We start from the raw sequence: 61,954 nt of genomic DNA on the forward strand, positions 1-61,954 counted from the left end.
CTAGCTATATCGTCTCATTATCCTCATCACCACCGCATGTCAAAGATAACCACCTATAATCTAAACACTCGTCATGTATATATCCAAGGCTCTCTTACTTAAACATTTCCCATACCTGAACTCATTCGGCACACCACCTAACCTATACCATAAAACTCGTAGCAAAATCACCATACTAACTCTCCATTATTACTGCAAAACAACATACCTCTCTACGTAAAGCACCTGTCTCCCAAAAGCATAACTCACGATCCACACTCGTTACGTACACTCACACTAGATCCTCAAATTCTTTCCTTCATTACCGCAAAACTCATACATAACTTAACATGACACTAATTCCCCAACACCCTACACTCACTGTCTCAACAAAGGATTATGAACCACCTGCATCTTTCAGGTCATTACCACGCATGTTTTACGAGTCACTTGCCATTACCATGTCTACTAAAGCCTTATCTAGAACAAGATCAAAATTACTGTAACAACCTCTCACAACCGTGTTCCATCAACAGAATATCACTATACCATGACAACAACGAAAACATATACAACTCTATTTCATATCATACTCTACCCTCAATCCCAAACTTAACCTGGTAAAGAAAACATCAATAAACAAGACAACTGTCTATCTCGCACAAATCGAAACTCGCAGGAGCAACATCAAACAAAACAACAATCTATGTATAACTGGTATGTACTGTCGAAACTCGAATCATAATCATCCCGCCTACTCCACCACAACCTGTGACGGCATCGCAACACCGCCACCAACAACCGCACCGCAGTGCGAAAATGCCCGCATCACAACATGAAGTACCATGCCCGGATCACCACTTGAGGCACAACAACCACATCGATAAACATCACAATCACATATAATTCCCATAAACACTGACTCAGTATGACATTTCGAACAAGAAAACTCATTCAAAACCGTTTTACTAGATTATAACACAACATATTATACGGGTTAAACTGACAAGAATCTCATGAACATCATCCTTACCATTTCACGGAATAAACATGTATCATCAATACACATACAATTTTAACTATCCATGCCAGATCAATCAAATTATTACCTTTTGAACCTCATTCCATTAGTATACCGTACCAAACATAAATTACAAAACATTCATATAACAACTTTATAATTATCATACCATACCACTTCTTGTGAGGTCAGAACCTCACACAAACATTTACACATATCATAGACCCGTAACCACATCCAACTAGTCAATCCTGATCACGTAAGTTACCCCCGATAAAGGTTACCTCTCGCTGGAGTTTAACTTGTACGCCCTTTATAACACATTCTCCCATTCGCATATCCATCACCCCATGCCAAATGTAACCATACCATTAATACTCAACTACTAACAACCGCCTCATATAACCACATCTTATGCTCTCTCACAACTATACATATCAACCTGGTCTCTACAAAATCAACCTCTTTAGAATTTCTACCTTTCTAATATACCATCACCCTTAACCACTAGTCACAAACGATAACACTACCATTGTCCGGACATCAACCTCTTACACTCATCTCTAAACATCACGATTTCCTTCCTAACTTTGGTTAACATCCCTAATAACGAACATCAAATCCATCAACAAAATTACCTCAACGTTCTTCCTAATACTATTCTTAATTGTATTATTACCCGACTCACCACCAAGATTTCATATCGTGCAAATTCTCTACCCAACTTTTACTTTACTTAATTCCTCGAAACTCCTGACTAATCATGTTGTTCTGAAACTCCTATATAACCATTAACTCTAATCCTCATGCTAGTATCATACATCTCGACGATTCCTTACTTTATATCACATAACTCCGGTGAACATTTTCTTAGTTTTACTCCCCTCATTCTTTTCTTTTTACACTCGACAAAAGCAATTAACCACTCAACTCCTTATTACTTCTTACCTACTCTTTAATGCTCCGGTTACCTTCTCATTGCTCCAAAACTCACATCTCATTATTTCATATTGATATCATCTAACTCTTTCTTACCATAAATATTCTCTTATTATGCTATCACTCACCCTTGTCACCAATCCATCCATAGAATCAACGTTTATTTGTTCAAACAATTGCATCCCCCTTTTTACATCTCTACAAATCAAAATTCATTTTATACCGTTAATTGCCCAAGGAAATCACACGTTAGTTTCACCTCTTGATAACACCAATTCCCAAATTCGACCACTATCTACCCATCGCGGCATAACTCGATCTCACTATACACCATTTGTTTTCATCCCTCTATAACGGCCTTTTCCCATATATATCCTTAACCAACACAATCCTAACCGTCTCCCTCCATAAATCCTTACACATACCACTATATCACTATTCATATCCATCATCTCAATCTTTTCTTTCTCATGTTTCTTTACACCCACATCACCCTTGCTCATATATACTTACTTTTATATTACTCAACACACGACTATATCACTCACCATATCTCACAAAACACGCTCTTTGCCTCAATTAGCTCACATTCTTCCTTTTTCTTTTTCCACTATCTCTCACATGTCTTCCTTATCCAACACATGCCCCTCATAAGCCGGCATTCTCCCTATCATAGCATTTGGTAACTTACGTATCAAGACCGTCTCACATATAAAAGAATGCGTTAAGACTCAAAACATACATGTGTAGATACCCTACGACTCAAAACAAAAGTAAGAACATAGCCACCGACTCAAAACAAAAGTAAGAACATAGCCACCGACTCAAAGTGGCCGCCCAATGAGGTACTCGGTCGAGTACATAACATACTAGGTCGAGTACAAGGTACTCTGTCGAGTAACTATATTACTCGGTCGAGTTTTCGACTCCAGAAGCAAACTCAATTGTCGCAGAAGGATTACTCGGTCGAGTATTGGGAATACTCGGCCGAGTAGACCTTACTCGGTCGAGTATGAGACTACTCGGCCGAGTTCACGACTCCAGACGCTAAAACGTATTATCACAGAGAGATTACTCGGTCGAATATGGAATACTCGGTCGAGTATAAAGGATTCTCGATCGAGTAGGGACTACTCGGTCGAGTATCGGCGCAGTTCTCAGCACCGTCCATTTTTCGTAAAACAGTAATATCTCACTCGTTACTTGGTCATTTTGAGCGTGTGACCTATCGTTCGAATCGTAAGAGGACAAGTTATCACCTCAACTTAGAATCACAGCAATATCATTTCTAGAACTCGACTTATGACAGTTTTAAGACAACCCTTCCAAAAATCAGTTTGTATATATACAAATCAAAATTTCTTAACAAAACAACTTAAACATGCATAAAACAAACAATAACGATCCAATACTTCTAAAACTCAGTACATGGGTGAACTTTTATCATATCCACATGGAAATTAAATACGACATTCATATGCATAGACGCATGACCTTAATCACATGCTACTACCAACAACCAAACATTAACATCATCATGATTATGTACGCATGTTCCACTACCCTTTTGAAAGCCACACAATAAACACTTAACATGCCAACATATTTCATACCAAATCCGTTTCAACAAGTTTCACCATGTCTTACACATGTTTCCACACGTCTCACTTCCTTTCACATGATTCAACCATTCAAGTTCCACATACCACACACACGCATCAAAAAGACTCACAACAAATTCCCCCTGGTGACCGGCTTGAGATTGTGAGGGCCATAGTGCGACTTCGGGACGTCTCCCAAGTCTTTGCGGTAGCTCCAAACAACTCTCCCCGGGTTCATTTTATTTAGACTCCCTAAGTTCATTGGGTTCATTAGTTTTAGGTGCCAGAATCTTCGGCTCTGATACCATTTTGTAACACCCCCTCATACCAAGGTACCTTACCAGGACTACCCAAGCATGAAAGGCTGTTACTATCTCGGTTGCCCGAGGTTAGTATATATCAAAAGCGTCCGTCCTAAACCCATTTATTAGAAGTACCGTAAAGTATTAATGTTTACAACAATCCAAATCCAAACCAAAACCAATAAAGTGAATACAACTGAGGACAACTACAAAATCATAGCTAAGACTCGTGACTGTGATACTACAACTGGTGATGACGACTTCCCCATGACCGTCCAAGCTCACCAAATGCAATACCTGTCAAGTCTGCTCACCATCCCCGAATGGATCACCGCAGGTTTTACAAAACAACAACAACGGGGTAAGTACCATTCAATCAATGTAAGACAAACAAACAATGTAACCGACTGATTATCCTCCATAGTAACCGACTACACACTGAAGTGTGTAGCCCTGCCAGATTACCCATCGCAACAGGTAATCCACTCCGCCAGTGGGTGACCGCAGCCCATCCCCACCAAGTCCAGCTCATCAACGAGCGACTAACAATCCTTGTCCCTTAATGTGCACATCCCCTCCCGTGACGGGTTCCACGAAGGGCGAACTAGGGTGTGAAGCCACTCCCGCAAGTGACCCCACCACAATCACACAACACCACAGCATCACAGCTGTCACAACACCACAACCGTCACAACACAACCACATCACCACCGTCATCACAACACCCATACTCCGATGATCAACAGATAACAACAATCACAACACAAGCACAGTCTTAAATCAATTAACAGTAACTGAGTAGGGAAACCCTACCTTTTTCGCAATCCGCTTACGCTGCAATCAACCATACAAATGCATAACAATTACCACATCGTCACCTACAACAACAATCATATAAATCTAATCACTAACTGCAAAATCCCATTTCCCCCAATTCAAAGAATAAAGACAAACCCTAGAATTAATCATCAACACCAAAGGGATAAAGACTTACCGGCGAAAGAATGAAAGATTGAACGCAAGGACTACGACGATTGCCCATACAGTGGAGGATTAGGGAGTGATTAGAGAAATCGTAAAATGTTTAGGGTTGTAAATGACGTTTAGAAACTGACTTTCAATATTAAATAACCTTAAACACTCCCGCATCAACCGCTGAAATATTACTCGCCAGACCGGATACTCGGTCGAGTAAAGTGTATACTCGGCCTAGTATCCTCTACTCGATCGAGTATTCACTATACCCGGCCGAGTATTCCTCGGCAGAACCCAAACAGACTACACTCTTGACACTACTCGCCCGAGTAGGCTCTACTCGGTCGAGTACTTAGCTTATAAAAATCCGTAGTATTACAGGCACCACGTCCGCGGGAGAATTGCCCAAGCATTCAAAACTACCCACCCCAGGATGGATTGCTCCCGCGACCATTCTGGCATAGGCCCCACGAAAATCACCTCCAAAATAACCACCTTCATGGGAATTACCCTAAAAATAACTACCCTCAAAATAACTACCCCCACAAAAATCTCCCTCACAAAAATATTCCCCACAAGAACTACCCACCGCGGAATACCCCTCCGAGGTATTCCCGAGACCCTGAAATTAACGACATATGGCGGAATGATGTTGAGGATGTCTATGTCATCCCAGGAAAGGAGAAGCGGACGAAGGAAATCGGACATCTCACCCGGTCCGGACGTCCCTATCAGAATCCGAGCAACCCAGCGGTCGTTCCAACGACGAATGACCAAATCGTCCCAGAGGTGGACACTCAACCAAAGGCTCCCGAGAACTCAATCCTGAAACAGCTCCAGAAAGCAAAGGCCGAGATCTCAATTTGGCAACTGATCGCAACGTCTTTTGAGCATCGACAGGCCTTGCTGTAAGCCTTGGGAAAATTAACCGTGCCCTCCACCTCTTCCCCAGAAGAAATAGTGGCACACATGACAAGAGACGCCCCTGATCTGAGCAACCCGGTCATCTTCTCCGACGAGGATATCCCCCTGTTCGGAGCCAACCATAACCTGGCCCTGTACATCACTGTGCAATGCCTCCAAAAGAACATACCAATGGTCCTCGTGGATGACGGTTCCACCGTGAATGTCATTCCTCTCAAAACTGCCCACAGGCTGGGCATTAAGGAATCTAATTTAATCCCAACGAATCAAGGAGTACGCGCCTACGATGGCACTCGTCGCAAGGTCGCTGGGCTTATCACTCTAGCCGTCGCAACCGGGCCACTAGAAAGACAAACCAGTTTCTAAGTGGTCGACATCGACGCATCCTTCAACATGCTCCTGGGACGTCCCTGGATTCACGCCGTCAAGGCGGTCACATCAACGCTTCACCAAAAGATCAGGGTCCCCTTCAACGGGAAAACGATCACGATCCCCGCTTCCCCAATCAAAGCAGTCATGAGAAGAGGAGTAGCCTCCCAAGCCATTGAGGAGGACGATAATGAAATGTGGGGTTTCCAAGCCGTGAACGCCATAACTGATGAACTAACAACCTCTGAATGTGACCCGTTCGCCAGCCTCACAATCAACCGTATCATGATGCGCCAGGGTTATTTCCCGGGTTTGCCTCTCAATCCACTAAAGGACCCATTGCCTCCCTTGAAACGGGCTAAGGTCCCCAACATTCCCTTTGGACTGGGACACGAACCTACTGACAAAGACATCCAGGAGATGAACCTCCTAATCCGAAAACGCAAGAAGCACGGGGTCATCCTCCGTTCCTACCACCTGACTCTCAACGGATACTTTGTCCCCGAGGGAAAGTCTGAACTCTACCACGGCTTTCCGGAGCCAATCTATAGCTCTGTGGCCAGGGCTAGATACCCGGGAGTGGAAGTCTTCCAGGACGGCTACTTTATTCCCGACAACATCGAAGCTGCATCAACCGGGTCCAAACCGTCACCATGCCTCGACGGACAAGCTGTCACACTACTCTTTGGGGAAGATAACATCAAACGCCTCGACTATGAGGACATCATCAACATCGCCCGAAAGACAATCGCTTTGATCCAATCGCCTTGATCTCCGATCTCGACCGGAGATAGCCACCCGTGGCTGAGGAAGACCATTAAGTGGACCGATCGCCAAGGCCGCATTCTCAAGATCACAACCGGAGAAGGCCCTATGTTCAAGGAGGAAAGTGAAGAAGGATCTCGAGTCCGAGTCCGAGTCGGAGTCGAGTCCGTTATAGCTCCTAACACTCCGGATGTCCCGATCAAGGTCCCTTCCCACTGTTTTATCACAAAGTCGTGGTGATTCGGAGGCCGAGTCAACTAAGGTCACCCCCACTCCAATAAAAGGTGACTACCCGAGCCTGTTCCGGGGGCCACTTCCTCTGTCGTGTCGCCTCCGACGATCGACCACGAGATGTCTGTCCTTTCCGAGCTTTTCGCTCGTGTCAACTTAATGAACGCTAAGTTTGCTTATGACTCCTCTCATTTTAATCGCAATGCAATTACGAATGATTATGAGGAATTTGACTTGAGTGCCTACCCACCTCACTTAGCCAAAGAACTTGAAAACAGAAACCGTAACCCCTATCATTGAGGAAACCGAGCCTATTAACGTAGGAACCGACAATACACCTCAAGAACTTAGGATAGGGACAACCCTGGACCCCTCGGAAAGACAACAGTTCGTTGACCTCCTCCACGAATACAAGGACGTGTTCGCCTGGTCTTACAGAGATATGCCTGGGATTGATAGAGAAATTGCGAACATCGCATACCCATCAAACCCGGGCTAAACTCGTGAAATGAAGCTACGCCGGATGCGTCCGGAGTGGGCCTTAAAAATCAAAGAAGAGGTGGACAAACAGGTTCAATCTCGGGTTCATCAAAGTATCTCGAATACTCGACCGGGTGGCCAACATTGTGCCAGTACCAAAGAAAGACGGACGAATTCGGGTTTGCGTCGACTTCAGGGATCTGAACAAGGCAAGTCCAAAAGACGACTTCCCTTTGCCGCATGTTGACATTCTGGTAGACAACACTGCCGAACATGCCCTCCTATCATTCATGGACGGGTATGCCGGGTACAACCAGCTTAAAATGGCTGAGGAAGACATGCACAAGACTGCGTTCACTACGCAGTGGGGTACATATTGCTACACGGTCATGCCTTTCGGCCTCATCAACGCCGGAGCGACCTATCAAAGAACCGCTACCACTCTCCTACATGATTTGATGCACAAGGAGGTAGAGGTATATGTCGATGACATGATCGTCAAATCAAAAGAACGGGACGGCCACATCAATGCCCTCCGGAAATTCTTCGCTCGTCTGCGGAAATATAACATGAGACTAAATCCTCAGAAGTGTGCATTCGGGGTCACCTCCGGAAAACTCTTGGGACATGTCGTCAGCAAAAGAGGCATTGAGATTGATCCAACCAAAATCAAAGCCCTTCAACAAATGCCTCGGCCTAAGAACGAGAAGGAGATTCGGGGATTTCTCGGTCAAGTCCAGTACATCAGCCGGTTCATCGCCAAGCTCACTATGATTTGTGAATCGATATTCAAGAAGCTTCGCGCCTCCGACCACACCGATTGGGACGACGACTGTCAGAAGGCGTTCGACAGGATAAAGGAAATCCTATCCAAACCTCCCGTCCTCATGCCACCTCAAGCGGGGATTCCTCTATCCCTATACCTGACTGTAACCAACACAGCCATGGGAGCAATGCTAGCGCAAACAGCTTGGTTGGCAACGAGGAGCGAGCCGACTACTACATCAAGAAAAAGTTCATTGAGTACGAGACGAGGTATATCCAACTGGAAAAGACATGCCTTGCCCTAATATGGTCAACAAAGAAGCTGCGGCATTACATGCTCAGCTACTCGGTCCACATCTACTCCAAGATGGACCCGGTTAAATACATATTCGAAAAACCCGTACTAAACGGAAGGCTGTCTAGGTGGACACTGATGCTGTCCGAGTTCGACCTCAAGTTTGTGCCCCTCAAGGTTATCAAGGGAAGAGCAGTTGCCGATTTCCTAGCAGAAAATCCCGTCAGCGAGGATCCAACGACCGACACATGGTCACTTCCTGACGAAGACATCCTTTGTGCCGACTCCGATGCATGGGACCTATATTTTGATGGTGCATCTAATCTGAGAGGCTTCGGGGTAGGAATCCTTCTAATATCACCGGAGGGAGAACACGTTCCGATCTCGGTCAAGCTAGACTTCGCCGTCACCAACAATGCGGCTGAATATGAAGCATGTCTCATCGGCCTACAAGCAGCCATCACACTTGGCATCAAGAGATTGAGGGTCCATGGCGGTTCCTCACTCATCATCAATCAGGTATCCGGATCATGGAAAATCCGATCTGACAGCTTAGCTCCCTACCGAGCAAAGATCAATCAAGAGGTCGAGTTCTTCGACCAAGTCGACTACTTCCACTTTCCGCGAGAGGAAAATCAATTTGCTGATGCCCTGGCAAAACTTGCCGCGCTCGTCAACATACCTGACGACATGACATCGATGCCCCTATGTGTCGAAAGACGGAGCGAGCCAGCTCACATTTGTGCCATTATCGACGACGAGGAAAGCCATGATGAACCTTGGTACCAAGCCATCCTCAATTACAAAACCAAAAACGAATTCCCTCCCAACTCTGATCAAAGAGGACAAAGAGCCATCCGCTTACTTGCATCACAATTCGTGATAAACCAAAATCAACTCTATAAAAGAACACCCCAAGGAATTCTCCTCCTTTGCATTGACCATCACAAAGCCAAGAAAGTCATGGGAGAGGTTTACGACGGAGAATGTGGCCCTCACATGAGTGCAATGATGCTTACACGGAAAATCATGCGGCTGGGTTACTACCGGACAACCATAGAAGCCGATTGCCGTAATTACGTCAAACATTGCCACAATTGCCAAATCTTCGCCAACATACAACACATACCACCATCCCTTTTATACACCTTGACATCACCCTGGCCATTCTCAACCTGGGGCATCGACATCGTCGGGAAAGTCAACCCGGTAGGCACCAAGGGGCATTGCTTCGTCCTCGTCGCCATCGACTACTTCACCAAATGGGTGGAAGCACAGTCATATGCAGTCTTGACCGCCAAACAAGTGGCCAAGTTCATTCAAAACAACATCATCTGCCGATATGGGGTACCCCATGAGATTATCAGCGATCAAGGCTCTCACTTCCGGGCGGAAACTCAACCCTTGCTGGACAAATACAAGATCAAACGACATCGATCATCCCCCTACCGTCCCAAAACCAACGGAGCGGTGGAGGCAGCAAACAAAACTCTTGTTACCATTATCAAGAAAATGCAAGACAACTACCGCGATTGGCCAAGCAAACTCCCATTCGCACTCTGGGGATACCGAACCTCCATTCGAACACCGACATGCGCCACACCCTTCTACCTAGCATACGGTATGGAGGTGGTTCAACCGGTGGAGTTAGAGGTCCCATCTCTACGCATCCTGCTGGAGAGTTAAGTCCCTGAGGCGGAATGGACCCGTCGAAGGTACGAACAGCTCACTCTTCTAGACGAACGGCGTCTCAACGTCTTGCACAACGTCCAGCTATACCAACGACGTATACAACGGGCATTCAACAAGAAGGTCAAACCCCAAAACATCCGGGAGGGCGACTTGGTCCTCAAGTCAGTCCGAGCACCATTACCCGTCGATCCGAGGGGAAAATTCAAACCCAATTGGGCCGGGCCATACCTGGTCAAGAAAATACTTTCGGGGGGCGCGTTGAGACTGAGTGACCTAGACAGGGAGGACTTTACAAACCCGACCAACCTAGACCAACTCAAGAAATACTACCCTTGAACCCTATCAACCAACAACCTAGCCTAGTTTTGCAACTAGCACCAACCTCAACCCTTTTCAAGTCAAGTTCCTCAATATGTTCTGATTTGAAATTACATGTTTTATCGAGTCTAAGCTGCGGCACCTTGCCCATTTCGAATGTCCTTTGACCGTCAAAGGCAACGTCCATTTGCACTACAAAAACCAAACCCCCTGAACTACGAGCATGGTTTGATTTCACCTCTTCAGGTGGATACGTAGGCAGTCCCTCTTATGCCTGAGGGATACAACCACAAAACCCAAATCAAGTTCACAAAACCTCTCGAACTACAATCATGGTTTGATTTCACCTCTTCGGGTGAATACGTAGGCAATCCTTTCTTACACAAGAAGGATACAACCATCCCCACAATCAAAAACAAAACATCCCCATCAAAAAAAAGAAAGGGAAAACCATTCCCTTTCCCACAAAAATACAAAAATGAGCCTTTCTCCCTTTCCACAAAATATCACTTTCCCAAGTGCAATTGTTTAGGACGACTAAAATCGAGTTGCCTTTACCAAATGGATGGAAGAAACAAGCGTTCACAATTTTCAACACGAGCAATCCTCTTATTTAATTAATAATGGGAGGGATTACAATTTCAACAATAAATAAAGCTCGACGAGTCTACAACTTGTCAAAGCTAAGGTGTCCACTAACACACCTCACATAGTAAAACTAGCACAAAACACACAACAACTAGCTAGTACAACATAATAAAAACTCACAACAATAATACAACATAATAATAAAGTGGGTAATGGAGGTCTTCACTCTTCCATTCTACCCTTGCCTTTTCCCTCGGGGTACATCTTCCCTTTGTTCTTCTTGTTGGCCCGCCTAGCATGGATTTCCTCATCGGAACGGATCCTAAATGGATCTAAGACGGCGACGGCCTCCGATCTAGCACAAGACCCCATATTTGACCCAAGACGAGCCAATGCACGACCCACCATACTCTTGGGGCCGGAACTCCTCCTCTTCGGTGGTCTCATCACATCGGGAGTAACTCCATCAACATACTCCTCAAAGAAGGCACGGTTGGCCTTGCCAACCTCTCGATACTTGAAATCGACAACCTCGTCCTTATGAAATTTGGATCTCTCTTCCAAGGACGGAGCACGTGACCATTTGACATAAGCGGGAGTCACCCATGTCGTGGTAACGAGGTTTGGCACCTCCTAAAGCGACCGAGTGGCCCACCATCTTTCAAAGAACTCCACAAGCTCGGAGTTCCGGAAAATATTCTCTTGGACAAGAGTATCTTGAGCGGGCACCTTTTGTTGACGCCCCATTTTCCTCATGAGCCTTTCGGGATAAATGAAGGAAACAACCTCCAAACCCACCACCATCAAAGAACGAGGACTAGCACCCGAAGCGGGCAACCCTGTGAAGGACCTCAAGTGCCACCACGGCACCACCCAACGGATATGAGGACCACCCTCCTCCGCCAATCTCGCGGCCCAATAAGCCTCGGTAGAAGCAAAACTATCCGGGTACAACTTCTTCCTCATAGTAAGGTGACGTAAGTAGTAAGAAGAAGGATTAACCGGAGGCTCTACATACCTTAGCCTCTCCAATAGCCACACTTGGAGGATCCTTGGCGATCCAAAAGAGGGAGCTTCTCCGCAAAAGCCTTCCTTGTCCAAAGCTTGGATAATCTCTCCAAGCACCAACCATGATGGATCTCTACCATGCTCTATTTGCTCAATCACATGGATAAGGGTCATGCTACCATGGCATCTCGGCCCCTCCTTCTTCAAGACATCAACAAAGAGGTACACATGGACAAGGCAAAATGGAAGAGCCCTTCTCCTAGCAACCTCCGAGACATTAGCATCTAACCGATTCGAGAAGATGTTAATAAGAGCCAACATATCCACACCATGTGGAGCAAGAAGAAAGTTGACTTGGCTTGTTGACAAGCCCAACATGGAGCGGAATTTCTCCTTGTAGCACAACCGAGTCGGAGGAAGCACCGGAGCACAACCCGGCCACCCACCAATGACTCCAACTTCTTCGGCAAGAGGACAAATTTCCCCTTTCGGGAACACGAAAACATGATGTTTCGAATCCCAAAACCGAGAGCATGCTTCAAGAAACAAGGGTTGCACCTTGACTTGACGAAGCACCAACAATTGACCAACTCCCATGCAATCGAGTTGATACTTCTCGGGAGGCGACAAATCCCGGCACCATTGTCGCAATGCGTTCTCCAAAGCATCCATGAAATATTTTTGTGGAAGAAGAGGAGGTTTTGTAGAGATGTTTTTGTGTTTCGGATGCTGAAACAATGAAGCACAAACATCCCTATTTATACAAAATGATCAGCGCACTTTTCAGAAAAAAGGGAGAGCCGGCTTCCATCGCCGAGCAGCTCGCGCCTCTTTGAGGCTTCTCCAGGATTCCCGCTGTTGAATTGTCTCTTTCAACATGTATTTTCTCCTGACACCTCAAACCTCCCGCCAGGAACCTCCCGCCTCTTCGGGATGATCCGGGAAATTTTGTGTTTCTTTACACTCACATTTCCTAGTTTTCGCGTTTTACGAAATCCGACACGGTTTCCATGACGCAGCTTTAAACATACGGGTTTTTCTTTCTTTTTTTAAGGGGGGAAGGGCTAGTCGCCCCGATCCGTGACGGATCGTTTCCATGTCAGTCGAAATTCCGAATTTTTTTTCGCTTTTTCGCAAATCAAAAATCAAAATCGAAAATTGATAACACGACATCAATTTTCCTCAAAAATTCAAGCACTCACAAATTCGAGTCTTGACCTCAAAAGCCAAATGTACTCGCAAAAATCCTTTCCTAAAATTCTTTCCTGACGGTTTGAGTTTTTGTATTTTTTCGAGTCAAATTTCAATAATTTCGATGCAATTTAATTCACGACACGAGTTAATTGCTCAAATTTTCAAATCAATTCCTTTTGAATTCCAAACGCGACGATTTGTCACGGAATTTTCAAAATTTCAATTTTAACTTCAAGTCATCTTGGTTAATTTTGATTTTCAATCAAATGCTTTACGTGTTTTCAATCAAATGCTTCTGCGTGTTTACGTTTTTGCGCATGTGCTATCTGTTGCCTGTTTTCTATACTAACGAAGCAGGAACTGGTGCAAAGCAAAAGGAGAATCAACAGCCGACAGCGCTCCTCCGAAACACAACACAAAAAAGCCAAAAATCACAAAATGAACCACAATCCAAAAACACACATATATAAACCGCCTTACGCAAAACGTCTATCATACAGACACTGGCCTAAAACAAACGTCTATCATACAGACACTGGCCTAAAACAAACGTCTATCATACAGACACTGGCCTAAAACAAACGTCTATCATACAGACACTGGCCTAAAACAAACGTCTATCGTACAGACACCGGCCTAAGACAACGAACTGGGGGCTATCCGCCACCTACCGAACTAAGCACCCCTATCCTCTCAAACAGAAAGGAAAGGGAGCAACAGGGGAAACAGAGGAGCAACAGTGAAAGTGTAATACTTCGTATTTTATAATACTACTTAAGTCGGGTTAATTGTTTAGTCGATAATTACGTCAAGTTGTTTTACTTGACTCGCGTGGTATCGTAAGATCGAGTACGTCAAGTTATTTTACTTGACTCGCGTGGTATCGTAAGATCGAGTTGTTTCGTAAGTTAATTGAGACGGGTTTATATGGAATTCGAGATGTGAGCTAACCCATTTACCCTCGACCCATTTGAGTTTACCCAAATGTTTAATCCAATTAACCCAACACCCAACATCATGTCTTTAACCTAATTTTTACCCTAACACTACACAACCCTCATCTCACCTGCCTCCCTCACTTCGACGGCACGCATTTTTAGATTCACACAAAGAGCCTTTCATTTGATTGAAGATTTCTCATCGATTCCAACCTAATTCGATTTCCCTGTTTGTAAGTCGATTTCATTCCATTGTTTATACTGTTTTAAAGTGTTCGTCTTCAAAAAGTTTGAAAAGAGAGTCCTATTTATTTTATGTCTAGTTTATGCATATAAATGCTCGTAGTCAAATTCTTTATGGTTTGTCCTAGGTGATTTATTTATGAACATGTCGCTGAAAAGTCCGCGAATCTGATTTGGTTGTGGAAAATGATTTGAAACCCTAATTTTTATGTCGATTCAGTTATGAGGCTTCTTCATAAATCATCTTTGTATAGTCTAGATGATAATAGGATTTGAAATTTCTGAAAAATAATGATTTAAACTCGTTTTATGAATCAATACTTTTTATGCGACAGTTTCTGTCAGTTTTTGGAAATCAGTCTGAAAACCCTTGATAAGTTTGGAATTGGAGAAAAACACGTTAGATATAATTTGTAGCTAAGACTCATGGGGTTTCAATCCAATTGGCCTTGTATCAATTTGATTTTTCTGGAATTAGTTATGTATTTTATTCCGAGTCTGTCATGTGCTGGAAAATCAGGAAAAGTCGTGTTTGTTCTTTAAGTTGATATTCCTATTAAGTTATGATGAGTCTAGGTGGTGTGCATGATTATTTGATTGAGTAGGTGGTAATTATACATAATTATGATATGTAGGTGATGGATATGTGAAGGATCGTAATTGGTTGCTTGTGTGTGCTTGGATTGCGAAAAGGTAGGGAAATACACTTGACTTCTTATCGTGTTGTTGAATTGTGTTGACTTGTTTGTGTTTCATATGACCAAATTGTGAACGTGACTTGATTCGTGGTTGTGGATTACGCTATGATATGGTTGACTGAACTGTTCGTGTTGAGTGTGTTATCACAACATTTGGTAGCTGGCATGATTTCATTCATTGATATACATATTGTATTGCATTGTTTACTGTTGGGCATTCATATGCATTGGAGATGGAGGATGTTGTGGTGATGTGGTGTGGTGATGATGATGTTGTGATAAGGCCCAGGCGGGTTCTGCAGGACTTGCTCTGGTGTCCTCAGCTGCGAGCTGGCAGATCGGCTACGGTCGATATATATAGTCTACCGGGGATCGGTATGGCTGGGTTGTCCGGGTTATGAGATATGAGTTATGAGATATGAGTTATGAGATATGAGATGAGATGGAGATGGAGGTGACGGAGGAGCATGCATATCATATTTTGTTGTTGCATTGTATTACCCTACTCAACCTCGTGGTTGACCATGTATATTCGTGAACACCTGTGATGAACCTTTTAATGGGGAGCAGGTTGACAGGTACCTCAGAGACTGATAGGAGCTGGATGGGAAGAGAGCTTGGATTGCCTGACTTAGAGCTAGCCCACTTTTATTTCTGTTTAGTTATCAGACTTTATTTTCAGTTTGAGACTTGTTTCATTTCAGATGTATAATTATATAAATTGCCTTGGAGTTTAATTTGTTATTCACTACCTCGGGAAACCGAGATGGTAACAGTCCGGTTTATTAGGGAATGTCTTGCTAAAGGCTCCTTCATAAACCGGGGTGTTACAAAGTGGTATCGAGCATACGATCCTCGTGCCTAAACCAATGAACCCAATGAACGTAGGATGTGTCTAAATAAAATGAACCCCTGGGAATAAACTGTTAGGAGCTCACAGTGCGGTTAAGAAGGCGCCCTTAATGCGTGCTCTTTTGCCCTCTCAGTTTTGAACCAGGTAACCCGAGAGAAATTGGGGTAATGGGGTAGTTAGAAGGAAACCTTGGATATAATCGAGTTGATGTATACCTTGAGACCCATATATTCTAACCATTCTGCAGGACAACATTACGGTAAGTATTTTGTATGAATGATGACGCGATCATATGATGTTGTGGAGATGAGAAATGAAATTTTCGTGTTCAGGTTGATAATCAATGAAGTGTTGGATTGTGGTAATCGCGAGCGTGAAAATGATTGCGAATTGATGATATTTATCTGGATGGATGTTGAATGATGTGTTGATAGTACTATTATGTCTAGTGATATGCGGTTATGTGATCCCGAAGCCATGCTAGTATAGTATCGTGATAGTAATGAGAAACACTATTGAATTGCATGTTTCTAGTCATAGCAATCGTGATTTAGATTTAAGGAGTAGATCGTGATGCGAAGGGATTCTATGGGATAGATGTTTACGTAAGTACAAAGTGTGAGATTTAAGTTGGGATGGGTTAGTATACATAGTATGTTCATAAGAGCTTGTAACATAGTAAAGAATGACCTAGTGCTGAAACTCGTTTTGTCTGATTTTACTCTTTAAATGACCTTACTGCCATTTCTTTTCTGTTTACTGCCTATGGATGAAAATTTTATGAGAGATAGCCTCGTGAGTTAGTGTTCATTTGGTGTTGGTTTCATGCTTATAGGATATACGGATTAGGAGTAATAAATATTTTAGTGGGCTGTGGTTAGGAAGTTCCTGTGCAGTGATGTTTTGACCAACGATTTTGTAAAAATCCTCATTTAAATTGTATTAATAATTTTTGCATAATTCCAACTCCTTCGATCAGAAGATTCGCATATGCTTTCAAATTGATAAGCCACGAAAATTTGTGATGTCTCTATATTAAATGGTAAGTTTTGCAAACTGACCCAAGTTTCGGACCAATTGCTGCCACATACTTGCTTGGACCAACTGAGTTGCAAGATCCTTTAAAAATTGAATTCTTGAGCTTTGGACCTCATTCTTTTTCTCACGAGTTATTAACTCTCTGTATGTTATAAAAAGTAACATAACTCAAGTTTTCGTTGAACGGTTATTTATTCGTGATTTTTGAAAGTTACAATGTGAATCATGACTTGTAAAATGTGCGTTCTATGTTAAGTTTTCATATAATTGTTTGGTTATTTCGTGAGCCTTATTAATGTGACCTTATAATGTTTTATATCATGATAGTAGCACGCATGTACAGTAGTTATGTATCTTAACAAGTGATAAAATTAAAATTTAGTTGATAACATTGTTGGCATGATAGTATGAGTGAAATTGAATAGCTTAATTTGATTCTTAATCGAGGGTGAAATATTTTATACGAGTCCAGTTGTTTGCATATTTTATATATGTTTGGCATGTTGTAATATCTCTGGTGTGTTCATCATATTTGCGTAGTAGTCGGATATATGTAAATATAAAACTATATTGTCATATCTTGGTAAAGTTGATGGCGTTTTAATTTGATTGTTCTAATATACTCGCACGAATAATTATAATAATTATGTTTAAATGTTTACACATGGATGGTAGTAATGAGTATGTCTAAATGTTCACACATGTAGGATGTCATCTGAGTTCTCATGTCTTTTATGTGAGTCTGTGTGCCTATAGTTATACTTATTACTTTCATTGCATTAATTTATTTCAGTTGAACCTAAACTTATGATATGATAATAAAATAGTGTTGTTGTTCCTTATTGGATATGTTCATAGTTGTATTGTCATGAAATGCTAAGGTGATTGTTGCAATTGTCACGATATTTGAAATATAGTTGATATAGTTACGATATTTGAAATATATTCTCGAACCGTCGAATTATAATGGGATAACCCTTTGATGATTCACATGATATGCATTGGTTTAAATGATAGTCGTTATAGTTACGTTTAATTGAGCCTACAAGTTGCCTAATTGTTCAAATCGTGCAAATCGGAAAAGTTGTTCAAGTTGCTAGTAATTTATCATAGATAAGGTTCTACAAAGTATATGATGGCAAATGTGTATGTTTAAGTTGTTTATGCGAGATCTTTTGTTTTACTGAAAATGAGTTATACTAAGTTGCTGGACACAATTGAACGATATGGTTGCTAATGAAGTAATGTTGTGGTTGTCATGGATCATATGTTGCTACTTTTATTGGGAAATATGTTTTCAGAATTGATATCGTGCAAACAATTTTGATAATTTAAAATATGAATTTTGAGTATGTTGTTGATTGTTTAAATTCATCGGCCTAATTCGTGACCTAAACCAGTGAGTGAGTAAATGGTTGTATGGACATGTCAATAAGATCCTGTGATTGTGATGGATAGTAGTGGTAGATCTATTTTCTGTGATATGTTTACAAATGTGAGAAGTTTCTTAAATTGTTTTGTTATTTTTACTCTCGCTCGTTCATGGTCTATAATTGATCATCAAATTTGCTTAATTACATACATGCCCTTTTCCCTCGTGCCTACTCTATCCCAACACCAACTTTGATTATGAAGACCATTAGTTAGTGAGCTATTTTCGTCATATGCGAGGACGTGGTTGAGTTTTATTTTCTTTGTCGAGGTAACACGGTATTACCGTCCCTAATACTTTATTATTGTTCGGGGTTGTATGTGTATGTGTCATTATTTGTCATCGTTTTATGATATCAATTTGTACAAGGTAATTGTGAATTTCTGGTGATTGTCATTATTTCGGTTACTTAATTATGAATTTTGAAAGTTGTTGCATGATGTTTGATTGTTGAGATTGTAAGTTATGTGAGTTTCATATAAAAGTTAATCAAACATGAATTATGTGATGTAACCATGTAATACTCGATATGAATTCGTAACATGAACGGTAGGCTTATGATATGAGTATGAACCTTGTTATATGTTAATATAATCTTAATCGTTTCGGTGGGTTTTGTGTAAAGTAGTCTCAATTATACAAACGCTATTACATTGCTTAAATTTTGCCTAGTGTCTTTCTCTAAACCTGATTTGCAGAAATATGGATTTTACTTCTATGATGTGATTACTGATATGAAATATTTTAATCCGTCAAGTATGAACTATGAGTTAGTGATTGTCTACATTGATGTAAATGTGTTAATTTGGTATCAAAGCATCCAAGTAATTGTTACCTTGATTTTGTGTAATGCGTAGCATGAAATTGACAAGTGTGTTTTGTTGCTTTGGAAAATTCGGATGTTAGTTGTCGATATAGAGTAATTAGCTTATCGATGATTTTGTGTCTATTGTTTCAGTAATCTTCTTGAACTTTGGATGTGGAATTTCATAATGGGGTTACGGGGACGTAACCATGTTTTAAGGAGGATAGGATTGTAAAATCGTGGTGGTTTACGATCCGGCTAAGTGGTATGTTATGATTGGTGACGAGAATTGACCATGCATGGAGTCTCTTTTTTAATTTGTTATTACTCGGTCAATGTTGTGGTTCTTTAAGTGCCACATACTTCTGTCGTATGTCCAACTTTGGGGACAAAGTTTCTTAAGGGGGGTAGAATATAACACTTCGCGTTTGAGAGCTTATGTTTATGTACTACTTGTGTTGTCTTATGCTTGGGGATGTTTGGTTATCGTTATGGGGTGGCGAACTTCGGGACGAAGTTCATTTTAAGGGGGGAAGACTGTAATACTCCGTATTTTATAATACTACTTAAGTCGGGTTAATTGTTTAGTCGATAATTACGTCAAGTTGTTTTACTTGACTCGCGTGGTATCGTAAGATCGAGTACGTCAAGTTATTTTACTTGACTCGCGTGGTATCGTAAGATCGAGTTGTTTCGTAAGTTAATTGAGACGGGTTTATATGGAATTCGAGATGTGAGCTAACCCATTTACCCTCGACCCATTTGAGTTTACCCAAATGTTTAATCCAATTAACCCAACACCCAACATCATGTCTTTAACCTAATTTTTACCCTAACACTACACAACCCTCATCTCACCTACCTCCCTCACTTCGACGGCACGCATTTTTAGATTCACACAAAGAGCCTTTCATTTGATTGAAGATTTCTCATCGATTCCAACCTAATTCGATTTCCCTGTTTGTAAGTCGATTTCATTCCATTGTTTATACTGTTTTAAAGTGTTCGTCTTCAAAAAGTTTGAAAAGAGAGTCCTATTTATTTTATGTCTAGTTTATGCATATAAATGCTCGTAGTCAAATTCTTTATGGTTTGTCCTAGGTGATTTATTTATGAACATGTCGCTGAAAAGTCCGCGAATCTGATTTGGTTGTGGAAAATGATTTGAAACCCTAATTTTTATGTCGATTCAGTTATGAGGCTTCTTCATAAATCATCTTTGTATAGTCTAGATGATAATAGGATTTGAAATTTCTGAAAAATAATGATTTAAACTCGTTTTATGAATCAATACTTTTTATGCGACAGTTTCTGTCAGTTTTTGGAAATCAGTCTGAAAACCCTTGATAAGTTTGGAATTGGAGAAAAACACGTTAGATATAATTTGTAGCTAAGACTCATGGGGTTTCAATCCAATTGGCCTTGTATCAATTTGATTTTTCTGGAATTAGTTATGTATTTTATTCCGAGTCTGTCATGTGCTGGAAAATCAGGAAAAGTCGTGTTTGTTCTTTAAGTTGATATTCCTATTAAGTTATGATGAGTCTAGGTGGTGTGCATGATTATTTGATTGAGTAGGTGGTAATTATACATAATTATGATATGTAGGTGATGGATATGTGAAGGATCGTAATTGGTTGCTTGTGTGTGCTTGGATTGCGAAAAGGTAGGGAAATACACTTGACTTCTTATCGTGTTGTTGAATTGTGTTGACTTGTTTGTGTTTCATATGACCAAATTGTGAACGTGACTTGATTCGTGGTTGTGGATTACGCTATGATATGGTTGACTGAACTGTTCGTGTTGAGTGTGTTATCACAACATTTGGTAGTCGGCATGATTTCATTCATTGATATACATATTGTATTGCATTGTTTCTTGTTGGGCATTCATATGCATTGGAGATGGAGGATGTTGTGGTGATGTGGTGTGGTGATGATGACGTTGTGATAAGGCCCGGGCGGGTTCTGCAGACTTGCCCTGGTGTCCTCAACAAGCGAGCGGCAGATCGGCTACGGTCGATATATATAGTCTACCGGGATCGGTATGGTCTGGTTGTCCGGGTTATGAGATATGAGTTATGAGATATGAGTTATGAGATATGAGATGAGATGGAGATGGAGGTGACGGAGGAGCATGCATATCATATTTTGTTGTTGCATTGTATTACCCTACTCAACCTCGTGGTTGACCATGTATATTCGTGAACACCTGTGATGAACCTTTTAATGGGGAGCAGGTTGACAGGTACCTCAGAGACTGATAGGAGCTGGATGGGAAGAGAGCTTGGATTGCCTGACTTAGAGCTAGCCCACTTTTATTTCTGTTTAGTTATCAGACTTTATTTTCAGTTTGAGACTTGTTTCATTTCAGATGTATAATTATATAAATTGCCTTGGAGTTTAATTTGTTATTCACTAGCTCGGGAAACCGAGATGGTAACAGTCCGGTTTATTAGGGAATGTCTTGCTAAAGGCTCCTTCATAAACCGGGGTGTTACAGAAAGCAGAGGAGGTTACCATGACGATAACCCCTCACTCCTGCTCCATGACAAAAAAGAAGACAATGTCTTGCAGATTTCGGACGATACGACAACCAGGGACCGTAGCTTAGCATGCTACCCCGATGTTGGACCCCACTCAGCTGAACTCAACTGCGATCAAGGTCAACAACAAGGGATAACACACTCGTACTGACCCCCAATCATCAGTCATCCTGTCAATGAGCCACGACGAAAAGGACAAACCGGCCATATTGGCCGCCTATCCGAATCTCTACAGACAACGACCAACGATCGATACCCGATCGTTGGCCGGACAAAGGCCGCCAGGGAGAAACACAACCAAGCCTGTAACAAAAAATAGTCGACTCTCCCCCTCCGGGATCGACTTCCTCCTCCAAAGCCTCAACAACGAACCCCATCTTTCCCAAATGATATCCTGCAATCAAAAAACAACAAAAAACGTCAGCCGAAATTTCGGCATTACGACGGCATGAAATGGACGAATCCAAAAACAACAAAAACAACTTGCAATACAAAAACAAGGGGCAATCCCGGCCCGAACCATTCATAACAAAAACACAAAAACGACTCGCCCCTCTTTTCAAGCAAAAGACGAGTCAAAATCACAAAAACGGCATATCAAGACCCATACAAGGTCTGCCAACAACCTAAAATACACTCCCGACACAATGGGGATTTTTCTACGGTTCAAAAAGGCAATTCATACGCTAATTTGAGCCCAAACCGGTCAAAATTCAAAAACGACAGTAAAAAGGCAAACGTGATTTTATCACGCCTCAAGGTGACCTAAAATACCAATAAGGTCCATTTCAAGGCAGACTGACTCAATTCAAGCCCAAAAAAGCGCTTATTTTGTCAGACGTAAGACCGTCGCAAAAGGCAAAAATTCAATTTTGCCCACAAACATCCAATGAAGGTCCTTAAATGGCGAACGCGGGTTTTCCCAACTACAATGCAACCTAGTGGGACCCACTACCCAAGCAAATAAACTTGGCATTGTGAAATGAGACGGTTTCTCGCCTCAATCACGTTTTTCGAGCACAGGGAGCGGGAACGGGGACCAAAATGCAAACTAAAAGCACCCCTATACTCCTAAACAGGTTTCTAACCTAATGCAAACATCAATTTCACTCGAAATTGGCTCAATCAAAAACGCACAATTCGATTTTTAGGGCAAAATCCGCCCTAATTCAATCTAGCTAACAATCAACAAATTTGAAAGGATTCAAGAGGAAATACTTACCTTGAGATGACATTTGTTGACAAAGGCACGGATGAAAGCAAGCTTGAAGATCCGCCAATGGCGATTTTGGGCGAGATTTCGAGGTTGAAGATGAATATTCATCCACAACTCAACCTCGCGTCTTTTTAACAAAAAATAGGGAAGCCGGCTTGCATCGCCAGGTGGCTCGCGCCTAAACCAGGCCCCCCTTTTCTTTTTCAGCGAAATTTGGGCTTTGGCCCAACTTCCCACAACAGACTTCAAAATTTTCGTTGACAATATTAAATATTGTCATTTCCTTGAAAACAAACGAAAACAAATAGTGAAAATTTAAAACTCGCTATTTTCAAGCAAACGGCGATCAAAACAGCCAATTTCAAAATCATGGCGAAATCAAAATTCACCATTTTCCTTCAAATTTTCCAAAATAATGGCGAAAATTCAAAATCGCTATTTCAAGCAACGGCGGCACATAAACCATCACTTCAATCAATAGTGAAGATTCCAAATTCACTATTTATTTCAAATGTCAACGGCGGCACATAAACCGTCACTTCAATCAATAGTGAAGATTCCAAATTCACTATTTCTTTCAAATGTCAACGGCAGCACATAAACCGTCACTTCAATCAATAGTGAAGATTCCAAATTCACTATTTCTTCCACATGTCAACGGCGGCACATAAACCGTCACTTCAATCAATAGTGAAGATTCCAAATTCACTATTTCTTTCACATGTCAACGGCGGCACATAAACCGTCACTTCAATAAATAGTGAAGATTCCAAATTCACTATTTCTTTCAAATGTCAACGGCGGCACATAAACCGTCACTTCAATCAATAGTGAAGATTCCAAATTCACTATTTCTTTCAAATGTCAACGGCGGCAAATAAACCGTCACTTCAATCAATGGTGAACATTCCAAATTCACTATTTCTTTCAAATGTCAACGGCGGCACATAAACCGTCACTTCAAACGCTATAGCAAACTCAAAATTTGCTATTTCCTTTCAAAATTAAGAAAAACGGCGATCAAAACCGCCACTACAAATTCAAACCGAATGGTGAATATTCCAAATTCACTATTCCTTCAAATGCCAGCAGGGGGCTTCCTCGCGGAACCCGCTCATTCTGAAAACAGTGATGGTGAGGATCCATACTCACTATTTCCCCAGCGACATCATGAGTTCACTATTCTCAAAACAAGCCCATTCGACGCGGCTACTCCCATGGTCCGTTAACCGACCGTACCATTGGCTGGCGAGCATTTGTCCGCAACCTTTCAAGGACACATCCCGAAGATGCCTCGGGTACATTTCCTTGTCTCGGCTGGCGAGCCTTACAACTCATCGCGGCTGGCGAGCCCTCCTCACATACGCACCACAGCGGGCGAGCATTTATCCGCAACCATGCAAGGACATATCCGAAGATGCCTCAGGTATGACTCCTTCTTATGGCTGGCGAGCCTTCGTACGTAGTCTAACGGACTTTAAATGACCCGCACCGACAGTCGACAGACTATAAACTGTTCCCGAGGACAGGTCCTTGACTCGTACCCTCGAGTCGCCTTGGCGTCGCCTTTCCTGACGGCAGGTCCTTGGCCCGAAACCTTTCGAGCCGCCTCGACGTCGTTTGGGTCTTCAGGTTGTAATCTTCGATTGACCTGGGGACTCTACTTTGACTTTCGCCATGTCCAAGCCTCAGTCAAAGTGGGGGCTCAGAGATACCCGATCTCGATGAGACTCAACAAACACCCGATGATTATCGGACTACAACATGTTTTGGGATCGCAGCGTTTGATCGACAGTTTGTGTACAACTTTACGTCGGAAAACTTAAAACGATTTCGAAAACAAAACATTTCAAAACATTTCAAAAATACCTGGAGTGTTTAATGCACGGCGACGGGGTCGCGATGACACTAACTAGAGTCAAAACCGACACCGGACTAAAAACCGACTCGAAAATTCAAATCCCGACTCCAACAACGAGTCAAACACAAAAACCAAAAGTATCTCAAGCCTTCTATACTACGTTTTCCCGGATTCATGTTGGTCAAGTACCAAACATGTGACTACAAAACCTAGGATAGAACAAATCATGATTGCGTTTGTTGTGATAGTGACAACACAACTCGAAGTGCCGCGACGTGGCTCGCGCCTCTTTGAGCAGCCCAGGTGGCCACGTCGCTCAAAACTCACACAACCACTCATTCTCCTATAAATACCTCTCAAATGTCGCCTATTTGAGATTTACGCGAGTGTCCGCCCCCTCTTTTCTCCCTTAAAATTCTCGACTCGACTTCTTAAGTCACAACCCGACGCGTGTTTACGACCTACCGATCGTAAACACAAGCCTTACACATTGTTTGGTACCGTCATCGTGCATTAAATCACTTGTCCAACCACTTTGACCACTACACCATCACTAAACTTTTAAAACACTCTTTTACTTACCAAAACGGTTTTAAACCGAGTTTTTTTCGATCAAACAAGTTGTTATACTTACGTCGGTCACTCGCCATAACCAAACATGTAAGTATGAGGGTGTAAAAATCCTCTTTTATTATGTTTTCATTTGTTTCATGACTTTAACATGCTAAAACATGCATAACATGAACCAAAACATGGAATAAACGAGCCAAAACTGATTTTTGGTCTGAGGCAGAAGCCCCTTAGGTCACCAACTGGCTCGCGCCTAAATGGGGTACTCAGACCAGAGATCAACCGTGTTTGTTCTCGTCATTTCCCCTAATCCATTTTCACATTTGTAATCGGTTTTTTACCATTTCAAGTATTTTCGAAACCCTTTTGTTTCATTTCACATGTTTTAACCATAAAGCATTCTTCACCCTTGGTTCTTCAAACCATGACGGTTAAATCTGTGTTTCGGTGATTATATTTGGTTAATGACATTTAAGAGGTATTTTAAAGCCTTTTATTTCATTTCTTTACATTTTCAAACAAACATATTAGTCACCAACACGAAATCATCCTTGGTTCTATATACCATGCCGGATTTTAACCCGGGTACGATGATGATTACCGACTAATTACATTCAAAATGGACTTAAAACAATTAGTCCATAATCATTTTCAAAACTATTCATGTAAAGCTTGTCAAATCGAACCCGACATCGAATATTATCAAACAATGATGATTATTCGAGTCTAGTTCTCCAAATCAACAAATGCGGTCTAAACGACCCTTTCAAAATCAAACCGGGTTCAAATACCCATTTTCAATACGTTTCATAATGTTTTCTAAACAGTCAGAACACGGCATACAGCCGTTGGCTAACCTGCGCCTCAAGCAGGCCTTTTCCTTCTCATTTTCAAAACCAGAGGGAGGCCCCTTACACCGCCGGCTGGCTCGCGCCTCTTATAGCCGTCTGGTACAGGGCCTGTTCCCTTCCAGCATTAGTCTAGGACGATCCCGACTCCGGTTAACCCGGATATAGGACGGATCAGATGACTATCCAAATCACATTTGCAAAATGCCTTACTAAGACAAATGGATCATGTTATGCACCCTAAACCTAATACGGTAAATGGATGTTTAATTTCCATCTTGCATGCAAATCAATCATTAATCCAACTCGACATCTTATACTTGATACTTGGATTAAATCAACCGACTTAGAAAGCTCTCACATGTTAGGTTTAAAATATTGGATGCGCATTCATGCATTTAAACCGTTTTATCAACTGTTGCATTCAACCAACCAAGATCGATCAGTAGAGGCCGCTAAACGCGGGCGGGATTGGGTGTCTGATTAAAGGGCTTCCCAATACGTACCTTCACCTCTTAACTCAGAAACTTTGGATAGTGGACGACCTTATCCAGGGCGTACGAGAGTCATTCTAGAGATAGGATGCTAAAGAGGGACGATTTCCTTCTCAGAATGAGACCACAGGTAGTTCTTACAAATTGCCTCAACTCTAGCAATCACTCCTTTGGGCAATAAGAAAATCCTAGCCCAGTAAGAGTGCATTTGAGAAAGAACATGTCTAACCAAAACTAAACGTCCTGCATAACTGAGTTTCTTGGTGCCCCAACCTCTAATTTTCTTAACAATTTTATCCACCAACACATTGCTATCAGCACTAGACAGTCTTTTAAAAAAAATGGGAATGCCTAGATATCTGAAAGGGAAGGACCCTTGCTTTGAAACCCGGACAATCTGCAGAATCGGTCCCCGACCATCCGGTTCACCCCATTCATATAAATATCGATTTACTTCTATTAAAGCAGAGGCCAGAAGCTTCAGAGAAAGAAAGAAACCCCCTCATCAAGACCTTAACAGAAGTAATGTCCCCTTTACAAAACAAAAGCAAGTCATCTGCAAAGCACAGATGACATAGTTTGAGGCTCTTACACTGGGAATGGAAGTGAAAATCATTAGAATTAGTGACCGAGTCCAAAAGCCTAGTCAAATACTCCATACACAAAGTAAACAAAAGGGGAGACATAGGATCCCCTTGCCTAATCCCCCTAAGGCCCTTAAAATACCCAAACTGGTTACCATTCAATGATAAAGAAAATGAGGTAGAAGTGACACATTGCATTATCCACTAAACCATCTTATGGGGAAAATTAAGAGCATTCAGCATACCTTCAATAAAGCTCAATTCAATGGAGTCATAAGCCTTCTTTAAATCTATTTTCATCATCACCCTTGGAGAACAGTTCTTTCTATTATAGAGCCTCACCAAGTCTTGGCATATGAAAATATTATCTACAATTTCCCTTCCCTGTATGAAAGCACTTTGATTCATACTAACCACACTGGGTAAGACAGAAGCCAATCTGGAACAAATCACCTTAGAAATGCACTTGTAAATCACATTACAACAAGCAATGGGACGAAAATCAAGTACAGGTTCAGGAGCATTCTTCTTAGGGATAAGAGATAGGACTGTAGCGTTAACCTGTTTCAAAATTCTCCCAGAGGTAAAAAATTCCTTAACAGCAGCCACAACATCAGACCCAACCACCTCAAAAGCATCTTTGAAAAATTGGAATGAGTAACCATCAGGGCCTGGGGCTTTCTCCTTGGGGATAGAGAATAGAGCTTGCTTAATCTCATCCACAGTCACCTCCTTAGTGAGATCCCTGGCCTGCTCCTCAGACAGAACAGCACCTCTCTGAACCACCCCAGAGCACACCTTGGTGACAGGAGCAGAGCTACCAAGTAAACCAGTATAGTATTCTAAAAAAGCATGTTCAATTGCAGAATTATCAGAACATAATTGGCCATTCATGTCTTTAATTTGCAAAACCTTGTTCTGAGCTCTCCTGGCTTTTAAAGAGCTATGAAAGAACTGAGTATTATCATCACCACTCTGAAACCAATGAGCTTTAGCTTTTTGAGCCAAGAAATCAAACCTAGCCTCATCCAGGTCCTTAAAAGAACGAGAAGCAATCTTTTCCTCCAATTGAAGAAGAGAATTAGTAGGATCAGCATGAAGTTGCCTTTGGATATCCTCCAGAAATAACTTACTAACCTTAGCAGAGTTTTCAATATCACCATAACTCTCTTTATTCAGCTGCTTCAAAGGATACTTCAACCATTTCAATTTTTTACCCACTTGAAACATCCTACAACCATAAACATCCTGCAACCAAACTTTCTTAACAATCTCCTTAAACTACTCATGTTTACCCCACATATTGAAATATTTAAAACTTGATTTTTGTCTAATCTGAACATTCCAACACTCTATAAGGCAAGGACTATGGTCATACAATCCTTCAGGCAAAAAAGTAATGGAACCTTCAGGCCCATTCAAAATCAAGTCATCATTAGTCAAGACTCTATCAATCCTACTAAAAACTCTCTCATCTCCTTCTTGCTTGTTGTTCCAGGTAAAGTAGGCACCAGTGGAACTCAAATCATACAATCCACAGGAATCTACACACTCCTGGAAGTCCTTAACCTCAGCCACAGTAACAGGAGCACCAATCCTTTCATCCATGTTTAAAACATTGTTAAAATCCCCCATGACCATCCAAGGCCCCTGAATAGAAGAGTGGATGTCTAAGAGAGACTGCCAAAGATCCTTCCTATCAGCATTCTTGTTAAAACCATAAACTACAGAACATTGCCAGTTGAAATTATTCTGAACACAGGTTACAGACAGGTGCAACACCTGAGCAGTTTTAACCAGCACAATAACATCAAACATGCTATTATCCCAAACAACCCAGATTCTGCCACCCTCCCTAACATCATTATTATTTAAAAACTGCCAATGATCCCCAAGACCAGATTGGACCTTATTAATAGAAGTAGATTTAACTCTAGTCTCCAGTAAGCCAAAGAAACCTACATTATTTAGATGCAAAAACCTTCTAACATCACCTTGTTTATTCACTTTATTAATGTCACGAACATTCCAAAAACCAAAACTAACCATGATCACTAGTTTGAGTTAGTCTCCCTTTCCCCAAGCTGCTAAGCAGATTCCTCCTCAAAGACAGGCTCAACACTTCAACAAAAGAAGGCCCTCCTTGAGAGAATCCCTCATTCTTTTTAGACAGCCTATTAAAAATTCGAGCAGGTGTCATAGAGTTTAAAACCTGATTACCCCTCATTGGCATGGGAGTAACCACTGCATTTGGGTCAATCTGAGGCAACTATACCATCTCCACCTAAACTTCCTTTACAGTAGCCTGAACCTAAGACTGCAAATCCTGATTCTGTTGAACCACTGGTTTAGGAACCCAGACTTTCTTAACTGGCACAACCCTCTTCTTGGGCACAACCTTCTTACATAACCCAGTCTCATGTCCCATTCCATTACAACTAGAGCAGATAATTGGCTTCCACTCATAGTGAACAGACTGTGAAATCAACAAGCCAGACTCATCAAAAAACTCAATGACCTCTGGCAAAGGCTGACCAATTTGAACTTCCACCATGAATCTAGCATAATCAAGGAATTCCCTGTCCTTAGTAACAGTATCAGAACACACTGGCTTACCAACCAAACCTGCAATTTTAGCTAAAGCAGCACCCCAGAATTTTAGGTCAAGGTTATAGAACCTAACCCAAATAGGCACGACATCAACCTTAGCCCTAACTACAGGTTCATTAATACTCCAGGATTTGACAATAAATGGCTTATTATCAAAAAAACAGTGTTCAACATTCAAAACCGCTTCCTTATCCTCCATCTTCTTAAATCGCACAATACAAATTCCATTAGGTTTAAACGCAACCTTATCAATCGAAAGTTTTCCCCACAATCTCCGCACAAGCCCTCCAACCACATGACTAGGAGGATTTGCACCCATCACATAACACAGAACAGACGAAGACCAGAAATCAACCTCACTTTTAACATCATCGACATCAATTTTGAGAGTAGGCACAGTACCTGGCGTCACAATCGGAGACTTCGATCGAGATTTCCGGTTAACCTCCTGCCAACCCTCATCATTAGTGGATTTGTCCTCAGAGATGACACTAAGTTCCTTACTAAGATCAAACGCGCGTAATTCTGCAACCTTAGAACACTCAGCTTCATGACGATTCTGAATAATCTCATGAATTTCATTACTATTTGGCGTAATACTAGATTTTTGTGATTTATTACCAGATGAATTACTATTTTTTTTTATTTTTATTAGGTGAATTTAGGGGGGACGAAGTTTTCCTAGAACGAGCCATTGCTAGGTTTTAGGGAAACTTCAGAGCTTTCTCTTCCTAAAAATCATCTCTCTAAATCATATATGATTTCCTTATCTTTAGTACCTATGTCAAACGCTGCTTTGTGCTTCGATTTGGCCGAGGTATAAAGTGGAATTCGAACGGGTTCCAGGCATCCCACAAATGCTTGGTGGCGACTCCGAACATCTCTAATCGTTTCGAGACCCTTACCGAGACGAAACCGACCGATCTAAAACGATCCGGTCGAAGGCATTTTTACGCCGCCGAGCGTGGCTTTCAAAAGACCGCTGCATGTCCAACAGATCGGCTTGGCGTGCAGGTGGCCCATGACTACGGACTGGTAGGTGGCCCAAATCCACAGACCGAGACGTGGCCCATGTCCACAGGCACTTACCGACTCATGTCTTGGGGGATTACCTTGAGGTGGTAATTGCCCCATTTGTCTTTGTGAACTAGAAGATGCTAATTGAGACATTTGTGTTTCCAACATCTTCGTGTGGGCTAGTATGTTGTTGATGGTGATGTCTTTTGCTCGACTATCCTTTTGCATTTGAGTGAAAAATTCTTGTTAGTTCATTTGCATTTGGAGGACCGCTTTTTAAACATCAAAACCTTGGTCATTTGTTTTATTGTATGAAGGTTGGTTTTGATAACCTTGGTTTTGATTGTAAAAGGGTCATTGAGCCTGGTTTCTCATTGGAGGTGGGGCGTATGTTGTTTAAGGGTTTTGAATATTTTGGCTTTTGTATGAGAGGTTGGGGTGGAATTTGGTGTTTTCATTGTAATAGTTGGAATAAGGGGTACCACTCTTGTATGCTTGGAAAGCATTCACTTGTTCACTTGTTCCCCTTCATTCACTTTGGTCATGTCCTAAAGCTCCACAACTCTCACATACTCCACTAGGAATTAATGATGATGCTACCATAGCATTAACATGTTGCTTAGGTGATTTGGAGGCCTCTTCAAGTTTAGCCATAGCCTTGTCAAACTTCAAATTAATGATGTCAATTTGAGCACTAAGTTTAGCACCCAATTGAGTAATAGAGTCCACCGCATGCTTTCCTCCTCTAGTAGCCTTCCGAGGTCTACTATATTGTGAGTTATGGACCGCCATTTCTTCAATCTTGTTCCATGTTTGATTGTCATCAACTTCGGTAAACATACCATTTGACCCCATATTGAGAATATTTCGAGAGTCTTCATATAGACCATTCGAAAATTGTTGTACAAGGAACCACTCGCTAAGTCCATGGTGTGGACAATATCGACAAGTATCCTTGAATCTCTCCCATGCTTCATACAAAGATTCCTCATCCCTTTGTTTGAACCCGGTGATTTGGGCTCTCAACATTTTAGTCTTCTCCGGAGGATAGGATTTCTTGTAGAAAGCAAGTGCCAATTTCTTCCAAGAGTCAATATCAAGAGTAGCCTTATCTAGGCTCTTGAACCATTGTTTCACAGAACTAATCAAAGAAAAAGGAAATAAGACCCATCTAATTTGGTCTTGAGTGACTCCGGTTTGAGAAATCGCATCACAATAGTCACAAAAAGTCTCCATATGAGAATGAGGGTCTTCACTAGGCATCCTCCCAAATTGACTTCTGTCAACCAATTGTATAAATGCGGATTTTACAATGAAATTACCGGTTAAATGTTGTGGGGTAGGAGTACCATTTGGTAGGTTGTCCGCGGTTGGTACGGAATGTGATGAAACTTTAGGCATTGTGGGTTGATTTTGTGGTTGGTTTTGGGTTGGTGTAGATACCCAGTATCTACACCTTCCAAAAACCACCCGATGATGATCGGACTATAACGTGTTTTTGATATGCGTGCGTGGATTGGCTATACATGAGATGGTTTAATGCACTACTCGAATATGAAAAATGATTTCATAAAGGGTTTTCTAACTTCATTTGCATTAAAATAACACTATTTAGAGTTAAAACTGTCTTCGGACCCAAAACCGACTTAGAAACCCGCAACTCGAGTCAACCTGAGTCAACCCGAGTCAAACCAAATCTTTAATGACAAAAATAATGCCATTAATATTTTTATCATGTCATTTCCATTAAAATGACCCTACTAAGAGTCAAAACCGACACCGGGACAAAAACCGACTCGAAATTCAAATCCCGACTCACACGGGTCAAACCCGAGTCAAGCACACAAAACACTTACCGCAAGTAACAACCCAAAATCATCTTATTAGATGTCCATATTGTTACACGACATCCTATTTGGATACCACACATCAAACCAACCAAACAATGGATGGAGAATTGGCCACGTCCAAATTGAAAAGGACAAGGCACCCCATTACATCACGAGGTAGCTCGCGCCTAAAGCATGTGTCTGCTTAGCCTCCAAGCAAACTTAACCGACCTACCATCCCACATTTCTCTATAAATACCCACCATCACACACCATAATCCTCACGCGAGAGTCCGCCCCTTCACCTCTCCCTTAAACTTCTAGACTCGACTTCCTAAGTCACAAAATCGACACATGTATACGACCTACCGATCGTAAACACAAGCCTTACACACATTGTTTGGTACCGTCGCCGTGCATTCGACCAAACCATTTGACCAACTCAATTCATCAATTAACATGTTTTAATTAACATATTTTCAACATATTTTCCAAACCAAATCCTTTTTTAAGGCACTCTTTTTAAACTTCTTTGATCGCGAGTAGTCACAACGAGAAAACCGTCTCTAAAGTCGTCTACCACGCATAACACGATTCAAATATAGGTTAGACGAGCCAAAACCGGATTTTGGCCCGAGAAAGGGGCTGCTTGTATAGCAGCATGGCTCGCGCCTCAATGCCCTCTCAGGCCTTAATCCAGCCGTGTTTGTTCTCGTCTTTCCTCTTTATTTCATTTCTTATTTGTAATCGGTTTTTACCATTTCAAATGTTTCAAATCATTTTTATGACCAACTTTTTAGCCATAAATTATAATCACCCTTGGTTCCATATACCATGACGGTTTAATCCGTGACTCGGTGATATTAATTGGCTAATTACATTTTAAAGGAAATTCTTTTCTTTTATTTACCATTTTAATTCATTTTTATGATAAATATATTTTGCGATTACAAAAATCATCCTTGGTTCTTTATACCATGACGGTTTATTCCGTGACCCGATGATATTATTGGTTGATTACATTTTAATGGGTATTTTAACACCCTTTTATTTTATTTACCATTTTTCTCATTTATTTACATTTGTAAATATATTAGTCATAATTCATAATCATCCTTGGTTGTTTATACCATGTCGGTTTAATCCGAGTACGATGATTAACTTGACTAATTACAAAGAAATGAACTTAACATGATTAGTTCAAATCAAACATTTTACTTTTTTATTTGTAAACTATAATTTTCAAACATGCAAATCCGACAACGAATGTTGCAAACACAATAGTAATTATTGCGAGTCATGCAAACAACATTTAAAAATCTTTCATCATAAATACGGTTTTAAATAACCTTTTCAAGAACCAGGAGACGCCCCATTGGGTCGGCTCATTGCTCGCGCCCCAAGAGGCCGTCTGCTTTCTTATCTAAAAACCTGGCAGAGCCCTTCCCCTCGCCAATGGGCTCGCGCCCCAATGGGGCTGCCTGGCATTGTTCTGTTTCATTTTAGTACTTGTTTAGGACGACCCCGACTACGGTTAACCCAAATACGTGACGGATCAGATTGACGAGTTTGCATTTTATACTTTGTCTTTTAAACACACTTTTTCAAACAATGGAATCGTGTTAAGCATCATAATCCGAATTTGGTAAATGGATGTTTAATTTCCGTTTTCACCTGTAAATCAATCTACATCCAACTTGACATCTTATGCTTGATATTTGGATTAACAAACCGACTTAGAAAGCCAACATGTTAGGTTAAACTTTTGGATGTGCATTCATGCATTTACATCGTTTTATCAACTTTCGCACTTAAACAACCACGATCGATCAGTAGAGGCCGCTTACGCGGGCGGGATTAGGTGTCCGATTAAAGGGCTTCCCAATACGTACCCTCACCCCTTACTCAGAACCTTTGGATAGTGGATGGCCTTATCCAGGGCGTACGAGAGTCATTTTAGGCATAGAATGCTAAAAGGGGAACAAGTCCTTATCTTTAGTACCTATGTCAAATATTGCTTTGTGCTTCGTTTGACCGAGGTATAAAGTGGATTTCGAACGGGTTCCAGGCATCCCATAATTGCTTGGTGGCGACTCCGAACATCTCTAATCATTTCGAGACCTTTACCGAGACGAAACCGACCTATCTAAAGTGATCCGGTCGAAAGCATTTTTACGTCATCGAGCGTGGCTTTCAAAAGACCGCTGCATGTCCACAATTTGGCTTGGCGTGCGGGTGGCCCGTGACCACACACCTGTAGGTGGCCCAAATCCACACACCGGCCTGTGGCCCATGTCCACAGATAGGCGACTCCGCTGGGGAAAACTAGGACACTTGTGTCTTTGTGATCCTTAGAGGTGAAACTCGAACGAGGTCGTGGTTAAAAGTGCATTAATTGATATTACGGTCATAAGTCGGGTTCCTTGTCCGGGCCCACAACCTAACCTTTATCGACTAATTGGCTCGTCCCGCCGGCGTGAGTTTTCTCATCCCCGCGTTTCGAATACCGAATGCGTCAAGCATACCGTTGACGTTACACATTTCTGTTTCGTCAAAGAGCTTTCATCACCTTCGAGCACGAGGCTAGGAAACCCTCCTTACACATTTTTGTTTGGATTGGTATCACTCTCGCAAATCGGGGTTCGATTTCTTGGTGTGTAACCCACCTTATTAAGCCAAAACCCGTGTCAGCATTATACATAATATAATGAACTGTGAGTTCTTATGTGTTATGTGATCATAAGTCCTTCCGTGTCATTTCAAACTTTCAAAAACATCTTTTTGCGCCGTTATAATGGCCGTTTCAAACCTCGGTCTTTCGCCGACCGTTGGAACCTTTTTATACCGTCGTAATGACGATTTTCAAATCCGGTTTTTCACAACCGTTTCAAACCTCGGTCTTTCTCCGACCGTTGCAAACCTTTTTTAGGCCGTCCTAATGACGACTTTCAATTCCGATTTTCTACAACCGTTTTAAAAACACATTTTGCGCCGTTATAATGGCCGTTTCAAACCTCGGTCTTTCCCCGACCGTTGGAACCTTTTCATGCCGTCGTAATGACGATTTTCAAATCCGGTTTTCTACAACCATTTCAACACGCCTTTATAGGCCGTCGTAATGACGATTTTCGAATCCGGTTTTCTACAACCATTTCAACATGCCTTTCTAGGCCGTCGTAATGACGATTTTCGAATCCGGTTTTTTACAACCATTTCAACACGCCTTTCTATACCGTCGTAATGACGATTTTCAAACCCGGTTTTCTACAACAATTTCAAACCTCGGTCTTTCGCCGTCCGTTGCACGCCTTTTTAGGCCGTTGTAATGACGACTTTTAAAACTCGGTTTTTTACAACCGTTTCAAATACACCTTTTTATGCCGTTATTATGGCCATTTCAAAACCCGGTTTTTATAACCATTTCAAATGCACCTTTTCATGCCGTTGTAATGACAATTTCTAACCCTGGTTTTCACAAACCGTTTCAAAATACCCTTTTACGTCGTCATAATGGCCGTTTCAAACCTCGGTCTCTCGCCGACCGTTGCATTCTCAATGCGCCTTTTTACGCCGTCGTAATGACGAATTCTTCCCTCGAATTTTCAAAATTCGAAATCAATTTTCAAACAAAAACATTTTTCAAACCGTCGTAATGACGATTTCAACCCGTGCAACTTTCCAAATTTCAAATCTCGTTTTCAAAATCAAACTTGGCTTTTCTAAGCCGTCGTGATGACGAGTTCAATTCTCACACTTTTCGATTTGCATACCGTCTTTCAAAGGTTAAAACGGTTTTCTAACCCGTCGTAGTGTCGAATTCAATCCTCATAATTTCCAATTTCAAATCATTTGAAAACAAATTTAACCATTTTCAAATTTCAAATTCAAAATCAAATCATTTGAAAACAAATTTAATCGTTTTCAAATTTCAATTCAAAATCAAATCTTTGAAAACAAATTTAACCGTTTTCAAATTTAAATTCAAATTTAAATTTTAGAAAACCAATTTAACCGTTTTCAAATTAATCCAATTTCAAATTATTTGAAAAAAAATCTAACCGTTTTCAAATTTCAAATACAACTTCAAATCATTTGAAAACAAATTTAACCGTTTTCAAATTTCAATTCAAAATCAAATCTTTGAAAACAAATTTAACCGTTTTCAAATTTCAAATTCAAAATCAAATCCTTTGGAAACAAATTTAACCGTTTTCAGATTTCAAATCCAACTTCAAACCATTTGGAAACAAATTTAACCGTTTTAAAATTTCAAATCCAATTTCAAATCATTTGAAAACAAATTTAACCGTTTTCAAATTTCAATTCAAAATCATGTATTTGAAACAAATTTAACTGTTTTCATATTTCGAATCAAAACTCAATCTTTGAGAACAAATTTAACCGTTTTCAAATTCTCAACCAAATTTTAAATCCTTTGAAAACAAATTTAACCGTTTCCATGGCCATTGTGATGACGATTCCAAATACGATTTTCATATCCGTGATTCGGAATTTCAAAAACCGTCTTCGAAAACAACACATTGGTTTCAGAGTCGCCGGAATCTCCACTTAAACCGTCTTTTGAAAATAAACCTAAGACAACCCTTTCAACTGGCTGACCTTCTACAGATCCCTACTCTTCGGAAGCCGTCCATAACACGACAAATGAATCTTTTGAAAATTTCTATTTTCTAAAATTTCAGTCCACCATTCCGATTCAACCTCGAGTCAACTCAAGCCGTCTAGATAACATCGAGTGTCTGCCGAAGTTGGTACCTTCCTTCTGGTCTAGATCGTGTCGCCTAATTGTCGAGACATCTCCAATTATGGCGTTATCAGAGTCAAAACCTGTCGGGTTTTAAACCCGCATTTCCCCTAAATTACAGGTCAAAGGTCAAGTTTGTGTACATGTCTTGTCCAACGGCGTCACGCCAGCAACAAACCTCCAAACTAAGTCGGAAGTCGTCTGTCTAGGCATCACTATGCTAAAGTCGACACTCGAGTCTAAGTTCAAAGTCATGCACCACGAGTTCAAACACAAGAGGTCATTCACGATCTTTAATGAACTCATAACCTAGTCACACCGTCCCGTCTTCACGACATAACTGCCTTTTATACATATGTGTCGCACTTGCCTTTGTCTGTGTAATCCCTTGCCAAGACAAGTTAGAACGCCTATTGTTATGTCAAATAGGAATCCCTTGGGTGCCATCGATCGCCAACCAGAAACACAAGAAGGTGATCAACCTTCATCCGCCATGACTTCTGCTGAAACCAACAACATGGTCCTACGACTCCTAGCTACCGTGGAAAACTTGAGCACTCGTCTCTCCCAAGTTGAGGACAAACTAATAACCGGGAATTTTCCCTTTTCTGATATTGTGCAAAGGGTTAAGCTCCTTGAAAGCCGGCTACTTGCCATCGACAAAACAAAAACCAGACGACCTCATAGGTCCTTCCCTGATTTGGGTATGCCTTATGCCACAGCCTTGGAAAGGCTAATCTCACAAGGAAAACTCAAACCAATCGGTCCAACTCCAAACCCTCTACCAAGCAAGCGAGGACGTAGATGGGAAGGAAAACTGTTTTGTCAGTATCACCAAGGTCGCGGACATGACATTGAAATGTGTCTCCCTCTAAAAGGTGCCATACTTGATATGATTGAAAATGGAGAATTACCATTACCCCCCTCAACAAACAACAAAAACGACCCTCCGGAAAATCCTATTGGACACAGTCAGGAATCTTCCCTAGACTGCTCTCACCTCATCTCTCCTGACGATGAGAAAATTCATGCAATTGACGAAGATGGCATACAAAGCGCCATAATAATGCTCTCTGTCTCCATCAACAACATATTCTCAAAGCTGCAAGTGGCTATCGATGATTTGAACAACCGGGTAGCTAATTTGGAGAAGAGGTTTGGTAGTACTGAAAATGAACCTGACCATCAAGGAGAAAACTAACCCTCTGTTCACCAACCAACAGCTGTTGAAAATGAGGAGTCATTCAATGGTTCCCACATCCACGAACCTACCAACAAAGAACATGAAATAACCTCACCAAAATCCCTTTCAAAATACAAATCAACATCCCAAAAACCTCCCATTGACAATAACCCAATCCTGCTTCCGCCCAGGACTGATAAAAACAAAAACAAAACTCACAAAAACATCCCAAGAAACACCAATGTGGGAACCACGGGAAAACATCAAAGGGTCTTCACTGATCTGGGAATAACATATGGCACCGCTCTGGAGCTACTTGCTTCAGAAGGAATGCTCCAACCCATTGGTCCGACTCCGGACCCACCAGAACACAAAAGAGCCCAATCCTGGGATGGTAATGCCTATTGCCAATACCATCAAGGCAAGGGCCATGACACCAAAACCTGCTTCAAACTCAAGCATGTAATTCAAAATATGATTGAAGCTGGCAAAATCATAATTGCACCTCTCAGTCAAGACAATCCCCCTGAATGTCTCAAATCAAACAGCAAGGTTGATCATTCTCAAAGGACATTCACTAAACTCAACACAACCTATCCCACAACTCTTCAAAAGCTCATGACTGAAGGGAAGCTACAACCAATCGGGCCCACTCCGGACCCGTCTGAAAGCAGGAAATCTCGTTTCTGGGACGGCAATGCCTATTGCCAATATCATCAAGGAAATGGTCATGACACTGAAACATGCTTCAAACTGAAACATGTTATTCAAAATATGATCGACAATCATGAACTGATAGCTTCATCCCTATGCCAACCAAGTGATGAAGACAACCCTCATGAACATCTCTTTCTGCAAGGAGATGAAAGCCTCGTCGACTATTGTCCTCATATAATCCCCAACAACGAGAGTGAAGTGCTCAAGTGGGTCAATGCTCAAGATCAGACATTCAAGCCGTTGGATGCTGCGAAAGAGACCTTCGAGGAGGAACATGATGATTAGGAATTCGTATCTACGATTAAGTCTGAGTCCGAGTCCGAGTCTTAGGCTTTCTCATATCTATCCTAGTGTCTGTCCTTTTATTCCTAAGTGACAAACTGGGGGCTGTCCCCATGATTCACATGTATTCATCGAGTCTGTGCTAACATCTTATTTATCTAAATAAAAGCACGATTTCCAACTATCATATATTCTCCCCTTTACCATTTCCCGTTGACATTGAGAATTGATTTGTGAATTAATTTAAAACAAGCAATATGTTCCAATTCAGTGTGAGTACACTCGAGTGACGTTCCGTACCGAGTAAGCAGAGGAGTCAAAACTCCGCGTCCATTTTCTTCACCTATTCCATGCCTGGCAATAGAAACCATTAATTTGCACCCAATTTAGAACGAGCTTCTATCAAAGGGATTCTACGACGAACCTAGATAACAAACAAGAACGTCTCCTTGTTCATGTCAATGACGGAAGGCAAGCCCATACCCCACAAAAACATCACATCACCAAATATCAACCTCTCACCAACGGGTACATCCCCGTCTGCACCTCTACCTTCCTCGAACGAAGGACGGCAAAAAAACAATATATCCAAAGCGAAAGGCCAAAATCAAAGGCCCAAGCCAATAGCCATTCACCCGAAGCCAAAGCGAAAAGCCAAAATCAAAGGCCCAAGCCAATATCCATTCACCCAAAGCCAAAGCGAAAGGCCAAAATCAAAGGCCCAAGCCAATATCCATTCACCCAAAGCCAAAGCGAAAGGCCAAAATCAAAGGCCCAAGCCAATAGCCATTCACCCAAAGTCAAAGCGAAATGCCAAAATCAAAAACCCAAGTTAATATCCATCCCCCAAGACAAAATCAAAACAAAATAAGATTGAAACCCTTTTTCTCAAAAAGGCCAAAACCCAAAGAAAACATCCACCACACAAAATCCAGGACCAACAAGTCCAAAACACCAAACACTAAAACCTCAACCAACACAGCTTCACCTCTAAGTCCTTCAACAGACTGTTACATGGAGACCCATCTAGGATCCTGGGGATTCCCCTCAAGATCATAACCAACATCGCTTCACCCCTAAAGTCCATCTAGAGACTGCTACAGGGAGACCTATCTAGGATTCTGAGGATTCCCCTTCAGCTCGTAATATCACACCTTAACCTTTAAGGTCCAGACATAGGATTCTGATCCCACATTTACCAACCATTTCGTGCTCAGGCCACATCAAGCCGGAGACCCCATTCCGCACCACATTACAAGCCACAACCCACCGGCCTAAACACCACAAAATACAAACTCCATATTTTTATCTGTCAAACAACCCTTTTATTACCAACCTTCACATTCTAAAATGCCGAAGCCATTTCCACCTTGACCCAAATTCAGAGTCTTCAAAAAACATTGCTTTCTTAGGGTCCACTTTTTAGTGTGCTCACACAACAAGAAACATTTTCACCAGCTATGCCTCTTCGATTCATGATCAAGAGGTATTTCTCTCCAATCAACTTTCGAGTCACCAAATGGAATTCACCGTCGTGACCCTCAACTCCAGATTTTATCTGTCAAACAAACTTATTATTACCAAGCTCCACATTCCCTAATGTTGAAGCCATTTTCACCCTGCCCCAGATACGGAGTTCTCGAATGCTTTGCTACCGAGAACGAGACATACCCAATCTACCCTTAGGGTCCACTTTTTAGTGTGCTCACATAATAAGGAACATTTTTACAAATTAGACCTCTTCGATTCATGATCGAGGGGAATTCTCTCAAATCAATTTTTCGAGTCACCAAACGGAATTTACCATCGTGACCCCCTCACATTAAGGTCCTAACAACTCGCTTAGGCACACATTCAGATGAGTCACCAAACGGAATTTACCGTCGTTATCCTCCCACTTTAAGGTCCTAACAACTCGCTTAAGTACACATTTAGAACTACGATCTGGTAGGATTTCACTTCACGTGAATACGTAGGTAGTCCTTCAAGGACGCAACCATACACCTCAAAATCACTTTAAGGTCCTAACAACTCGCTTAGGCACACACATTCAGAACTACGATCCGGTTTGATTTCGCAAACACGCGAATACGTAGGCAGTCCTATTACGAGGACATAACCACACCCCCCACACACATTCAATTTTCAAACCTTCAATTTGCAAACCATTGCACACACAGTTCAGAACTACGATCTGGTTTGATTTCGCACACACGCGAATACGTAGGCAGTCCCTAACAGGGACACAACCGCACACCCATCTCAATCTCAAACATCAACATCAATCCTCAAAACCAGCCCACCCAGCTGTAGAAAATTATTCTCATACCTCTTTACTGGGGGCTTCTTCCTTAAGAAGTCGCCCATTTCTTGTTTTGTCAAATTACCACCTTCTCACTCTGGGGGCTTCTCTTTCAAGACGCCACCCATCCTTTACCCTCAAACATCTTTCGAGTCTCAACTACAGTCCAAAAAACAAACGCCCATAGCCTAGTGCTCGGTTCGAACGATGACAAGGTCTTGGTTCCGCTCTCCGAATCATCATACCTTGAGAAGGGATCTCAAACAAGCAAATGGAGGCAAAGATGTCTGGAAAAGTTAATCAATTCATGTTCCCCAGCCGAGCAGACCTTCTACTCCAGGGATTTGATACGCGCTGTCACCCTTTCTTGGCTAGGAGTTGCACTTACATGTGCAAAGTCTATCAGAGTCACCCCCGTGTTGTGTCGACACTGACTTTGTATCACGTTCATGGTCGTCTGCTATGTCATTCTGTTGGTATGCGTCCATGTGAGTCAATATCGCAACGGTCACGTGTCTCCAATTTATCAAATCACAGATCTACGAGTAACAAGACTCGCCTTTAAGTTTCACAACATTCAAAACTCCTATCTCCCTTCGCGTGAGATATAACATGCTAGTTACTTATATGCTAACTGCTCACATGCTTATGTGCTTACGTGCTTATATGCTTACATGCTAGTTGCTTTTATGCTAATTACTTACATGCTTATATGCGTACGTGCTTATATGCTTGCATTCAATGTACTTGTTTATGCGACTGCGGATTTGTGTGGTCACTAACCATACAGATAATCTAGAGAAGACAAACACACTCCAGCTGAGTACTGGGTTCTTCCCAACAAACGGCGACCCATCAAGTCCAAGAACTTTAACCCCGCCGATTACATGGCACACGCTACCTCCCAACGAGCAGTAACCCATATCCCCGGCGAGTCCTGAGGAGTTTCTAACTCCCCAGCGAATGCCGATTTTCAAATGGATGTCACACATGCTATTTTCCACAGTTGATCATTCGACCATGAATGGCTGGCGAGCCTCAATGCACTTTCAACATGGTTGGCGAGCCTCGGAACGCACCTTCAACATAGCTGGCGAGCCTTACAACGCACCATGGCTGGCGAGCCTTACAACGCACCGCGGCGGGAGAGCCCCTTCACATCCTTATCACAGCTGGCGAGTCTTTGCACGCACACAAGATGCAACTCAAGGACGTATCCCGAAGATACCTCGAGTACGACTCCTTATCACAGCTGGCGAGCCTTTGTCCGCAAACAACTCAAGGACGTATCCCGAAGATGCCTCAGGTACGACTCTTTATCACAGCTGGGGAGCCTTTGTCCGCAAACGCGCAAGGACATATCCCGAAGATGCCTCAAGTATGATTCCTTCTTATGGCTGGCGAGCTTTTATACGTAGTCTAATGGACTTTAAACTACCCAAACCGGAAGTCGACAGACTCTAAACTGTTCCCGACGGTAGGTCCTTGACTCGAATCCCCGAGTCGCCTCGACGTCCCCCTTCCCGACGGCAGGTCCTTGGCTCAAACCTTTTTGAGTAGCTTCGACGTCGCAATGGTCTTCAGGTTGTAGTCTTCGATTGACCTGGAGATCATACTTTGACTTTCGCCCTGTCCAAGCCTCAGTCAAAGTGGGGGCTCAGAGATACCCGATCTCGCACCTTCTAAAAACCACCCGATAATGATCGGACTATAACGAGTTTTTGATATGCGTGCGTGGATTGGCTATACATGAGACGGTTTAATGCACTACTCGGATATGAAAACTGATTTCATAAATGGTTTTCTAACTTCATTTGCATTAAAATAACACTATTTAGAGTTAAAATTGTCTTCGGACCCAAAACCAACTCAGAAACCCGCAACTCGAGTCAACCTGAGTCAAACCAAATCTCGAATGACAAAAATATTAACCCGCAACTCGAGTCAACATTGAGATGCCAACTTCTTCCTATCACTTTCTCGGCTATAATGATCAACCATGAAACATGGCTCATGTAGTCGGGGACCTCTCATGGTCTTGTCAAGATTAAAAGTGATTGTTTCATCTCCCACTTCGAGTGTGAGCTCTCCATGTTTCACGTCAATCACCACTCCCGCGGTGTGTAAGAAAGGTCCTCCTAAAATGATAGGAATGTTGGAGTTTTCCTCCATGTCAACAATAACAAAGTCCACCGGGATGAAGAACTTTCTAATTCTTACCGGCACATCCTCCCATACCCCTAAAGGTGTCTTTGTTGAACGATCCACTATTTGAAGTGTGATATTAGTGCACTTGAGCTCTCCCATTCCTAACCTTTTGCATACCGAATATGGCATGACACTCACACTTGCCCCAAGGTCACATAGAGCTTTGTTGATTGTAGTATCGCCAATGGTGCATGGAATAGAGAAACTTCCCGGATCCTTTAGTTTTGGAGGTGAACTTCCTTGTAGCATGGCACTACTCACCTTAGCGAAAGCAATAGTCTCAAGCTTCCGGATGGATTTCTTCTTTGTAAAAATATCTTTCATGTATTTCGCATAGGCCGGAACGTGATTGATCAATTCCGTAAATGGAATTGAGACTTCCAAATTTTTCACAATCTCCATACACTTCCCAAGTTGTTCATCAAACTTAGGCTTAGCTTGACGACCTGGAAATGGAAGCCGAATCACAATAGGCTCTTTCTCCTTAGCCTTCTCTTCATTCTCCTTTGAAACTTCTTGAATGGTGGTGGGTTCTTCTTTCTTAGAGTCTTCAACTCTTTCCTTGTCACTAGCATTCACAACATCTTCATCAACAGTCCTCTTCGGCCCTTCATACCTTGTACCACTCCTCAAATGGATGGCACTCACCGACTCATGTCTTGGGGGATTACCTTGAGGTGGTAATTGCCCCTTTTGTCTATGTGAACTAGAAGATGCTAATTGAGACATTTTGGTTTCCAACATCTTCGTGTGGGCTAGTATGTTGTTGATGGTGATGTCCTTTGCTTGACTATCCTTTTGCATTTGAGCGAAAAATTCTTGTTGGTTCTTTTGCATTTGGAGGACCGCTTTTTGAACATCAAAACTTTGGTCATTTATTTTATTGTATGAATGTTTGTTTTGATAACCTTGGTTTTGATTGTAAAAGGGTCTTTGAGCTTGGTTTCTCATTGGAGGTGGGGCGTATGTTGTTTGAGGGTTTTGAACATTTTGGCTTTTGTATGAGAGGTTGGGGTGGAATTTGGTGTTTTCATTGTAATAGTTGGAATAAGGGGTACCACTCTTATATGCTTGGAAAGCATTCACTTGTTCCCCTACATTCACTTTGGTCATGTCCTAAAGTTCCACAACTCTCAAATACTCCACTTGGAATTAATGATGATGCTACCATAGCATTAACATGTTGCTTAGGTGATTTGGAGGCCTCTTCAAGTTTAGCCATAGCCTTCTCAAACTTCAAATTAATGGTGTCAATGTGAGCACTAAGTTGAGCACCCAATTGAGTAATAGAGTCCACCGCATGCTTTCCTCCTCTAGTAGCCTTCCGAGGTCTACTATATTGTGAGTTATGGATCGCCATTTCTTCAATCTTGTTCCATGTTTGATTTTCATCAACTTCGGTAAACATACCATTTGACCCCATATTGAGAATATTTCGGGAGTCTTCATATAGACCATTCCAAAATTGTTGTACAAGGAACCACTCGCTAAGTCCATGGTGTGGAAAAGATCGACAAGTATCCTTGAATCTCTCCCATGCTTCATACAAAGATTCCTCATCCCTTTGTTTGAACCCGGTGATTTGGGCTCTCAACATGTTAGTCTTATCCGGAGGATAGAATTTCTTGTAGAAAGCAAGTGCGAATTTCATCCAAGAGTCAATACCAAGAGTAGCCTTATCTAGGCTCTTGAACCATTGTTTCACGGAACCAATCAAAGAAAAAGGAAATAAGACCCATCGAATTTGGTCTTGAGTGACTCCGCTTTGAGAAATCGCATCACAATAATCACAAAAAGTCTCCATATGAGAATGAGGGTCTTCACTAGGCATCCCCCCAAATTGACTTCTCTCAACCAATTGTATAAATGCGGATTTTGCAATGAAATTACCGGTTAAATGTTGTGGGGTAGGAGTACCATTTGGTAGGTTCTCCTCGGTTGGTACGGAATGTGATGAAAATTTAGGCATTGCGGGTTGATTTTGTGGTTGGTTTTGGGTTGGTGTAGATACCCAGTATCTGCACCTTCCAAAAACCACCCGATGATGATCGGACGATAACGTGTTTTTCATATGCGTGCGTGGATTGGCCATACATGGGATGGTTTAATGCACTACTCGGATAAGAAAAATGATTTCATAAATGATTTTCTAACTTCATTTGCATTAAAATAACACTATTTAGAGTTAAAACTGTCTTCGGACCCAAAACCGACTCAGAAACTCGCAACTCGAGTCAACCTGAGTCAACCCGAGTCAAACCAAATCTCGAATGACAATTATAATGCCATTAATGTCTTTATCATGTTATTTCCATTAAAATGACCCTAACTAGAGTCAAAACCGACACCGGGCCAAAAACCGACTCGAAATTCAAATCCCGACTCACACGGGTAAAACCCGAGTCAAGCACACAAAACACCTACCTCAAGTAACACCCAAAATCATCTTATTAGATGTCCATATTGTTACACGACATCCTATTTGGATACCACACATCAAACCAACCAAACAATGGACGGAGAATTGGCCACGTCCAAATTGAAAAGGACAAGGCACCCCATTACATCACGAGGTAGCTCGCGCCTAAAGCATGTGTCTACTTAGCCTCCAAGCAAACTTAACCGACCTACCATCCCACATTTCTCTATAAATACCCACCATCACACACCATAATCCTCACGCGAGAGTCCGCCCCTTCACCTCTCCCTTAAACTTCTAGACTCGCCTTCCTAAGTCACAAAATCGACATGTGTTTACGACCTACCGATCGTAAACACAAGCCTTACACACATTGTTTGGTACCGTCGCCGTGTATTCGACCAACCCATTTGACCAACTCAATTCATAAATTAACATGTTTTAATTAACATATTTTCAAAACCAAATCCTTTTTTAAGGCACTCTTTTTAAACTTCTTTGATTACGAGTAGTCACAACGAGAAAACCGTCTCTAAAGTCGTCTACCACGCAAACATCAAAATACGTAAGTTTGAGGGTGTAAATATCTCATTTATTTCATGTCTTTACTGTTTTTATGAGTTTATATGCATGAACAATGAATAACACGATTCAAATATAGGTTAGACGAGCCAAAACCGGATTTTGGCCAGATAGGGGCTGCTTGTATAGCAGCATGGCTCGCGCCTTAATGCCCTCTCAGGCCTTAATCCAACCGTGTTTGTTTTCAACTTTCCTCTTTATTTCATTTCTTATTTGTAATCGGTTTTTACCATTTCAAATGTTTCAACTCATTTTTATGACCAACTTTTTAGCCATAAATTATAATCACCCTTGGTTCCATATACCATGACGGTTTAATCCGTGACTCGGTGATATTAATTGGCTAATTTCATTTTAAAGGAAATTCTTTTCTTTTATTTACCATTTTAATTCATTTTTATGATAAAGATATTTTGACCATTACAAAAATCATCCTTGGTTCTTTATACCATGACGGTTTATTCCGTGACCCGATGATATTATTGGTTGATTACATTTTAATGAGTATTTTAACACCCTTTTATTTTATTTACCATTTTTCTCATTTATTTAACTTTGTAAATATATTAGTCATAATTCATAATCATCCTTGGTTGTTTTTATTTGTAAACTATACTTTTCAAACATGCAAATCCGACAACGAATGTTACTAACACAATAGTAATTATTCCGAGTCATGCAAACAACATTTACAAATCTTTCACCATAAATACGGTTTTAAATAACCTTTTCAAGAACCAGGAGACGCCCCATTGGGTCGCTCATTGCTCACGCCCCAAGAGGCCGTCAGCTTTCTAATCTAAAAACATGGCAGAGCCCTTCCCCTTGCCAATGGGATCGCGCCACAATGGGGCTGCCTGGCATTATTCTGTTTCGTTTTAGTACTTGTCTAGGACGACCGCGATTACGGTTAACCCGAATACGTGACGGATCAGATTGATGAGTTTGCATTTTATACTTTGTCTTTTAAACACACTTTTTCAAACAATGGAATCGTGTTAAGCATCATAATCTGAATTTGGTAAATGGATCTTTAATTTACGTTTTCACATGCAAATCAATCTAAATCCAACTTGACATCTTATGCTTGATATTTGGATTAACAAACCGAATTAGAAAGCTCACATGTTAGGTTAAACTTTTGGATGTGCATTCATGCATTTACACCGTTTTATCAACTTTTGCACTTAAACAACCACGATCGATCAGTAGAGGCCGCTAACGCGGGCAGGATTAGGTGTCCGATTAAAGGGCTTCCCAATACATACCGTCACCCCTTACTCAGAATCTTTGGATAGTAGATGGCCATATCCAGGGCGTACGAGAGTCATTTTAGGCACAGAATGCTAAAAGGGGGACGAGTCCTTATCTTTAGTACCTATGTCAAATACTGCTTTGTGCTTCATTTGACCGAGGTATAATGTGGATTTCGAACGGGTTCCAGGCATCCCATAATTGCTTGGTGGCGACTCTGAACATCTCTAATCGTTTCGAGACCTTTACCGAGACGAAACCGACCGATCTAAAGTGATCCGGTCGAAAGCATTTTTAAATCATCGAGCGTGGCATTCAAAAGACTGCTGCATGTCCACAATTTGGCTTGGCGTGCAGGTGCCCCGTGACCGCATATCGGTAGGTGGCCCAAATTCACAGACAGGCCTGTGGCCCATGTCCATAGTTGGGTTATCTTCTCCTTCTCTTGCAAAAGGGTTGATGAACTCAATATTATTTGGTTGAATGTCCACAATCTCACCAATACCTCTCAAAGTATTTCTAGCAAGTCTTCTATTGTTGGTCAAAGTTCTTTCAATTTCAAGATCAATGGGTAACAACAAGTTACCTTGTGTTCTCCTAGACATGCAAAATATCAAACAACTCGAAAACAATTAAAACGAACCTTGAGGAGTTCAACTTCTCCAAGGTAAAGAAAGACACAACTAAAAACAATTAAAGAAAATCAAATCAAGTTAACACCGTCCCCGGCAACGGCGCCATTTTTGGTTCGTCGGTTTTGTTACTCGTCGTCAAAAGTTACCTTGACCAAAACAATATTTTTAACTTCACAAACTACTCTACTCTTAGTAAAGAGGTAAGTAAAGGTCAGATCCCAAGGGACGGGTATTGATGTAGGATTTTCAATTGCAAATAGTTATGTCTAGGAGTGTCACAATTTGAGTTGAGGTAGGAGATCAACTAAACTAATCAACAATGTAAATAAAGTAGTAAAAATAAGCAAGATGATTAAAATGAGATATAAACTAATGATTAAAAGTACTAGGGTGTCATGGGTTCATAGGGGATTCATGGGATTTGATCATACAAACATGTTCTCTACTAGATTCAAGCACTTATTGTTCTGATGGGATCGAGTTAGTGTATATCTTACAATCTCTAAAAAGGTTTGGGTCCCGGAGCCGAATCGATTAGATTGTACAACACCTACAAGTCGACTTAATCCTTCCTATCCAACAATATGCATGTTCTAATGAGACTCGAGTTGGTTTATATCTTACAAGTCTCATTAAAAAGGTAAGTGATGGGTAAAAAATGCAAGGATTCATAGGCTCGCATTTCATCAAACATAACATGTGCATAAGTTGGAATCACAACAAGCAAGCAAATTAATTATGAAAACATATTAGATTAAGCATGAACCAATCCCCATGTTGGTTTCCCCTAATTCCCCATTAACCCTAGTTAAGGAAACTACTCACTCATTATCAAGTTCAACATGCTAACAAGTTTGTCAATCATACTAGCAAGGCAAAACATGATGAACAAATGAAAATGATCAACAATAATTAAAAAGGATTAAGAGAGAATTATACCTATGAAGATGATTTCAAATAATAAAGCAAAGAATAATAGAAGTACTTGATGATTGATGGAAGGTTGTCAATCCTCCAAATAAACCCAAATAATCTTCTAATTACCCAAAATAAATGATGAACAATAGAGAAATTAAGGAAAGATTAAGGAATGAGATTTGTATTAATACTAGATTAAAAGTTGATTATAGGACTAAGACAAGATTAAAATAGGATTAAGATTTTATTGAGATGACATGCTAATCTAGGTAGTACAAAGGGGTATTTATACTAAAGATTAGGTACAAAGATTAGGGTTACTAAGGGCTTAAATGACTATTAAGACCCTTAAGAAAAGTTGAGAAAATGCTCCTCTTCAAGGAGATGCGCATCTCCGTTTTGCTAGTCCCACGAAGATATGCTCGACCCGAGTGTCTAGAAAGCTGGCACGGTGGAGTCTGTAAGGGGATCGGAGCGGAGCATGGGAGAGACGCTCGGATTTCTTGGCTTCAAGACGAGCGTCTTGGCATCGGGATGCTCGGATTGCTGGGCAGGGAGACGCTCGGATTGGCTGCAATCCACTCGGATTGTTAGACAGGCACCTCTCTTTTCTTCTTTCCTCAACAATCCGCGGGGATCTTGTTGAGGATGCAAGGATCCTTTCATCATTGCCCAATCTGCTTTATTATCTACATAGGACTTCTAGTATCGTCTTCCCTTTGATGCTTTGGTCATTGAATGCGATCAATTTAGCTCCATTTTGCCATGAAAATGAAAGGTTTGCACTCCTCTCCTACCAAGGAAACAAAACCTCAAAGAATATGCAAAATGGGAAACTAAAGATAGTAAATGACCCAATTATGCACTATAAAGCATAGGAACGAAGCTAAATCGGGTACTAAATGTGCTCAAATATGAGTCACATCATTAGATTAGGAGTAGATTAGAATAGATTAATCTTAATCATTCACAAAATTACAGATTAATCTTTCCTTAATTATTGTTCAAGTTTATTATTGGGTAATTGAAGATTATTGGGTTATTATTGGAGAATTGACAACTCTTCATCAATCTATTATACGTCCTGACAGCAGCCCGCTCGTTCCGAGCTGTGCTTCAGAAAACAAATGATCGCTGTCACAAAATCCACGCAACTTGGAGCCAGGACGCATGTCCCACTTCTGATCCACTCGAGCCAACAACAGGACGCTTGTCCTGAACAGTACTTTGAGCATAATTTTTCCCTAGAAGAAAATCTGAGCAGATTTTTCATAGGCCGCACGTGCAGATAAAGATCCGCTCATCCTGATGTCAAGACGCTCGTCCTGAACTGAATTCAAAAGAAAAATACTAGCTGGAAGAGGATACGCATGTCTCCTTGGCAGGACTCCCGTGCTGCATCCTCAGGACGCTCGAGCCGATGGCAGGACGCACGGATTGCAACGGGTAAATGACTGGGTCACAGTTTAATCCGCCCGAGCCCAACCCTAACCCGCTCGTCCCAGAACCCCTTCTTCGTTATAAACGCCCCCACCATCCCTATTTCCTATCTTATCAAATCAAAACCACATCTCATCATTCACAAACAATCCCCATCATAAAAATCAAGCAAAACCCTACCAATCATATCAAGCAAAGATGCATCTAAGGAGCAAAAGCAAGAAAGCAACCGAGACCATGCCTAAGCGTCGCAAGAGTACTACTTCATCCGCCTCACGGGAGGCAAGGGGCCAAGAGAATGTAGTGATACATGGTGTTGCACAACTTGAGTATTTCCCGGAGGTACTCTTCACCAACAATGACCACCGATAACGATTTGAGCAATTGCTAGGTAAGGACTATGAACCAACTCAATTCATTGATCTTAATGCATTAGAAATACTTGGCATAAGGCATCAAACGGAGGTGTTTTTCAATGGTTTGGGTCTTGAGAAGATGTTCTATGCCCATGAGGACACTTACTTGAGTCTCACCCTAGAGTTTTTGGTTTGTCTCCGTGTTGTCACTAATCAACAGAGAAATATTGGTATGGAGTTCCGTATTTGCAATAGAGACCATAGGTTGACTCTAGACCATTTTGCAAGTATTTTTGGTCTTGAAGTACCAAGGGAAAACACCGATAAGCCCTCTGACTTCACCATTAACCACCTATGGAGAGCCATTTCTAGGAGAGAACTCTATTCCTACAAGAAATGCTATACTTTTGCTATCCAACATCCGGTGATTAGGATTACTGAACGGTTTATAGCCGGAACTATTAATGGAAGGCTAGAGCAAGACAGGTGCACCCTTCTCGACTTGACCTTTCTAGAGTCTTACTTGAATTTGCAAGGGACAAGACCTTATAATTTCAACACACCCCTTGAGATACTTACAAGGCTCAATGACTTTGCGCAAGGAAATTCTAATATTAAAACCTTTGTGATGGGAGGCCTAATCACAATTTTGGCCAATGAACTTTGCCCCGGGTTCAACCTTAATGGAAGCTATGAAAAGTTTAAGGGGAGCACTTTGATAGATGAGGATGCTATTTTCAACCACCACCGTTGGTTCACTAAGGGATGCACACCACTTGTTCTCTTGGGATGGAACATACCCCCTACCGAGCCCCGCTTGAGCTGGTACTCGCCTAGACCGAGCTACCTCCTCCCCATTGAGATCCATGAAAACCCACCACCAAGAGAAGAAGCACCTCATCGACCTCGTGAGTTGCCGGAATGGGGTGATTCACCACCATCCTATGTACCCATTCCACCCTACCCTACACAACATGTACCATTCACTCCTTGAGATTCGAGAGCTCCATCCATGAATGATTTGATGAAGCTCATGAAAAATGTTGATCTTCGAGTGCATGATGGGAGGGTTGACAACTACTTGGCCCAGTACCCCTCCTACTACAACATGGCTCAACAAGGGTACATCAACCGTAGAGGCCCCCATCCATCTTGGGCTCAATCACATCTCTTGTTCCCTAACTATGGCAACCAAGGAGGGAACTTTGGTGACCAAAGTGGGGGATTCTTTAACCAAGGAGGAGGCTATGACCAAGGAGGATCTAGCGGACGAGGAAACCGCAATGATGATGATGATGAGTAAGATGGCTAGAGGTGCCTAACCACACCACCTTCATTTGTATGATACTCCTTCCCTATCTCTCATGTATAGTTGCATTGTAATAAATATCATATGATTAGATTAGTTTTCATTGTATATATATCTCACATTATTCATATAGTTAGTTGCATATAGACTTGAATTCATGCATAGTCACTAATGATCAAACCTATTCATTTCTACACTAGAAATAGTGCTTAAATCGGTTTGGGGAGGTTTGATCATAGGTGACCATAGTTTAATAGAAAACATGCATCATCTAGTGTAGTTTAGATTGCATTCATTTGTTATATATGTCATATAGAATTGCATTTAGTTAGAGCATGCATTCATTCATATCATATCATTGCATTTGTACTTCAATTTCCATAAAACTTTAAAAATCCAAAAACATGTATTTCTTTTCCATTCCTACTCCTATATGTACATTAAGGACAACGTCCAAAATAAAGTGGGGGATGGGAATTTATATTCCAAAAATACATAAAAATTGAAAATTTTCGAAAAAATCCCAAAAATATACTCTAATTTCATAAAAACAAAATCCATAAAAATTTGAAAATTTCAAAAACCAAAAACATGTTCCTTAATTTAGTAGTGTAGAATTGTATATACTTGTATTTTTGTTCTCTTATCACATAGATACAACACTACATTTGAGGCATTGGCAAAGGGAATGTGAAGATCGCTTGGTATGATCGTTCTAATCCCTATTTCCCTTACATTTCTTTTTCATTATTCTTATAAGGAGGATGGGCTTACATGTCAAGGAGGATATGGTGTATTTTATTGTTGCGGTTTGTGTATCTATGTGTTGTTCGGAGTTTGCATCTAGATTATATGGCATAATAGTTGATAGAAGCATATGCATTAGAGTTGTATATATGTTAGTTGCATCATGGCATGTAGTTGCATGGTTAGAAAAATTTTGTGAAAATGCCTATTTAGGAAGTTTGATAAGTGTATATAAAGCCCTTGTAGATAATTCTTCTCCTTGAGACTTTGTTTGCTAGAATACCCTCAAGACACCCTAGGATGTGTCATACTAGTATCTTTTGACCCATGGACAAAGGCCTAGTCAAGAGTACCTTGTGGTGTGATAACTCCTTGGCTACCGTTTATTCTAAGGTGACCTTTGAAACCATGCAACCGTTCTCACACTTCTATCATCATATTTTGTCAACAAAAAGGGAATGGGCACAAAATCATCAAATTGAGTTCAAGTACCAAATCAAAATCAAATGTTTGCAAAATTGCATCAAATGAAAAGAGGAGCAAAAATAGACTCCCATGCTTTAATAAAAGTACCCTTGCTATAAAATGGGGTGACATTGAAAAATGTTCAAAAATGCAATATTGAAAACAATTGCCAAGTATCAAAATGCCAATCATAAAAAATGGCAAGAAATGTTCTCCAAATGTCAAATGCCACAACAATTTGGGGGGAAAAATAAATGAAAAGCAAACTACCATTGTGAAAATCAAAGCATATTGATACCTTTAATCCATTGATCCTATTTTCTTGCATGGTGGAGAGAGGACGATCCTTCTTCTTGTCTAGGCAAGAGGGGAAATTCCGCGATCCTACAGTGTTTCTAACACCATAGGGAGCCTACTCTTGACAAAAGCATTTAGCGATTGAGGATAAAAGTACCCTAGGTTGACATAACTTGGAGGTGATTTGTTGATATCCTTTTAGACTTAGTGGCTTGAAGAACCAATATCTATGATGGAGTGTGTACCCTTAAATTGTTTCCCTCATAGATGATTTCTGCCACTTAGATGAGGAAAGTGGCTATTCTTTTGTAGATGCATCCATTACTTATTTTGTGTGCTTAATGCTTGGATGTATCGCCATTTTGGCAAGCCCTACCTTGCCTTGCAAGAAGGCATCTTACCTCATAGATGTCTTGCTGTGAGTTGAAGGGGCGGAGTGAGACCCGCTAATTATCTCACATCGGTTATTTTATTAGGATAGTTTAAATAAAGGTCTAGTTCTAGCCACCTCTTTACTCGGGACGAGTAAAGGTTCGGTTTGGGGATGTTTGATGTGGCTCTTAATTGCGCGCATTTAGTCCTCTAATTAAACCTATTTTGCATACTATATAGCATTTCATGGCTATTTTATCCGTCAATTCCTTCCTATTTTGCTTTCCTATTGCATTTTATATGTCTTGTAGGAAAGAAGATAATGAGGCGGAATTCCCGTCTCTCGCGCATATTCGGAAGCTTGTTGACGACCTTGGATGGACTAGTATGAAGAGAGGGCAAGAATGAAGACCAAGGATGAAGGAATAAAGAGTGTATAGGAAGATAATAGGCTTAGAAGCAAGGAGATGGAACCATGTCCCAGGATCCGCACGTCTCAGACAACAATATGAGTGTCCCGCAGTCAATCCGAGCAGATTCCCTTACAGAATCAACCATGCTTCAAGCCAGGACGCGCGGATTTCCTTTGGACTTGCTACATGTTCCGCGCATTTCTCTCGGGACTTGCAAACCTTTATTCAACACTTGAGCATTGTTATTTACTAATCTACGCTTGCTTAACCTAATGATGTACCACTATATATACTCCATTTGTAATAATCAAAAAAGGAGAGACCTCTTAGATTAGATTAGGAGTAGATTAGAATAGATTAATCTCAATCATTCCACAAAATTACACATTAATCTTTCCTTAATTATTATTCAAGTTTATTATTGGGTAATTGAAGATTATTGGGTTATTATTGGAGAATTGACAACTCTTCATCAATCAATCAAGTTTTCTTCAATTTTTTTTTTTTTTGACAGCTGTAAAGAAAGGGTTTACAAACGAATGGCCTGTCGTGCCAGACCATGAGCGACACTATTAAGATGTCTTGGAATAAAATTAAAACATAAACAATGGAAAGAACTCGCCAGACCACGCATTTCCTCCAACAAGCCCGAAATCAATTGATCAGTCTTCGCTACTCCTGCAAGTTGATTGATAAGTTGTAAACAATCAGACGAAATGCTCAGGTGGAAAAAACCCCCAGAACTTGCCCAACCAAGAACATCACGAATACCCATCGTTTCCGCCTGCAATGCTGACTCCGCTCTAGTCCTTACCTACCGTCGAAAAAACTCATGCCCCGACTCATCGTACGCCACCCAACCAAAGGCCGCCATATAAGATCGTTCCCAACTAGCATCCACCTTAACCCATAGTACATTACACTGATCCGGCTTCCCAATAATTTGAAAAGGATGTCCGTCTCTTAAATCTGCGTTAGTCTCTTCAAAAGGCTCCCCAGTACTCCTTACCGACCCTGCCTTCGATCTCTTGCCATCCACCTGTTCACATAGGGTGCGTACCTTTTCATTGATTGAGTCAAACATCCTTCCAAACAATAAATGAGGGTTCGTAGCCAATCCTTCAAACTTAACCTTGTTACGAAAAATCCATAAACCCCAGAAGATTGCTATTAAAAGAATAACCCTCTTTACCCCTCCTTCCTGCCTCGCCAGGTACCGAGTCCAATCAATGATCCAGTCAGTCATATTCAAGGACTTCGCGCCATCAACTTTAATACCTAAATCAGATCCCGCCCAAATTCTAGCAGAAACCTCGCAATCCCTAAATAAGTGTTCAACAGTCTCCAAATGATTTTGGTACTCACCACACAGACCACAGGACACATCCAAATCCATATTTCGTTGCTGAAATTATTTCCCCACAGAGAGCGTACTCGTAATGATTCTCCACGGAAGAATTTTCCATGTGTTAGGTACCGGAAGGTTCCATAACTGCGTTCGACAGAAGGCCTTTTAACGATTTCCAATTCTAGCTTTATCTTTCAACATACCCTTCCTATTCATATACTCTTCAAAGATCGGACCATATCCACTCTTAACTGTAAAAACCCCATCCTTACTGAAGGGCCAAAAAATCCCATCAACTAAATTTGTTGACCTTGACCTTGTTGCCAGGATCCTCTCTGCATGTTCCTCACGGAACAACGCCTTGACAAAAAGTTCATTCCAATTCCCATTAGGTAACAAGAGATAACTCACCTGTAAGTTAGCCATGTGTACATTTTCGTGACCAAGCCAGTTATCTTTAGGCTCCGGATACGCACCCCCCACCCATCGTGTTGTCCAGACATTTAAACTCGAGTTTCGCCCCGGCTTCCATCCAAAAACGTCCTTAATCTTTTGGAATCCATGAAGAATACTACGCAAACCCCATGATCCACTGGTCCCTTTACACGGCAATTTCCCAGGATCAAAAACCTGCGATCCAAACAGCTTTTGCCGAAATACCGTGCAGAAAAGCGAGTTATCCTCGGAAACTAATCTCCACCCATGTTTTGCCAGCAAAGCCTGATTCAAACATTCAATGTTACGGATCCCTAGTCCTCCTGCACTTTTTGGAAGACTCAGAAAGTTTTTACTACACCAGTGAACATTCTTCCCTAACTTGCAACCCGTCCACCAAAATTGTGCCAAAAGAGAATTAATCTTTTTCGCCACACTTACCGGAATTTTAAATACCGATAGAAAATAATTTGAGAGATTGGATAAGACCGATGAAATCAGGGTTAAACGTCCCGCCGGTGATAGAAAAATGCCATTCCATGAAGAGATCCGCTTTGTTATATGATCCACCAAAGCTTGGAAGATATCTTTCTTCGACTCCTGAAACTCTGCCGGGATACCGAGATACATACCAATACCTTTATTCCTCCGAACATTGAAGGTTCTGAGAATGTTTTGAGCTTTCACAAGCATCATATTCGGGCTAAAAATGATCCCCGATTTCTCCGGGTTAATCTTCTGTCCTGAGACCTCACAATAGTCGTTGATAATATTCATGAGATGCGAGGCCGACCTTCCTTTATCCTTGAAGAAGAAAACCGCGTCATCAGCAAAAAAACAGGTGTGTGATAGGTCGTATCCCTCTGCATAATTTAAACCCGTGCACTCTGCCTGCCTCCTGCGCATGTTCAATATTTGCCGAGAGAACCTCCATACAAAGAAGAAAGAGATATGGAGACAGAGGATCCCTCTGTCGTAGCCCACACTGAGGTTTGAATTGTGGGAGCGGCGTCCCATTAAAAAGAATCTCATAACTTACTGAGGTAACACAATTCATAATAAGTCTTACCATCTTTTGCGGGAGGCCAACTTTGACCAGGATCAACTCTAAGAAATCCCACCTTATTCTATCATACGCCTTACTCATATCTGCTTTAAACACGCATCGCCCTTGCAAGCCCTTCTTATGACGCGAAACACTGTGAACTGCTTCATGAGCCAGCAAAATATTATCACTGATACTTCTGCCCAGAAGGAAAGCATTTTGGGTTTCACTAACAAGAGCACCCATAACTTTTGCAAGTTGATTGGCAATACACTTAGTAATCACACGCATGATCACATTACACAGGCTAATTGGCCTGTAATCCGAGACCCCTTCCGGAGCGTCATTCTTTGGGATAAGAGTGATAAAGGTTCTATTAATTTCCTTCAAGACCATCCCCGAATTTAAAATGGATAGTGTCGCCTTAGTAAAATCATGCTTAACCATGGACCAACATTTTTGATAAAAGCAAGCAGGGATAACATCGGGACCTGGAGCTTTAAAGGCTCCCATTTGAAAAACAGCGCCACATACCTCTTTTGCAGTGAATGGCCTGGAAAGCCTATCCGCCTCATCTTGAGTCACTTGAAACTTTAAATGCCCTATTAGTCATTCCAGCTCCGTAGATTCTCTCGAAATGATACCATTGCTTGAAGCCCGAAATAGATCCTTATAAGAGCTTTGCAAAGCGCCACTGACGACCTCCTCATCATACCTCCATTGACCATCCTCCCCTTTTATCCTATGAATAAAATTTCTTCCAGCCCGACCCTTCACCCAATTAAAGAAGAATTTTGTACAGGTATCCCCCTCTATTGTCCACTTAATCTTTGCCCGTTGCTTCAAAAACTTTGCTGCAGCTGTCGCATAAGCCCGGAGCTCCTCGTTCACTCTCGTATACTCCTCCTCCCCTCCCCCATTGCACGCTAAATTAATCCCATGCTCTAGCTTCCGATCAAAATCATCCCATTTAGCATTCCATTCCGCTTTCTTATCCAAAGTCCATTTTTTAACGCAGCTTCGCACTCTGGTTAGCTTCCTAGTTAGACGATAAGCCGGAGAACCACCATCCGTAGTGCCCCAAACGAGCCGAATCTTTTCCAAACACTCCTCAAAATCCAAAGCCCATGCATCTAATTTAAAAGGTCTTTTTCCCGCCATGCAAGTGAGGTTTAGATCAACCTCAATCGGGGCATGATCCGAAATTTGAATCGGATAGTGTTTGAGACCCGTATCTGGTAGGGACAGCCAATCCTTAGACCCCATAGCTTTGTCCAACCTTTCATAAACCCTCTTTTCTCCCTTTCTATTATTACACGATGTAAATCGTGGTCCCTTAAAAGAAATGTCCACAAGTTCATTCCTTAATTTCCAGAGATTAAATTCCTCCGCACCTTCAATTGGTTGTTGACTAGCACTTAATTTATCACACCGATAATCAACTTGATTAAAATCCCCAACTATAAGGAAGGGAAGTTTACACGTATCAATCCATTGTTCCAAATCCAAGAAAACCGATGCCCGCATATGAACACTCGGAGCACCATAGAAGAGCACAATAAACCAGAAACGTCCATTATATTTTTTCACTAATAGGATAATAAAATTATTACAAGCCTTGATTAATTTCATTTTTGACTCCCTCCTCCACCCCACCCACAAACCACCCGCAGCCCCAACCGCATCCACCCCAAAATTCTCCATGAACCCGAAAGAACGAAACATAGGAAAGACATGACTCGAGCTACATTTAGTTTCCATTAGAAAAACAAAATCATAAAAATTACTACCTAACAACGGTCTTATTTTCGGAATTGTAGGGGGGAGCGTATTATTGAGGCCCCTACAATTCCACACAAGACCCCTCATGGCGAAAGAGGAGGTTGTGAAGGCCCAACCTCCGCAAAGCCATCCAAGTCCGCAGCTCCACCATTGACAGAAGGAATTGAGGAGTAACTCGAGTCCACCATTATCACATCTTCAACATTGGCCCTGAATCCCCAAGGCTGCCTTAAAGCTTCTGTCCCTGACCTGCCTTGTTCTGCCCCTGTTATACCATTGCAGACCCTACTCTTCTTAGCCAACCCATGAAGATAAGCTTTTGCATTTCCCAAAGACAATTTGAACTCCTTGGGAAGAATATAGTCCCCTGCATCAGTACAACACTTCCTCTTTCTTGCAGCCCCCATATCCTCCTTATAATCCTCACGTAAGTTAGACAAATGATACACATCAGCCAAACCAAGGCATCCATCAGAATTGCTCCCCACTGGTATCTCAGCAATTAACGTGGCTTTATTCCCAACAGCAGGAATATCAAACAATCTCAGCTTTTTACCTCTACCGTGGACCATTTGTACCTGCCCAGCCTCCCTAGGACAGACATTCTGCATTAAAATTTTCAAGGGAGCCAGATTAGAGGATCCCTCATCCAGTTCTTTCCCTTTTTTATGATAGCAGCTGAACTAAACAAAGAAGGTGTGTTCGCCAGCATAGCATCACCAGTATCAAGTGTATTCCCATTTGAGCCCTGATGTCTAGTCCCAGCACCCTCACCCAAAGACACCTGCATCTTTTCAGACTCAGCCTTTGCATCACCAGTTGTGTCATCAGAGGAGATAACAATAATCTCCCTTTCACTATCATTATCTGATGCCTGAGTAGAATTAGTTCCACTATCAGTAAGAGCCTGATTAGCAGGCCCCTCAGAACCCGATGAAGCCTCATCATCAGCTTCAACCATATCATCAGCATCACTCTGTGTTCCTCCCTCAGCCACAGCAGTAAACTCATCAGCATCCTCAGATCCAGCTAGCACACCCATCATATCCTCCTCAGTTGTGGTCACCTTAACAGCTCTAGAACTTTGGCCCACCTCCCTAATTGTGTGACCATATGGATAATGGTACCAATTAGGCAAGCCCCCTGCAGGTGGTTCAAAAGTCTGATTATATCCCCTTTGTTCATCCTCCATCCTTGCCCAGTCCAAATCCCCTTCAATCCTGTTCAAAATAGCATCTTGTATCCTCTGATCCCTATCCACCAAGCCACTCAAACAATCCTGCCTTGAATAAACAACATAGGGATCCTCTGCCTGTAGTTGCACCAGAACACCTTGTTGAAGCAAATTAGGGTCAGCTGGCCCTTCCAATTCCTCCCCTGTAGAGTCAAATTCCTCGTTATTCAAATTGTCTCCAACCAAACACCCCCCTGCTCCAGGGACACCCCCACCATTAGGGAATTGATTCACAGGAATCATTTCAACATCCTGTGACAGCTCAATATTCACTCCTCCCATTACATCCCCACTTCCTTCTCCCTGCACCTCCATCATCACAACATCCCTGGAAGTGCCAATCCCATCATTAACAATGGTATTTGGATGTCTAACTGAAGAAACACCATCAGCCCCATCAGCAGCATCTCCATTTCCAC

The 61,954-nt window shown here is 41.6% G+C and overlaps 2 protein-coding genes, 2 long non-coding RNA genes and 2 other non-coding genes across 6 annotated transcripts; 4 read left to right on the forward strand and 2 right to left on the reverse strand.

Moving 5' to 3' along the window:
- Positions 1-14,239: 14,239 nt before the first annotated feature.
- On the forward strand, positions 14,240-16,151 carry LOC141603445 (uncharacterized). The gene is made up of 3 exons (XR_012525371.1): positions 14,240-14,617; positions 15,263-15,320; positions 15,896-16,151. It is a non-coding gene; the product is annotated as an uncharacterized LOC141603445 (long non-coding RNA).
- A 4,183-nt stretch (positions 16,152-20,334) lies between these two features.
- Positions 20,335-21,950, forward strand: LOC141603553 (uncharacterized). The gene is made up of 3 exons (XR_012525470.1): positions 20,335-20,416; positions 21,062-21,119; positions 21,693-21,950. It is a non-coding gene; the product is annotated as an uncharacterized LOC141603553 (long non-coding RNA).
- A 10,170-nt stretch (positions 21,951-32,120) lies between these two features.
- On the forward strand, positions 32,121-32,227 carry LOC141619621 (small nucleolar RNA R71). Its single transcript, XR_012531766.1, has one exon. It is a non-coding gene; the product is annotated as a small nucleolar RNA R71 (small nucleolar RNA).
- A 13,747-nt stretch (positions 32,228-45,974) lies between these two features.
- Positions 45,975-46,081, forward strand: LOC141620129 (small nucleolar RNA R71). The gene has a single exon (XR_012531892.1). It is a non-coding gene; the product is annotated as a small nucleolar RNA R71 (small nucleolar RNA).
- Positions 46,082-56,505: 10,424 nt separating this feature from the next.
- LOC141656154 (uncharacterized) lies at positions 56,506-57,087 on the reverse strand. The gene has a single exon (XM_074463031.1). It carries the CDS (start codon positions 57,085-57,087, stop codon positions 56,506-56,508), a length of 582 nt encoding a protein of 193 aa, XP_074319132.1.
- A 2,041-nt stretch (positions 57,088-59,128) lies between these two features.
- LOC141656178 (uncharacterized) lies at positions 59,129-60,151 on the reverse strand. Its single transcript, XM_074463045.1, has one exon. It carries the CDS (start codon positions 60,149-60,151, stop codon positions 59,129-59,131), a length of 1,023 nt encoding a protein of 340 aa, XP_074319146.1.
- Positions 60,152-61,954: the final 1,803 nt, after the last annotated feature.

Source organism: Silene latifolia, chromosome 1, assembly GCF_048544455.1.
Source record: "Silene latifolia isolate original U9 population chromosome 1, ASM4854445v1, whole genome shotgun sequence".
NCBI classification, from domain to species: domain Eukaryota; kingdom Viridiplantae; phylum Streptophyta; class Magnoliopsida; order Caryophyllales; family Caryophyllaceae; genus Silene; species Silene latifolia.

Coding starts and splice junctions, on each gene's coding strand:
- LOC141656154 (XM_074463031.1), bottom strand. CDS start 57,087: ATGGATTTGGATGTGTCCTGTGGTCTGTGTGGTGAGTACCAAAATCAT.
- LOC141656178 (XM_074463045.1), bottom strand. CDS start 60,151: ATGAAATTAATCAAGGCTTGTAATAATTTTATTATCCTATTAGTGAAA.